General features: G+C 38.2%; 2 protein-coding genes across 5 annotated transcripts; one reads left to right on the top strand and one right to left on the bottom strand.

The window, feature by feature from the left end:
• The first annotated feature begins 3,838 nt into the window (after positions 1-3,838).
• On the top strand, positions 3,839-11,171 carry SETD9 (SET domain containing 9). Of its 4 annotated transcripts, none has more exons than XM_019414294.2 (6): positions 3,839-4,003; positions 5,461-5,828; positions 7,213-7,336; positions 7,825-7,940; positions 8,664-8,765; positions 10,401-10,766. In XM_019414294.2, the coding sequence occupies exons 1-5, from the start codon at positions 3,906-3,908 to the stop codon at positions 8,714-8,716; spliced, it is 759 nt and encodes a 252-aa protein (XP_019269839.1). In that variant the 5' UTR covers positions 3,839-3,905; the 3' UTR covers positions 8,717-8,765; positions 10,401-10,766. The 4 variants fall into 4 exon arrangements, with proteins under 4 accessions (XP_019269839.1, XP_019269838.1, XP_053763325.1 ...); XM_019414293.2 differs by lacking the exon at positions 10,401-10,766 and adding an exon at positions 10,802-11,171 and having other exon boundaries at positions 3,842-4,003; XM_053907350.1 differs by having other exon boundaries at positions 3,844-4,003; positions 8,660-8,765.
• A 4,211-nt stretch (positions 11,172-15,382) lies between these two features.
• MIER3 (MIER family member 3) lies at positions 15,383-49,135 on the bottom strand. The gene is made up of 13 exons (XM_053907349.1): positions 49,047-49,135; positions 47,576-47,600; positions 44,400-44,545; positions 35,349-35,483; positions 33,706-33,826; positions 32,483-32,568; positions 32,215-32,287; positions 30,090-30,241; positions 26,526-26,607; positions 24,920-25,014; positions 19,713-19,840; positions 19,493-19,635; positions 15,383-19,387 (listed from the first exon to the last, which is right to left on the bottom strand). Exons 1-13 carry the CDS (start codon positions 49,053-49,055, stop codon positions 18,930-18,932), a joined length of 1,653 nt encoding a protein of 550 aa, XP_053763324.1. The 5' UTR covers positions 49,056-49,135; the 3' UTR covers positions 15,383-18,929.
• Positions 49,136-72,089: the final 22,954 nt, after the last annotated feature.

Below are 72,089 nucleotides of genomic sequence, written 5' to 3'. Positions count from 1 at the left end.
AAGAAAAATCCTGCAATTATAGGCTAACAAATAGGAAAAACCAGAAGACATAGGTAAATTACAAACATACAATCTTCCAAGATTGAATCAAGAATAGAAAATCTGATCAAACCTATAACTAGTAATGAAGTTGAATCAGTAATCAAAAAACTCTCAATACACAAGAATCCAAGACCATGACATATCAGATAAAGGGTTAGTATCCAAAATCTATAAAGAACTTATCAAACTCAACACCCCCCAAAAAAATAATCCAGTGAAGAAATGAGCAAAAGACATGAATAGACACTTCTCCAAAGAAGACATCCAGATGACAACCAACACATGAAAAAATGTTCCACATCACTCATCATCAGGGAAATACAAATCAAAACCACACTGAGATACCACCTCACACCTGTCAGAATGGCTAACATTAACAACTCAGACAACAACAGACACTGGCCAGGATGCGGAGAAAGAGGATCTCTTTCGCACTGCTGGTGGGAATGCAAACTGGTGCAGCCAAGTATGGAGGTTCCTCAAAAAATTAAAACCAGAACTACCCAATGACCCAGAAATTGCACTACTAGGTATGTATCCAAGGGATACAGGTGTGCTGTTTCAAAGGGGCACATGCACCCCAATGTTTATAGCAGAGCTATCAACAACATCAAAGCATGGAAAGAGCCCAAATGTCCATCGATGGATGAATGGATAAAGAAGATGTTGTGTGTGTGTGTGTGTGTGTATATATATATATATATACACACACACACACACACAATGGAGTATTACTCAGCAATCAAGAAGACTGAAATCTTGCCATTTGCAATTACATGGATGGAACTAGAGGGTATTATGCTAAGCGAAATTAGTCAGAGAAAGACAAATATATCATATGACTTCACTCATGAGGAACTTAAGGTACAAAAAAGATGAACATAAGGGAAAGGAAGCAAAAATAATATAAAAACAGGGAGGGGGACAAAACGTAAGAGACTCTTCAATATGGAGAACAAACAGAGGATTTGCTGGAGGGGTTGTGGGTGGGGGGATGGGCTAAATGGGTAAGGGGCATTAAGGAATCTACTCCTGAAATCACTGTTGCACTGTATGCTAACTTGGATGTACATTAAAAAAATAAATAATTTTTAAGAAGGCATCACATTCCCTGATCTCAAACTATGCTATAAAGCTATAATAATCAAAACAGTGTGATCTGGCACAAAACCAGACATATAGATCAACAGAATAGACTAGAGTCCAGGAAAAACCTTACACTTATGCAGTCAATTAGTTTTCAACAAAGAAAATAAGAATATACAATGAGGAAGAGACAGTCTCTTCAATAATTTGGTCCTGAGAAAACTGGAGAGCTACTTGCAAAACAACGAAACTAGACCACTTTCTTACACCACATACAAAATTAAATTAAAATGGGTTAAAGACTTAAATGTGAAACCATAAAACTCTTAGAAGAAAACATAGGCAGTAAGCTCCTGGACATCAGTGTTAGCAGTATTTTTTTGGATCTGCATCCTCAGGCAAGGACACCAAGGGCAAAAATAAATGGGACTACATCAAACTAAAAAACTTTTGCACAGTGAAGGAAAACATGAACAAAATGAGAGGCAACCTACTAAATGGAAGAAGACATTTGCAACTAATAAAACAATAAAGGGTTAATATCCAAAATATATAAAGAGCTGATACAACTCAATAAAAAAAAAATCCAATTAAAAAGTGGGTAGAGAACCTGAATAGACATTTCTCCAAAGACATACAGATGGCCAAGAGACACATGAAAAGATACTCGTTACTATTATTCAGTAAATGCCAATCAAAACCACAATGAGATATCACCTCACACCTGTCAGAATGGTTAGTATCAAAAAGACCAGGAATAACAAGTGTCAGCAAAGATGCAGAGAAAAGGGAAACCTTGTGTATTGTTGGTGGGAATGCAAAATGGTGCAGCTTCAATGGGAAATAGTCTGGAGTTCCCCCAAAAAATTAAAAATAGAAATAACATACATTTCAACAATTTCACAGCTGGGAAGCAAACAAAATCACTAACTGGAAAAGATATATGCACCGCCATGTTCACTGCAACATTATTTACAATAGCCAAGATATGTAAACAACCTAAGTGTCCATCAGCAAAAGATGAATAAAGAATATGTGGTGGGGCACCTGGGTGGCTCGGTCAGTTAAGCGTCCAACATCGGCTCAGGTCATGATCTCACAGTTAATGGGTCCAAGCCCCGCATTGGGCTCTGTGCTGCCACCTCAGAGCCTGGAGCCTGTTTCGGATTCTGTGTCTCCCTCTCTCTCTGCCCCTCCCCTGCTCATGCTCTGTCTCAAAAATAAACAAACATTAAAAAAAAATTTTTTTAAAGAATATGTGGTATAAATATATACAATGGAATATTACTCAGCCATAAAAAAAGAATTCTTGCTATTTCAAAACCTGTAACAACTTTGTATGGTGACAGATGGTAGCTAGACTTCTGATGGAGATCACTTACTAATGTATATAAATGTTGAACCACTATGTACACCTGAAACTAATATTGTATGAAAACTGTACTTCAATTTTAAAAACTGAATTCATTATCAAAGAAAACTACAAACCCAAATGGTTTCACTGGTGAATTCTATCAACATTCAAGGAAGGAATAACACCATTCCTATACAAATGTTTTGGTCTTTTTTCACAAGTAGAGGAAAAGAGAATACTTCTCAATCCATTTTATGAGGTCAGCAAAAGTCTAACACCAAAACCTGAAAACAAAACTACAAACAAGCTATGACACTGAAAATTTTATAACACACTTCGAAATAAATTTGAGACAACAAAAGCATATAAAAACCTATAGAGTATGACCAATGTGTTACTCATAACTATCTAGCTATCTCAATCCAAGCATGGTGTAACATCTGACAATGTATAATTCATACATTAACAAAAGAACATAGAGAAATTATGTGATCACCTCAGTAAATAGCAAAGAAAAGCATGTGATACTCATCATTAACTTAAAACAAAAATTCTTGACAAACCAAAACTAGAACTTTTTAGATTCGAAGTACACTTACCAGAAAAAGAGTAATAAACGATGTTAAAACCGTAGAAACAGAATAATAAAGTGTAATTATACAAACTAATATGGAGAAACAATAAAATACATTTTTGAATAAATAAAAGAAGTTGTGGATATTTGTAGTAGCTTAAAACATTCACACATATATCTATGATTTTCTGTAGGAATACAGAACACATAGAAATAAGACTGAAATAAGACAAACACATAGAAATAGGACTGGTAGAAAACACATCAGTCTGATAACTTTTTTTATGTTTATTTATTTATTTTTGAGAGAGACAGAGTGTGAGCGGGGGAAGGGCAGAGATAGAGGGAGACACACAATCCGAAGCAAGCTCCAGGCTGCGAGCCGTCAGCGCAGAGCCCTACATCGCGCTTGAACCCACCAAGCTTAACCGACTGAGCCACCCAGGCACCCCATAAATTCTTAACAAACACGTACTGATTTCAGAGATTCTTGTAGTTTGCATCCACTGGAACTAAGCATGGTCTGAACTTCTCCGAAGTGGGTGTGTGTGTGTGTGTGTGTGCGCGCGCGTGTGTGTGTAAATACACGAGCGAATGGAGAAAGAAAAGGGGAATAGAGGGCTTCCCTCATCTATACGCACCTACGATTCAGCCAGCTGAGGTCAATAAAGGAGAGGGACGGAGGCCACAAGATCCAAGGGAGTCCCAGTGCAAAGGAGCAAGGCACTGAAGGCGGAGACCCAAGAGGGGCAGGACGGCGTGGCCTCCGCTCCTCCCCGGACCAGGGCGGGCCCGAGACTGTGACCCACCTCTCCGGCGCTGTCCTCGTTACAGCGCCGCGGGACGGCCATGCCGGGCCGCCTGCTTCGGGGCCTGTGGCAGCGATGGCGTCGTTACAAGTACCGCTTCGTTCCTTGGATCGCGCTGAACCTAAACCACAACCCCAGGTGAGAGGGCGAGGCCGGCAGACCAGGGACGTCTTCTTTCAGCCCCACGACGCCACCAGGACCGCTGAACTGGAGGCATGTGGGCCCTAAGTGGGCGGAACCTCCGGCGAAAAGCGCTTTAAACGGCGGTCTCTGGTGGGCGGAGCCTCAGGCGACCCTGGGGCCCGAGGTGGGCGGGCCCGTAGCGAGCAGAACCTGAGGTGGGGCGGGGCCTGAAGTGGGCGAAGTCGAGGCTGGTGGAGTCGGAGGACAGCTGGGATACCGAAGACGGTGGGGAGCCTTAGGAGGGTGGGACCTGAGGCCTACTCTCCCAGAGTACCCCGCGCTGTGAGGTCTGTGAGGCGGGCGTCCCTCACGGGCAGTGCGGCTCCTGCTCTCCTTTAGAGGTCTTCGCTGACGGGCGCTTCTGTTCGGGCAAAAAATAGAAACTTTTGAAAACGAACAAAGTTTATACAGCGTGAGGGTGCATGGCCTTCTCTCCGCCAGGGCATACTTCAAAGTTCCTTAGAAAAGCCAAACTGAGGTTTATTTTGATAGCTCCATAGTTTATATGGTGAAAGCAGCCCGGCTTGGATGTGAGGATAACAACTTGCACTAGCTGACGCAGAAAAACAAGCAAAATGTCACTAAAAACACGTCCGAATGTGGGGTTTAGAATAGTCCATGCCTGAAGAAAGGGATCTAGTTGAGTGGGTGGCGGTGGAGTCACTGTTAATTCCGGCTCTAGTAAGTGGCATGGTAGCGATCGTGAAGAAGCTCACGTAATGCTCACTTAAATAGGCAAAGCTAGCTCCACTGAAGGCCAGTTAATAACCGAAGAGCTTTTCCAAAGTTTGATTCCGCGGAAACGTGAATTCAGGGCCACCGTTGCTATAGAATTGTGAAGCGGAATGGCTTTCTTTTTGTCAATAAGTAAAAAATAATACCATTATGCGAGTAAAAATGATGCAGCCATTAAAGAAGTAAGTATTCCCGGGAGAGAATGTAACAAAGTATATAATGTTAAATTTGTCTTTGTAATTAAATGCCTATAAAATATATGAGGATTCTTATGCGATATTCACATAATGGCCATGGATGTAGTGGGAAGAGGAACTAGTTCTGTTTGAGCTGTGGCTTTCCTGCTTAACAGCTTTAGGATCTTGGGCAAGCTCCACAACGTCAAGCCTCAGTTTCCCTGTCTGCAAAGATGAGATAATGAATGTAAGGACCCAACAGCATTTGGTACAGATAGACTTTTCACAGATAACCGGCTATTTGTAACTTGGGTGGGTATTGCCAGGAGTTAGCGAACTACAACTATCCCCAAACAATTCTTTCTTGAACTTTTTAGTTTTATGCCCTTCAAACACATGAGAATAATCATCATTAAGCCCAGTAACTTAGAAGGCATGAAGGCATGAAGCCTGACTTTTATCACTTGAAGGGTAGTGAATGGAAACTTTTCCTGTTTTCAGGACCATCCGGTATGTTCCAGAGGAATCCAAAGACAAAGTTATCTCAGATGAAGATGTCCTAGGAACATTACTGAAACTTTTCCAAGCTCTGTTCATTAATGATTTCCATAAGCAATCAGATATCTTGACTATGCTTCCAGAAACCGTTAAATCAAAATATCATGACCTACTGTCAGTTCAGCATCCAAGGGTGAAACTGCTTGAATACAGACATCAACAGCAAAATATCTTTAAACCAGAAGAAATTCTTTATAAGACACTGGGTTTCAGTGTTGCCCGAGCAACTAGCTCATTGATTTCTGCTGGAAAAGGTGTCTTCGTTACCAGAGGATTGGTACCAAAAGGCGCGGTTGTATCTATGTATCCTGGTAATGACTCAATTAGTGCTTTGCCAAGAGTTTCCTATTTATCAGTTAATATAAGTCCAACAAAATACTTACTCTTATAATCCTTTGAGTAAGGAGTTGAATTAGAAACTGAGATTTCCACACATTTGTAAATCCTGATTTCGAAAATAACTACAAATTATTTTATGTGCTAGAAAGCATCCTTGAGTATTTATTTGAATAAAAGCACTTTTCTTTTAAGGAAATTTTTGTAGTCAATGTTTAAATGTAGAATATAGTATGGCCTACTTTGATAAGATGAATTACTTAGAAAGCACTAGAGAATAAGTCAGTTGGCTTACATAATTGATAACTAAAGGTAAAAATAGTACAGGTTAAAAGAGGTATGACAGAGTTTAAACCTGTAAATCAATAAATACCTTTCTGCCATTTCTACACTTTGAAAGTAAAGCAGCTTCTTTGCAAAAAGATCATTGACTAGAATGCTTAGTAGGGTATGTTATTTGTTAAACTAAGATTACATTATTTGTAAATGTTTAATTCAGACATGTTTTCAAAAAGTCATTCTATTTTCTAATTTTACATCCCTAAGCAAAAGAGTTGGTTTCCTCCTACACAACTAACTCTGTAAAGGCTAAATAGAACAAGCTGGCAACAAATTAATACTAGAATAAATTTAATAGATTAGGATGCCAGTAACATAGGACACACTCAGTAAATACTAATTTTCTCCTTTCCTCTACTGCTAGCGAAAGGGGAAACAACCTGAATATCAGATTCATTTATTCCCATTTTGTCTACATTATTTAACTGGTTATTAACAAATACATTTCTTAAAAGACTTTCTTTTTTTTTTGAGAGAGAGAGGGCGCAAGTCAGTGAGGGGCAGAGAGAAACCAAGCTCACCTGAAGCAGGGCTCGAGCTCACCTGAGGCAAAGCAGGGCTCGAGTTGACCAATGTGGAACTCGAACTCACTACTGTGAGATCATGACCTGGGCTGAAGCTCGATGCTTAACCACTGAGCCACCCAGGAACCCAAAAGACTTTTTAATGGATGTCAAATAACACTCTACTTTAAAAAGCAAAAACAAAACAAAACAAAAAGCCCCTATAATTTTGTAAAGCTGAATCTCAAATGTGGTGTTCACATTTTAATTAATCAAAATAGTCACATTTTATTTGGCTATGTGAAAAAGTTGATTCTCTGCTCCATTTACTTTTGGGCACTCTTTAAAGGGAAGAAGTAGCCAAAGAGAATGTGATAATCTAGACTGGAGGTAAAATATTAGAAAAAGGTAGAGAAAATAAAATAGTTCATTTCATGTTATGTTTATTTTCCAGAGAAAGGTGCTTATCATGATGTTAATAATTTTTACATGTTGCTATGTCCTTATCTTATAATAGGTACAGTATATCAGAAGTATGAGCCAATCTTTTTCCAATCCATTGGAAATCCATTTATTTTTAGATGCCTGGATGGGGTACTTATTGATGGAAATGACAAAGGAATATCAAAAGTCGTATACAGGTAAGTTAGTGCCCATGTTCAAACATAACGATAGGACACAGAGCCACAGGAAAATGAGCATGACCCTGGCCTTTTCACTTTAAATAAAAATCTGTTTAGACAGCTGCTAAGTGGCAACTCAGCTGCCCTATTGACTAGACAAAACTTTAAAAAAAATTTTTTTTTTATTTATTTTTGAGACAGAGAAGGACAGAGCATGAACTGGGGAGGGTCAGAGACAGGGAGACACAGAATCTGAAGCAGGCTCCAGGCTCCAAGCTGTCTGTCAGCACAGAGCCCGACCTGGGGCTCGAACTCAGGGACTGTGAGATCATGACGTGAGCCGAAATTGGACGCTTAACTGACTGAACCACCCAGGCATCCCAGACTAGACAAAACTTTTTAAGAGAAATTGGATTTGTTCAGTTCTAGGATTAATTTTGTACTTTTGGATTTTACTGTAAGACATAAAAGAACAATCTCTTACCTAATGCTTTCACCTGTTTCAGATCTTGCAATGGGAGGGATCAACTTGGTCCTTTAAAAATGAGTGACAGTACATGGCTAACATCAGAAATTTGTAATCCACTTGCTGTAGGACAGTATGTCAACAATTGTTCAAATGGTAAGTTGACATTATGGGTCTGTGAGACAAGATATAAATATAGCAGTAGTAATTTTTCTCCTTTGCTATATGACTGAGTGCCAGAGGCAGTTAAATTTAACATCTCAGCTTTTCAAAGCCTGTAAATAAATTGTAATGCTGAGAAGGCAGATATTAAAGAAGTTGGGGAAATAATGATATACATTAATTGGAATTCTTTAATTTACTATTTTTCTTCTGGTTTTTCAGTAAACATAGGTAACTGATAAATGCTCCTTTGATCATTATTATTTTAGCATTTTTTAATAGTTAAAAAAAGAGAGAGCATTAGAGATCATTTTGTCAGAGCCTCAGTAGAACCTTGTAGGTTAAACTAGACTGGTATCCCCTTTCTGTTGCTACTTTTGTGAATCACTTACCTTCTCTAGGGCTTGACTTTCCTAAAAATATAAGTTTGATCTCGCCTACATTTAGCATAGGTTTTGGTGTTAGGGAGATATGAACTTCAAACCTGACTTTTCTACATAACCTTCAACCTTTCTGAGTCTCTGTTTTCTGATCTTCAAAAAGTAAATAATAAAACATACATAATCTAGTAATGCCTGGAAGGTAATAGTGATTATTAATTTGAAAATGTTCTAATAATTTAGAAAACCATGCATCAAGTGTTAAAATTCAGTTCTGTTTTCCATGACCTTTTTTAAAACGGCTATTTCTAAAAATTATATGCTTGTTCCTAGACAGAGCCGCTAATGTCTGTTACCAGGAATTTGATGTGCCTGCAGTTTTTCCTATAGAGCTAAAACAGTATCTTCCAAACATTGCCTACAGCTGTGACAAACAAAGGTTAGTCTTTTCCTATCCCCTGTCTTCTGCTGTACTCAAAAAACATGTATATTCGAGGGTGCCTGGGTGGCTCAGTTGGTTGAGCATCTGGCTCTTGATCTCAGCTCAGGTCATGATCTCACGGTTTGTGGGTTCGAGCCCCACATAGGGCTCTGCACTGACAATGTGGAGCCTGCTTGGGATTCTCTCTCTCACTGCCCCCCACCCCTGCCTCTCTTGTGTGTCCTCTCTCAAAATAAATACATAAACTTAAAAAAAATTTTTTTTAAATATATATATTCCAAGAAAAAGCTGTACAGAACTTGGAATAATTTCTCTTAGGAAAAAATTATAACTTAAATTTTGATTTTCATCATACCTTAATGTATTAATGTAGGCTTATTTGAAGTTTAATATTTTTCATTAACTTAGCTCATTCTGCTTCTTATTACCCATTTTCGTTCTATGTAGTCCTTTATAAGTATCAACCTTAAAATTTTTTTCAAGTGATTCATTGTTACTTTTCTACTTACAAAATCTTCAAATACATTTTTTAATCATTTTAAGGATTATGCTCTTCATCTCACTTGAGAACACCCAGTTGAAGAAAAAGGCTAAATTACACTATTCTTTCTTTTGCTCATTTCACTATTACGTTTGGAAACTTAATGAAAAATGAGGAAATATTCAGGGGCACCTGGGTGGCTCAGTCAGTTAAGTGCCTGACTTTGGCTCTGGTCATCATCTCACAGTTCATGGGTTTGGGCCCCGTGTTAGACTCTGTGCTGACAGCTCAGAGCATGGAGCCTGCTTCGGATTCTGTGTCTACCTCTCTCCCTGCTCCTCCCCGACTCACACTGTCTCTTTCTCTTTCTCTCTCAAAAAAATAAACATTAAAAAAAAGAGGAAATATTCAGAAAATACATATTATTAATGTAACATTTCTATTCAATAAGTGGAAAGTCTGAAAGTGTTCAAGTAACAATTTCTAAATGTAAGTAATTCTGTAGAGTTCTTTATCAACAGTGCTATAGGAAAATATAATCTTTATGTCATGTCACTGAGCTGCCAGGTGCTAGCAAACTTTATTTTTTATGGGCCCCATTAAATTGTCCTTTTAAGATGAAAGAGATTTAAAACTTAGACTGTTCTTTGGGGGCACCTGGGTGGCTCAGTTGGTTGAGCGTCCAACTTTCAATTTCAGCTCAGGTCATGATCCCAGGGTTATGGAATCAAGCCCCTCATTGGGCTTCACACTGAGCATAGAGCCTGCTTAAGATTCTCTCTCTCTCTCTCTCTCTCTCTCTCTCTCTCTCTCTGCCCCCCCCACCCTCTCCCCCCCCCCCCGCCCTTCTCCCCAACTCCTACTCTGTCTAAAAACACAACAAACTTTGACTGTTCTCTGTACTTGATACATACTCTGTCTCTACCTGTGTGTATGTAACAGTTGGGTTTTTTTTTAGCTATATGCTCTGGAGCATAATATCACTACTGTTCAACAAGTACAGGAAAAGTTAACTGAGTAGGAACATTGAAGGCTACTTATGTCTTATGGTGTTCATAAAAGTATTTTTTTAATCCCAATTAATTTTAAGTAATGTTTTCATCTTTGCAGAATACAAAGATACAAATTAATTTTAAAATGTTAAACCACAGGGGCACCTGGGTGGCTCAGTCGGTTAAGCGACGGTTAAGCGTCTGACGTCGGCTCAGGTCATGATCTCACAGTTCGTGGGTTCGAGCCCTGCATTGGGCTCAATGCTGACACCTCAAAGCCTGGAGCCTGCTTTGGATTGTGTCTCCTTCTCTCTCTGCCTCTCCCCTACTCATGCTCTGTCTCTCAAAAATAAATGTTAAAAAAAATGTTTTTTTTTAAACTTACTGATTTGTGGTCTCCATCAGGGATAAGAACTATTTCTTCAGGGAAATCAAACAGCTAAGACAATAGTAAAAAATTTGAATAAAATTATGTCTATAACAGCTAAATTGGTTATATTAAAAATATGAGCTTGGATTTGTTAATACTTCTAACTTTTGTGTATTCTTTTTGTCCTCAGCCCACTTCGATGTGTCATTCTTGTAGCACTCAGGGACATCAAACAAGGAGAAGAGCTTTTTTCAAACTACTATACAATTGTCAGCTAACTATGAATTAGAAATTAGGTTTTCTATTCAGCTATTTATTCTAAATGTTTTTGTTAATTGTATCTCTGAGTTCCACCTATAGAACAAATATTTTGAGGCCTAATTGGAGTGGGAATTTTTTGTTTTTATTGATGTTAATGTGTTTATATTAAAAGCTATTTCCTTCATTACAATTTCAAATTTATAATGCAATTATAATTTTAATTGGTTTTCACCTAAAAACACAGTAGCTTATTAAATTAAAACCTACTGCCTGAAATTAAAATTCCAATTTTTCTTTTATTTTGTATCTCTGTGGTTTATAAAATTTTAACCAAATCATCACCATTTCTTGCACTGTTGATGTGTACAAACTTCTTTAAAAACTCTATTTTTAGACCTACCCTATGACCCAGCAGTAGCACTGCTAGGAATTTACCCAAGGGATACAGGAGTACTGATGCATAGGGACACTTGTACCCCAATGTTTATAGCAGCACTCTCAATAATAGCCAAATTATGCAAAGAGCCTGAATGTCCATCAACTGATGAATGGATAAAGAAATTGTGGTTTATATACACAATGGAGTACTACGTGGCAATGAGAAAGAATGAAATATGGCCCTTTGTAGTAACGTGGATGCAACTGGAGAGTGTTATGCTAAGTGAAATAAGCCATACAGAGAAAGACAGATACCATATGGTTTCACTCTTATGTGGATCCTGAGAAACTTAACAGAAACCCATGGGGGAGGGGAAGGAAAAAAAAAAAAGAGGTTAGAGTGGGAGAGAGCCAAAGCATAAGAGACTCTTAAAAACTGAGAACAAACTGAGGGTTGATGGGGGGTGGGAGGGCATTTTTTGGGGATGAGCACTGGGTGTTGTATGGAAACCAATTTGACAATAAATTTCATAAAAATAAAATAAAATAAAAATAAAAACTCTATTTTTATATTATAAAGCCAAAAATATATGTTGTTGCCATGAGTTGTGTGTGTGTGTGTGTGTGTGTGTGTGATTTAAGGATTGTTTTAGCTTTTAGCATGGAGATAAAGTCATAAGATAGTGGTGATGGGAGGAACATGTATTCCCCATTCTCTCTTTTTTTTTTTAAGTTTATTTGAGAGAGAGCGAGCGAGCAAGCAAGCAAGCAAGCTCCTTGCTGTCAGCACAGAATCCAATGCAGGGTTCAAACTCACAAACTATGAGTACATGACCTGAGCTGAAACCAAGAATCAGACACTTACCTGACTGAGCCACTCAGGTGCCCCTCCCCATTCTCTTATCCCAAGGGGGAGCACTTCCAATAGTGATGCTCCTGGCCTCTCTCTATACCCATTGGAGGAAGAATGATTTTCTGAAATTATCTTTGGAGGAGAACTAGGCACCCGTGGCCCAGACCCCTGTATTTTTTTTTTCTGTGGACTCTGCCAGCAGAGAGGGTGTCCTGGTCTTCTCTCTGCTCAGCCAGTGATAGAGTGAGTCTAGTAGTTCAGAGGTGGAGTATTAGTGAGCTCACCTGGCCACAGCTCTGAAGCCACATTCTCCAGTGAGTTTCATTCATAATCTTTCCTTGATCTCCATCAACCTGACTCCCACATTTCTCAGTTCCAATCTTGGGTGGAGAGGACACCTCAAATCCTAACATGGAACCAGATTTTAACCACCGTAACTGCTACATCAACAACTTTCTTCAGTTTATTGCAATTTCAATGGTATCGTAATTGCCTTCCCTTGTTTCCACTCCTGCCACTTTTACAGAATTGATCACCCGGAGAGGTTCTTGTAAATGTAACTCAGATCTTGACCCACCTCTGCTCAACCCTCTCATTACTCCTCATATACTGGAATAAATGCTAAAGTCCTTCACATATATGATGTAGCCATTCACTACCTCTGATCTCACCTCTTGCTCGTTCTACCCCAGGCACATCTGCCTCCTTCCCACACCTTGAGCCTGTTGGACACACGCACACTTTCAGGGCTTCTGCACTAGTTTTTTGTGCCTGCAAAGGTCTTCCCCTTTTTTGTCACCTTGCCAACCATCGTACTGAAATTCACAATCCTTAAGTGCCAGCCCTGAAATTCCTATTACACTTTTTTTCTCTATCATATGTATCATGTATAAATAGTAAATGTACATTTGCGACAGTATCTGATTCTTTTTCTTAGCCTCCTTTATCTTTTATTTGTGTAAGATCCTTAAAACCAGGAGAAACTAATCTTATTTGGAAAAAAAAAAAAAACAATCTACTTGACCAAGAAGATCCTGTTACCCAGAACCTTATATAAAATACAGAAATACTAACTCCTGTGGACATATTAGGAGGGGCTGTAGGATGGGCTGGAGTTTTTAGGAGTGAACTCTTGAAATGTCAACTTAACCAGTGCAGGGAAAAAAATATGTTATATAGAAAAAGATCAAATATGGCAAAATGTCAGTTCAATCTGGTTTGTTCATTATACTATTCTAATTTTTGTCTTAAAAAGTCTTTCTTTCAAAGCTAGGGGACAAGTCACCATTAGTTTAAGAGTAATATAGGCCATCAAGCATTCAGTGATACCTACTAGGTGAAGGGTCCTGGGATATACAAAGAATAAAACATGGTTCCTCATAAAATGCTCACGGTGAGAGTATAAAGCTTGCCTAGTATCATGACTTGGTTTGCACTGGAGGGGTGAATTTTTTTTTAATGTAACACTGACATTTTAAAACATAGAAAAACCATGTTATCTTTTTTCTTACTAAAAATTTTTTTAGATTTATAAATGGCTAATTTCATTTGACATGCTTACAAAATGCTTTTGAGTTCTATACCGGAAAACAACTTTGTAGCAGTATTGCCTTTACCTTTGTATAAGCATCTCATCAAAATTGAGTTACACAACAGCCTGTGTGTCTCTCAAAAGTGAATGTCAACTAATGTATTAAATGTAGAAAAACGTGAGCACTCCTGGTCTAGAACCATGAATTCAGTCCCCTAGTACACAATTTTGCCAGAGAATCCACACAGACACAGAAATAGACCGTGAGGATTAAAGAAGGCCTACCTGGATGGGAAATGGTAAACAGTACTATGTCCCAGGGGCTAGTTTAAATTCAAAGCGTAGGGGTGCCTGGGTGGCTCAGTCGGTTGAGTGACCGACTTCGGCTCGGGTCATGATCTCATGGTTTGTGAGTTCGAACCCTACGTCGGGCTCTGTGCTGACAGCTCAGAGCCTGGAGCCTGCTTCAGATTCTGTGTCTCCCTCTCTCTCTGCCCCTCCCCCACTCATGCTCTGTCTCAGAAATAAACATAAAAAAATTTTAAAATAAATTCAAAGTGTACATAATGAAATAGGTAACTTACAGAAGCCCTGAGGCCTTTGAGAAGTCAGAGAAGCTGCAGGCTCAAAGCCTATCATTGATGAAAATTATGGCCAAGAAAGATAAAGTCTACAAGTCAGGAGAGATTATTCTGCTCCCACAAGGCTCTCCTCTCTCCCCTAAAAGCCTTAAGTACTTTGTAGCTCTCACATGGTACTTGGCCACATGCTTGGCTGGATTGAAAACATCTGTACTTGTCCCCACCTGAAGGCACTACTGTGTTGTGTCCACCACAGACCCCTGAACATTTATGCTCTGTGGCGTCTGTGCAAGAAGGAATGTGATTTTAGAAAAGTAACCAAAGCAGAGGATTCAAGAGCGCTTGCTTTCATTTTATCCTCTTTGTGTCCTTGTACAAAATCTGGACCCTATGTGCTATCTGATCACTGCATATTAAGAATGGACTAGGGGCGCCTGGGTGGCTCAGTCAGTTGAACATCTGATTCTTGATGTCGGCTCAGGTCATGACCTTGCAGTTTGTGGGATCAAGCCCCACATCAGGCTCCCCACTGGCAGTGTGGAGCCTGCTTGGGATTCTCTCTCCCTCCCTCTCTCCCTGCCCTCCCCTCCCCAACACCCCTTCTCTCTCTCTCTCTCTCTCAAAAAAAAAAAAAAAAAAAAAAAAAAAAAAACTAGATAAAGCTCTGCTCAGAGGAAATGAAATATGCGAACAAATTTGTGAAATTAGACTAAGAGATCTTCAGCTTGAAAGATGAAGGTTTTGAAAAGGTTTCTACGAGGCTACTAAACTATGTATACTAGGATAAGAAAGACTAGTTTACCATAAATACATTGTCAAATAACAACACAATTAATAGACATCACGTCTTCCTAAAAGACATACTTACCTACAACAGTGTTTGAAACAAAACAGACATTCAACAAATATTTCCTGAATTACACTGAAAGTATAAGCTAGCCTCATTTTGGGATGGCTGTTTTATTCCATATGGAAATTTGTTATAGAGGATTTAAAGAAAAAGTATTTTATCTGCCATTTGTCACTATCTATCAAATATCTTATTTACTGCCTCAAAAACCAACCGAACAGTGGTTAAATATCTACCCATGTCCCATGAGTTATAGCTTATGATTCATTAAACAAAAATCTAATTGTGGCAAATACTCACACGAACCAAGAAAAAAAAAAGATTTCCAGATGTTTATTTCTGGAACTGTACACCAGGTATTAAAGTACAACAAATACAAAATAATGCTCAAAAAAATCAGTGTTTATGTACAAATATTAAAATCAATGCAACAATAGCAACTTCCTCTTGAACATCTGATACTAAAACTTGTTGTGATTGTCACTAATTAATCTCATACTCACAGGATACTTATTTCAAACTGGGACAATTGGAATCACTGGTCATCTAAGAGGAATTTTAATATCTACCATATTTAACAATAAAACTAATAGTTTCCTCCTTTTAGTGAAAAAATTAAGAACTTTTTAAAAAACATAGTAATGTCAATATTTTTATAAATTATTTCAATTTCCATTTGTAGACAATGTGCTTTGAAACTCTGGGCAAACAATCTCCTTGGTGGTCAGGTTTATTCATTAGTTTACATTCAAAGTTGAAATATTCACTAGAGACTTTGGTTAAATTAAATAGTATCACTATGCTCTATTAAATCTGACGTTCTCAAATATTTATGACCCTCAATTTTAAAAATTAAAAAGGAAACAATTGCACAATTCTTTGACCTAATTGTACACACTTTAGTATTGTTTAAACAGTATTCTACATCCTTCAAGTAATTTCAGCAGTTGACCGTGACAAGAGGAAAACTAAACATTTAAAATGCTAGCATGGAAAAGATGACGTACGACTAACAAAAGTATTGCTATAATCACAGCACCAGTTACACTCCTAAATGGATCCGTTGTCCTCTTCAAATTCCCTGTACATAAAAGATACATCAGCCAACAATACAACTGCTCACCATGGATTTTTGGTTTGTTCATAAGAAAATAATGCGGCAAAAGAAAACAAAAGAATTTATCACAGTTTGTTATAAGAATTGTGCTTCACACTTGATAATAAAGGCATTATTGTTTCTTCATAAAATTGCAAATCAGTTATTTTCATGCTCTCAAACGCAATTCTTCTAATAAACAGTAACAAATTCTCTGTTAAGATGCTTAACTGGAGGAAACAAAACCCAGTAAATCCAGCTTTTAAAAGAAAATTCAATAAATAGCTATTTTACATGGATAAAGTCATAGTGGTACAATTTATGAATGTCACATCAAGCATGCACAAAAATGGTATTATACATGGCGGAAGCAGTCAGAAAATATTGAATTAGATCTAAAAAGATATGAAGAATTTACATATATATACAAAAATCTTGCAAATTATTGCCTCATTTTAACAAGGAATTAAAAGTAAACGTTACCAGCTAGTTAGCACTCTCTAAGAGGCTAAAATCAGATTGACATTTAAAAATCTATTAAACTAGCTGGAATTTATTTTTCTCTCATATCATTTTCTGGATTTTGGTCAAAAATCTTTATTTAAATAACTAAAGTGTCCATTCAACTTGCTGATAATCAAAACTTTAGATAAGAAACACTGTTTCCATCTTATATCAAGATCCCAGCAATGCATAGATAAACTGACTATGTTACTGCATCAGCTACTGAGAATGGGCATGTTCATTTAAGTGCAACTGGTATTAGCATTCAGTCATCTTTGTGTAAATTATTTTATACAAACCAGCCACTGTAAACCCAGAGTGAAAATTAAAGTTATAACAATGGAAGATTATGGCCAGTATCTTACTAAATTATAAAAGGTATACTGATTTTTAACAAAAGAAATAAGGTTCAAAGTTTAGCACAACACCACAGCAATAAGAAGCTGATAACTTGGATAAAAATATCTGAAAGCAACATAGAGCCCAGGCTACCCATTATTTACTGTGTGCATACAGGAATGCTAGACTTTAGATGTATAAATTAGAGACTGATTTTAAGTTATTAATTTAACTACTTTTGTCCACTGTGCTAAACTAAATTTTATAGTAAATATGCTACTGCGTAAACACTTCAAAGCAATCTTCATTAAAATGCTGCAAACAAAAATAGGAATACACATCATCCAAAACTAAGGATGTCATTGCAGTTCACAGTTTTTATAATAAATACCCTCCCTTTCCATCACTACTAAGGTCACTACAACCTATCTACTCATCAGCACAACCTTGAAGCGACTTATACTTACAAATATCAGCAATGCAGCCAAACATTTAAGTTTTTTGCAAAGCACAACAACTAGCAGAAATTGAAAATTTCAACTAAGATGGTGCAAAAAAAAAAAAAAAAAAAGCAAAATTCCATTGTAACTGAACTATAAAAGCAAAGCTTATTACATCCTAATACTGTATTGTGTATCATGTGAATTCACCTTTTAACTTAAAGATGCATATCTATAGAGCAAAAATGGCCAAAGTTTATGACAATGGCTTCTCATTCACAATGTCTGGAATAGAAATAAAACTGAGTGTGAGATGCATCTGAACGTCTATCACTTTTTAAAACTTAAAGTGGTAAAGTACCATTCTATGTCAATAGACAGAAACTCACATTTTTCTTGCCAACTGTTCAAGCTAAACAAAAAAAGTTTAAATATACTTCAAGGTTCTACTGCATTAAGTGTAAAATCTAGAAGTCCCTCCAAAATATGAACACTTTGAACTGCAGTGCTACAAACAACATAAGAAGTGTCCCAAATGTAAACCATTGAGTGGCAACATCCTAGGCTCTGTAGACTGTGTCCTGCAAGTCAGTTGCCTCAGGATAAACTAAATTATCAATACCAGTATGATTTTTAGAATTATAATCTTGACAATGGTGGACAAAACCCCATCTAAATACCACATCTTCAAAAGCCAAATTTTTAGCCAATCAATGAAGGTACACAGAACTCTTCCCACAGTAAAATGACAGATTCTGTGTAAGGTAGCCCTGGTCTAGAATTTTGAAACAGGATCCAAGCAAGTGTCTTCATAATTTGCACGCAGTTCCTCGTGCTGGCTTCCATAAAGATGGACTTGCTGTTTTGTAAACTGAAGTGCTCTAGTTGAATAACATGAGAGAAGTTTCCATTTTTAAAAAATCCTTGCATGTTTGTGCAGTTTAAAGAAACCTACCCCTGCTTTTATTTAATTAAGAAAATAAAACCAAAAAATGCTACATTGAGCAGGGATTGGGATCGGTACCTGTAAACATTGTTATTCCACTGCATCCATTACGGCAAAAGGAATTTACACGAAAAGAAGCCACTCCATTCAGTTCAGAACATCTGTGCTGGTTTTGAGCCGGTGGCCTCTGTCTACAGGTTTTAAAATTGGGAGTGAGGGCAGTGGGGAACAGAAAAGAATAGAAAAAAAGGGAGTGGAGAAGAGGTACTGGGGGATGAGGAAGAGATAAGCAGAGCTTAAAGCTGCACCACAGAGTTCAATCTTAGTTCCCAACTCTGCTGATCATAGTTCATTTCCACATTTATGGATTGAAAAATGAAAATACTCTTGATAAATCAAGATATAGTTCTATACATACTGACATCACTGATGTCATAGTGAAAAAGGTTCAAACTTCCAGTGAAAGACTAAGCAAACCTGATCCTTTCCTCAAGTTTACTGGTTCTGCACACCCACTGTTTCTGGGCTCCTCACTTGTGTCACTCAGAGTGAAGGGCGGCATGCTGATGTAGAGCATGGGCACTGATGAAGCCATTGGTCTCACTGGCAGACAGACTGCCAAAGTCAGCCACAGAGACGGCCATTTTGGCACTGGTGATGTGATGTGTGTGATTTTCAAAGTCCACACCCAAATTATTTACAGAAACCTCATTCATAAAGGATTCAGGAACAGCAATGCCCATTTTCAATCTCTTTGCTGGTCTTTCTGACTCTTCACTGCACATGTTCATGGGGTTTAGCTCCGAGTGATAAAATCCAGTCTCAAATAAATTAAAACAATCACTTTCCCCGTTGCTAGGCAAGGTGAGTAACTCTTCCGTTACGACAGGCACATGATTTACTTGTCCACGGGGTGTGTTGCCCAATGGAGGAAAGCTATCATCCAAACAATTAACATCCGTGGGGTTGCAGACGGTTGCTACGCTGTTGGTCAAAGCTAAAAAGAAATGGAAAATGGTTTAAGTAAGTTGTCCTGTGTCATGAAACAAAGAAGACACAATTTTGCCCTAAGCTGAAGAACACAAAAAGATGCTCATTTTACCTGTCAAGTCACTGGCAGTGAAAGAGTTGAGAATGTTCAGCTGTTGATCAGGAAGAGGCTCAGGTCGATTAGAAGTTAAGGCTGAAGAATTTACTGTCCCTCCCAGAGCTTCTGTTTCATCTACCAAACGATCCATATAGTCCCTGAAAAACATACCCCAATAATTTCATGACTGCATATCAGAGTTAAAACAAAAGTCTCTAAAGCCCACGGTACTTACGTAACTCCAGGGTGATGGTTATATCGTTTCTTTCCAAATCTTGTCTGTTGAGCAAAGTAATCATAACGTTCAGATTTCTTCCACATATAGTAGAATGCTACACATTCAGCAACTGTTCTAGTTCTCACCTAACAAAAGAAAGTTGAATTTTTCAATAGAAACCAACAAACCCAATCCATTTTTTAGTAATTTTTTTAATACAACTATAGCTTCAATCCATGGGTCTTACTTTCTATCTCCCGAATTATGAAATTCTGAACATTTTATTAGAAAAAAAGTCTTTATATTTATACTATTTAATAATAAGGATACCTTCAAAAGGCCAAGGTTTGTTATTTCAATCAGAATGTATTAGTTTATAAAATAAATGTGTACCCAGAAATGATGCTGAAAATCCTAAAACACTGGCAACCTTTACTTTTTTCCTCACTGAACACTCATTGTGATTCTGACTACAGCAGGAGTCCTTAACCCTGAGGGGTCCATGAATGGGATTAATGGGCATCTATTAAATCCGAAAATTATATGTAGGTACACTTTTCCGGGGTAAAGGGCTGCAGCTTCATCAGATTATCAAAGGGTTCCATAATGCAAAAGAGACTAAAAACTCTTAGAAAAGGGATCAGCACTCTACTGCATCTGCAATTTCAGATGATTTTCTAGCTAAAGGCAGGGTGTTTTCCTTCAACGTGGGTTTGGTTCACAGCTACAGGAGTTTGGTAACAACAACAACAAAAACAATAAAATTGGAGCCTCACCAACATGTCTCCACATCCAGACTAGGGCTGTTCAAACTATATGCAGCTAAAGGTATAAGTTTATAACATACAGACAAAATTCTGTGTCCTTCTCTAATAAATACTTTCTCCACTGCTTAATCAGTATCCCATGAGGAACTTTTAGCATCTCTATCCTGATTACTGATCATGACATAAGTGCATAACATAAGGAACAAGCTTTCTTTTCTTTTTTTTTTTTTTTTTCAATATATGAAGTTTATTGTCAAATTGGTTTCCAGGGAACAAGCTTTCTAAGCCAAGAAATAAAGTGTACATTTCAATAAACATCATTAACTAGAAGTCTTTGTGGTGAACATAGGCTTCTTGGGAACAGAGAACTTTCCTGTCTTATTCACTGATGTATTCCTAGTGCTTAAAACAACGTCCAGTAAATTGTAGAACTTCATTATTTATGGAATAAATGAATAAATTTTTTAAGTCACTGTAAAACTTATGTTTTATTTTAACTTCAACAACCCAGCCTTCTTTAAAAAAGTTTTATTTATTCACTAAATACTTCATCTCATCTTTGAGAAAACATAAGATTTTCATACATACAAAAAGGCATTAAACAATTCAACATCATACTGGAATATCTAGCAAAAGCAATAAGAAAAATAAAAGGTATACAACATTGAGAAGAAATAAAACTGTCTCTGTTTACAGATGACATGACCGTACAAAGAAAAATCCAAAGAATCCACAAAAAACTCATGGAACTAATAAACGATTATAGCAAGATTGTAGCACACACAGTTAACACACAAAAGTCAATTGCTTGCCTATATACCGGCAATGAACAAATGATATTTGAAATTTAAAAACACAACATTTACATTAGCACACCCAAAATGAAATATTTAGGTATAAATCTAACAAAATACATGCAAGACCTATGTAAGGAACATTATAATATGATTAAAGAAATGAGAGATATAAATAAATGGAGTGATATTCCACATTCATGGATAAGAAGACTCATTACTGTTAAGATGTCAGCTCTTCCCAACTTAACCTATAGATTCAGTGCAATTCTAATCAAAGTCCCAGCAAGTTATTTGGTAAATACTGACAAACTAATTCTAAAGTTTATATGGGAAGGGCAAACAATACAAAACAAAAACAGAATAACCAACACAATACTGAAAGAAAACAAAGCTGGAGGACTGATAGTACCCAACTTCAAGCTTACTATAAAGCTACAGGAGTCAAGACAGTGTGATACTAGTGAAAAAACAGATACCCACATTAATGCAACAGAATAGAGAGCCCAGAAAAAGACACACAAATGCAGTCAACTAATCCTTAACAAAGAGTAAAGGCAATGCAATGAAGTCGTCTTCTAAACAAATGGTGCTAGAACAACTGAATAGCCACATGTAAAAACAAATAAAAAAACAAGGAAGAAAGGAAGAAAAGACACAGTTCTTAAAAACTTTCACAATAATTAACTAAAAATGGAATACAGATGTAAATGTATAATGTGCACAACTATAAAGCTCCTAGAACATAACATAGGAGAAAATCTAGATGACTTTGGGGATGACATGCCTTTTAAGATGTAATACTAACAGCATGATCTATAAAAGAAAATTTGTTAGGTTGAAGTTCATTAAAATTAAACACTTCTACTTTGCAAAAGAGAATGAAAAGACAGCCAAAGACTGGGAGAAAATATATGTAAAACACCTATGTGATAAAGGACTGTTATTGGAATTATGTAAAGATCACTTAAAACTCAATAAGACAACAAACCACTCAGTTAAAAAATAGGCTAAAAAAAAAAAAAGGCTAAACACCTTAACAGAAGACACCTCCTTACAAAAAAGAAATACAGATGGCAAATAAGCAAATGAAAAGATGCTCCACAACATATGTCATCAGAAAAATGCAGAAAACAAGATACATTACACACCTATTGCAACACCCAAAATCTAAAACACTGACAACAACAAATGCCGGCAAGGTTGTGGAGCAACAGGAACTCTCATTGCTGGTGGGAATACAAAATGGTAAAGCCAATTTAGCAGACATTTGGAAGGTTTTCTACAAAACCAAACATACTCTTACCATATAATCCCACTCACTGGCATTTAGCCAAAGAAGTCAAAAACCTTCAACCAGATGTTTATAGCAGCTTATAACTATCAAAACTTGGATGCAACCAAGATGTGCTCCAATAGGTGAATGGATAAGATGGTATATCCATACAATGGGATAGAAAGAAATGTGATAAAAAGAAATGCACTTTCAAGCCATGAAAAAAAATAGAGAAACCCTTAAATGCGTTATTACTATGTCAAAGAAGCCAATCCGAAAAGGCTACATACTATATGATTCCGACCATATGACATTCTGAAATGGCAAAAGTATAGAGACAGTAAAAAGCCAGGTGTTAGGAGTAGGGCTGCAGGGAGGGAAAGAATAGGGTGGAAGAGGTTAGAGTACACGGATTTTTAGGGCTGGGAAACTATGCTGTATGACACTATAATGGTGGATATCATTATACATGTAATGGTACATGTCATTACACATTTGTCAGAACCCATACAACACAAAAAGTGAACCCAAATGTAAACCATGGACTTCAGTTAATAATAATATATCAATATTCATTCATTAATTATAACATATATATCACACTAATGTAAGATATTAATAATAATGGAAGCTGTGTATGTGGGGGTAAGGGGATACACAGGAACCCTGTGTACTTTCTGATCAATTTTTCTGTAAACCAAAATGCCCGAAAAAACAAAGTCTATTAATGAAAAAGGCAGAAAATATTGACCTACCCATCTAAACACTTCAGAATCTTATGTTCCTTTAGGATAAAGAGAGATAATAATAAACAAAGCATACTTTAATGAAAATTATTACAAACTACTAGAATATACACACACATACACTTTTTAAAAAATACTTTATTTTTTAGAGCAGTTTTCAGTTCACAGCTGATTTGAGCAGAAAGTCCAAGTTCCCACATACATCTCCTGCTCCCAAACATGCATAATTCCCTTCACTAGCAATTCCCCACCTCAGTGGCACTTGATACAATCAATGAATCTATACCGGCACGGGTTTATTACCCAAAATCATTTACATTGGGGTTCACTCAGTCATTACTTATTACATAGGTATTGAAAAATATATAATGACATACATCTATCAGTATAACATGATACAAAATAATTTCACTGCCTTAAAAATCCTCTGTACTGCGCCTATTTATCCCTCCCTCCACGAAAAATTTTGAAACCACTAATCTATTTATTGCCCCCATAGTTTTACCTGTTCCAGAATGTCATATAGTTGAGATCATACAGTATATAGTCTTTCCAGATTGGTTTCTTTGCCGTAGCAATACACGTTTAAAGGTCCCCCCATGTCTTTGTGGCTTGATAGCTCATTCTTTTTTAGCACTGAATAATATTCCATGGAATGGATCTGTCAGTGTATTTATCCATCTACCTCTCAAAGTGTGTTAATTCATCTATTCAAAGGACATCTTAATTATCTCCAAGTTCTGGCAATTATGACTAAAGCTGCTATTAATATTTGTGTGGAGGTTTCTGTGTGGACATAAGTTTTCAACTCCTTCAGGTAAAGACCACTGAGTACAACTGCCGGATCATATGGGAAGAGTATGGTTAGCTTTGTAAATAAACACCAAACTGTCTTTCAAGAAACTGTCAACTGTCTTTTTAAGGTGGCCATACTATTTTACACTCTCATCAGCAATGAGTGAGAATTCCTGTTGCTCCACAACCTCACCAGCATTTCATGCTGTGGTAACATTTATAGTTGCTTTCAGTAACCAATGTTTCTTCTTTCAGCAACTGCAGTTCTGGCCACTAAAGGGAAACATTTCTGAGGCCACAAACCTCTGAATAGCTTAGAAAGAAATCAAAGTCAAGGAAAATGGTAAAAGACTAAGACTACCTGGAAAATATAGTAAATCCATTTTCTTTTCTGTTTTAATGTTTATTTTTGAGAGAGAGAGAGAGAGAGACACAGAGTGCAAGCGGGGGAGGGGCAGAGAGAGAGGGAGACACAGAATCTGAAGCAGGCTCCAGGCTCTGAGGTGTCAGCACAGAGTCTGACGCAGGGCTCAAACTCATGAATCACGAGATCATGACCTGAGCCAAAGGCACACACTTAACGGGAATGAGCCACCCAGGCATCCCAAGTGAATCCATATTCTATGAATATGACAACTATATGTGTCAAAAGATAGGTGAGTACACTATCAGCATTCCCAGGAGTAGGTGTTGGCAAATCCCAGTCATGTTTAGAGTAATATGAGAAATGTTAACGTCAGGAGAGCATTAACAAGTTCTTCCTTTCTTTTGTCCTAAGTGACTTAAAACTTATTTGTTTATATTCATTGTAATTACTAAGCAATCTGTACTAATCTGCCTAATTTACCTTATTCTTCTGTATAAGATGAAAATCTTTTCCAAAAAGCATGAGTGCATGTTCAAAGCTCCGGCATTCTTCTTCTGTCCATGCAGTCATTCCATCTAAAGAAATGTTAAAAAAAAAAAAAAAAAAAAGATGTATTGATTGACCTCACATCTTTTATGCAAATTGCTAGTTTACTTTCAGTATGTTTCCTCCTATAAAAGGCCATTAACTAACTCCTTCCCTCTCCCTGTACCTCCCTCCCTCCCTCTCTCTCTCTCTCTCTCTCTCTTTCTCTCTCTCTCTCTCACACACACACACACACACACACACACACACACACACACACACACACACACACAGTTCTGTAATCCAATGATTTCAGTTAGGATTACCTAAAGTATACACATTATAAATATTACTTAAAAATCTACAATACCAAAATATAAAAACTAGGGTTTTTTTCCCTGCATGAAAGGATAAGGATGTAATTTTTTTAACTTATGCTCATTGTTTTTCTAATTTTTTTTAAACTATAAGCATACATTTTTTTTTAATTAGAAAAAAAGGTTATTTCCTTTATGGGAAAAAAAGTTCCTTATTTTGCTATTATATCAAAACCATAGTGCTTTAAGTAGAGACCATGAGTAATCAATATATATTTATTTAGTCTTTTTGCAGAGTGCTACACTCTGGAAATCTAACAGGAATAAGAAACAGCCCATGTTCTCAAAACACTAAATCCCATTCAACTTCCCAGAAGACACTAACATTAATAAACTCAAATCTATTTGGGGCAGAGAAGACTTGGAGTTTTTTCCTCAAAGACATGGGAGACCACATCCCCATGAAGAATAGTCCACCATAAAGATAAAACATAGTTTGAACTCAAGAAAAAAACCCAGTATTTAGTTCTCAACATTAGGAGAGCTTAAAATAAGTTTTTTAAAAAAGGAACGTTTATAAGGAAACATTCCAAAAGACTGTCTCAACCTACAAGTTTAAACATACTCTTTTCAGCTTTTCTATTTTTGCCAAGCCATTTATATAATATTAGAGTATTATTTCTTTACCTACTTACTTAATGAAAGCCATGGTGCATGCAATTCACTTATATAATAACAAAACTACTGAAATTAAAGTTAACCATTTTCCTTGACACACACAAAGCAAAACCTAAGCGCTGTAAAAATTTTATTACATGATTACTAAAAACACCCTTCTTGTAATAAATTCAATGGAATATTTTATACATGTTTCTTTTTTATCTTTAATCTCCTTTCCATTTCCTGTTTGGTTTAAAAAAACAACTTTTTGTTCAGTGAAATCATAAAAATCATTCTTTTTAATTACTTTGGATATATTGTCATCTCTGGGGTCTGCTTTGTTCTGTAACTATTTCTTCAAGAAAGTGGAGGTGACAGGGGGGTAACTAATGTGTATTTGAAAAATCTCTGGTACGTCTAAAAATAGAGGGCAAGAAAAGGAAACAATTATTCGCTATGAAGATGAACACCGATCTTACAAAAGTGTTACAGGACTGCTCCATCCTTTATAATACTTTGCTTATTCTACTCCCCAAATGAGGATCCCCTGTCATTTCCCTCTCTTGATCCCAAGCTTTGCTTACCTTGAGATGCCTTTCCATTGCAGCAGTACCTTTCAATTGCTTCCTTTATATTATGGTTACACTTGAGAAGTTCATATAATGCCTACAAGAGAAAGAAAAAAAACTATTCAATAAAAATTATCAGAAATTCATACTTAATAGCATTAAAACAGACAAACAACCAGGACCAGTAACAGTCCTGACAAATACTGTCTGAAATGCTCTCTAAATATGTAAGACATGGGGCGCCTGGGTGGCTCAGTTGGTTAAGCGTCCGACTTCAGCTCAGGTCATGATCTCACGGTCCATGAGTTCGAGCCCCGCGTCGGGCTCTGGGCTGACGGCTCAGAGCCTGGAGCCTACTCCCGATTCTGTGTCTCCCTCTCTCTGACCCTCCCCCGTTCATGCTCTGTCTCTCTATGTCTCAAAAATAAATAAACGTTAAAAAAATTAAAAAAAAAAATATGTAAGACATTTGAGGATATGTTTGTCCAAACATTTAGTCTACATACCTATCCTGATGATAGACTCAAGTATCTCAGAAGTTTGTTCATTTTCACTCTACCCCTCAGAAGTCACCCACTGGTATCACTCTTGACTTTATTTTTTATTGTCAGGCCATCTGAGCTGGGGAAATTTCCCTATTTTAGATGATTTTTCCAGGTGGGAAAAATTAGTATAAATATGGTCTTGTTCTTCACATCACCTACTCCCTGCCTTTTAGAGTGTCAATATAAGGAAACAGCAGCTAGCCTGGAAGAGGATGGGTATTTTAGTGACTTGGGTTTATAACAGTCTCATTGTCTACTATGAAACGTATCATTTTTTAATCCTGTTTAAGATTCTTCCCCTCTCTCTGCCCCTCCCCCACATGCTGTCTCTCAAAATAAATAAATAAAAACTTCAAAAAAAAACCAATCTAGCTGCTAAAAGAGCATCTGGTAAATCAATATCCATTTCTAATTTTAAAAAGAAAGGGGCACTTGGGTGGCTCAGTTGGTTAAGCGTCCAACTTCACTCAGGTCATGATCTCATGGTCTGTGAGTTCAAGCCCGAGTCAGGCTCTGTGCTGACAGCTCGGAGCCTGGAGCCTGCTTCAGATTCTGTGTCTCCCTCTCTCTGCCCCTTCCCCGCTCACACTATGTGTCTGTCTCTCTCTCTCTCTCAAAAATAAACATGAAAAGGGGCGTCTGGCTGGCTCAGTCGGTTAAGCGTCCAATTTCAGCTCAGGTCATGATCTCACAGTCTGTGAGTTTAAGCCTCGCGTCAGGCTCTGGGCTGACAGATCAGAGTCTGGAGACTGCTTCAGATTCTGTGTCTCCCCCTCTCTCTGCCCCTCCCCTGCTCATGCTCTGCCTCTCTCTGTCTCAAAAATAAACAAAAACATTAAAAAAAATTAAAAAAAAAAATGGAAAAAAAAAGACAAAAACTTTTTTCTTCATGTTTATTTTTGAGAGAGAGAGACAGAGTGTGAGCAGGGGAAGGGCAGAGAGAGACGGAGACACAGAATACGAAGCAGGCTCCAGGCTCTGAGCTGTCAGCACAGAGCGCGACGCAGGGACTGAACTCACAAACTGTGATATCATGACCTGAGCCAAAGTCAGACGCATAACTGACTGAGCCACCCAGGTGCTGCAAAGACAAAAACTATTATATGTGTAAGCAGAAGGTTACTACCTTACTACAATAAAGACAACCTATATCAAACCAAGCACCAATATTCTTCTTTTTTTTTTTTTTAATGTTTATTTATTTTTGAGAGAGAGGGAGAGAGACAGAGAGCAGGCATGGGTGCAAAGGGCAGTGAGAGAGAGAGACAGATGATCCAAAGCCGGCTCTGTGCTGACAGCAGACAGCCCAACACAGGGCTTGAACTCACAAACCATGAGATCATGACCTGAGCCAAAGTCGGTCGCTTAACTGACTGAGCCACCCAGGTGCCCCACACTGGTATTATTCCTAATGTAAAAACCTTAGATGATTACTTTCCATCAAAAGCAGGCCTCAAATCACTATCACTACCAAACATCTCTGAGTTATGGCTACTTAAAGACCAGAAAGCCTGATAAAAACAACTGAAAAATTATTAGTTTCAACAGCTTGAGAAAAGTAAATTTTTAAAAATTGGTATTTCTCTATATTAACATACAATTATAATAGAGATCCCATTTACAAAAGTATTAAAATCACGTAAGTATTTCAAATATTGAAGAATTAAGTTAATTAGATGGATGTGATTCCCAAACAAACAAAAACATTTGAGTGATTAAAAAAATAAAATAAATGGAAAGTCAGACCATGTTCTTGAACTGGAAGGTTTAATGTTTTAAAGGCACTAATTCTTGCAAAATTAATTTATAGTTTCATGGATTATCAGTACAAAAACCCAATGGGATTTCTTTTTGACAGGTGAAAGATACTCTGAAATTCAGTTTCTATAACTTCTCTATGTTACTTGGGAATTCAAGGCTGAGTCCAACTATCACTGGATATTCATTTCAGTTAGGATCATCTAGGCTAAAGATACAGGGTGAAGAGTATACAAGAGGGGCAAAATGGTATCAGAGGGCAAAACTAGGGGCATCCAAAAAAAAAAAAAAAAGCCCTAATAGGTATTACTCCCAGCCCCATCCCACATACAATCAGGAGTATTCTGCATCTATAGGTACACAGTGCTTAACAAATGCTCCTAAAGCAAATTTATACAATCTTAATACAAAATACTTTCAAACATTTCCTGAATAAAGTTCGAGAGTAATCCAAAGAATATCTTTATTATAAAACCTACAAGTCTAAGCATAGAGAATGTTTAAGTTAAGTGACATTATAGCTACAGATGGAATATATAAAATCATCAGGAATGAGATACTAAAGAATTTTCAATGGCAAAGGAAAGTAAGTGACTCAAATTAAGATACGCACATATACATAGAAGAAAAGACCAGAAGACATCAAACAATATGGAATGGTTATCGCTACCAGCTCTTGGGAATTTTTATAAGCCAGTATTTTCCAAGTTTCAAAAATCTATCAGGGGGCACCTGGGTGACTCAGTTGGTTAAGCGTCCAATTTCGGCCTAGGTCATGATCTCATGATTCATGAGTTCAAGCCCCGTGCTGGGCTCTGTGCTGACGGCTCAGAGCCTGAAGCCTGCTTCACATTCTGTGTCTCCTTCTCTCTCCCTGCCCCTTCCCCACTCGCGCTCTGTTTCTCTCTCTCTCTCAAGAACTAAACATTAAAAAAAAAACAAATTGGGGCGCCTGGGTGGCTCAGTCGGTTGAGCGTCCGGCTTCGGCTCAGGTCATGATCTCACAGTTTGTGGGTTCGAGCCCCGCATCGGGCTCTGTGCTGATGGCTCAGAGCCTGGAGCCTGCTTCGGATTCTGTGTCTCCCTCTCTCTCTGCTCCTCCCCCACTCATGCTCTGTCTCTCTCTCCTTCAAAAAATAAATAAAAACATTAAAAAAAAATTAAAATCTATCAGAAAAAGAGATATCCAGTTCACATGTAAGAAATATTTTAATTGAATATAAGAAAATCAAGAAGAGACTAGTTAGCTGCTGTTTCAACAAAATTTGAAGAATACCTGTTCATTGTCCCTTGTGTGTGTTCCTGCAGATATCCTATCCATTATTTTTTCATTTCCAGTTCTTAATGAGGTCTCAACAAGGTACTCCTTAACTTTGCTCTCCAAAACCACACCAGGACGCCAAAGTAGCTGGTCTTCATTTTCATACACTGATAAAGAAAATCCCATTAACATACTAAATAATGAACATGCTCATAGATGTATACAAACTGTTCTTCCTCTTCTTTGATATGCTACACACTGGGACAATTTGAGGACACAAGCAATTTGATTGTCTGGCAAGGTGAGTCCTTCATTGGTAAAGGTTTAAAAAAAAATTTTTTAACTTTATTAAGGGCCAAGTGTTCCAGTGGCTAGAGCAAGTAGCTTTCTCGCTGGTTGGATTTACTATCCAATCAGAAGGCTTTCTATGCCCTGTAAAATCTAATGTAAAACTCAGAGGAGAGGTTTTATACTCTCCCTAATGAGGGAGTAAAAATAACCTGTGAAAATTCTTTAATAACCTCACTGAACTCCCTGTCTTTATGATGATTATATACAGGTTAAAAACTGTAAAGAAATAAAACAAGCAAAGATCAATAAAAACCAAAATATCTGCCAATAATGAAATACCTAAGAAAGGTAGGTTTTTACTTTACTGATTTCCTCCCAAAAGGTGAATTTTATTTAAAGGAGGAAGCAAATTAATCAAAAATGAATGATTAACAGTTAAGAGATGTAAACTTTCCAAAATCTCTTAAAGAGGCTGATATACTGAGTGACATGTCACTCAAATAAGGTATATATTCTATCAATGTCCACATTGCCACCATAATTAAAGCTTCTACTTCACAAAATTAAGTAACACAGAGGCCCAAGTACTTATCCCATTGCTTCAAGTGCAATGCATTCTTCAAGTGTGTAATAAAATAATTTGCTGAAATCTCACTATGTACCAAGGACCATGATAAGTGCTTTACATTCACAACTGTTGTGAATCACCACAGGAATCATCACTCCCAGTGAGCAGGAAAGTTAAAAATAAAATATGCCTGTGAAATAATAAGACTGACTTTTCATGTAAATTTCTGGAACCAGTTTCTTTCCTCTTCGGTCAAAACTGGAATAGGTAAAATAGTTTGGGTTTATTCCCTCTAAGTATAGAGAAGGTGTATCTTTCCTCCTGAATGTGTAGAACTGAGAGATGACTACCTCCATTACGTCTAATCTAAGAACTGACAGCTGCTAAGCATGTATTTGACTTCCAGGGTTTGTGTGGCATTTAGGTGGGCAACTGGGGCATCTGAAGGTGATCAACTACTGTTTGCTTCCCTGGGAGAATATCACTTTGAAAGCAGTTTAGGAAAATGTTGTTGGTAGGGACTGAAAAGGCTAAGAACCCTAGAGTAGCCAGTCCTTCCTTCCTTCCTTTAAATAGAGGATGAGCTAACAAAGAAAAGGAAGAAAGAGTCAGGAAGGGTTGTATCACTGTGACGCTTTGGCCCCATCATGTCATAAGAACAAATAAACTCATTAGCGAAAAGGTCAAATGCACACGGCCAAATCTACAGGCTTTCCAATTTCGGCTAGGGAAATGTACCTGTATCTTTATTTTCCACCACATTTTCAGAACCAACTGTTAACTAGGACCTAGCAAAATTGGGAAGAAAAAACTGATTACACTTAAGTAGGGGTGTACAAAACAAGAAGAATCCTTGTAATCTACCACCTTCTCTTTCAGGGCTCACACAAAATTTCATCTATATTCTTTATTCATTAAGAGTTGTCTTTCCAAGAGGATTTTATCTCTCAAATACTCATTATCTCAAGTGGTAAGATTCTACCCACTTCTACTAAAGTGGGATGTGGGCCAAGCAGCTGCACCCTCAGAGACGTTCCACTACTTTAGCAGTTGCCTTCGCATACCTGTAAGGCTAAGAAGCACTGTACGGAGAAAAGAGTGGTTCTCCAAGCTTCGAAGTTCATTTCGATATATTATTCCTAAGTCAGTCCCAAACTTTCACTGACTCCAAATTTATCTTTATACTGCCAAGGCTGGTATATAATCAGATAACTAAACAAACACATTAAGGGGTAACAGCCTACCAAATATTATCAATATCAAAATCAAAAGCCTCCTTACCTTTCTCATCACCATCATACTCTCCAAGGTACGGGGGAATCTCTGCCTGATATTGTAAACCAATCATTATTTCCTACAAGAAAATTCAGAAGTAAAAACACCCTATAAAAATAAATTCTGAAAAACAAGTTCCAATTTATTAATCAGTTACAAGTCAAAAGAAATTTCATCTTGTAACAACAAAATTATCTTAAGTTACTTCAGAAATGTTTTTAAAAGTTATGTTAGTCCAAACAGTCCACTAACTTCTGATGGTAATTCAACTTACTTTCCTCAAATCTTCAGGTGAGTTACCACTGTCTGTTTCAACATCTTCAGCTTCTGATTCCTTATCTCCGTCACATGTAGTATTTGCTTAAAAGAAGAAAAGTAAATTTTAAAAAGGTTTTTTTGCCCACTTTTGCAGCACCCGGAAGAACAGCTGGCACGTGGTACATTATAAAAATCTGAATACATGAGAGTAGCACAAATATACTCAACTTCTTGTACTATTCTCAGATCTTAACACCAGTCAAAACAAGACACTGAAAATACTAAGAAAGTGTATATATCCTTAAAAATTTTTGGTCTAGTCATGGGGCACCTGGGTGGCTCAGTCAGTTAAGTGTCCAACTTCGGCTCAGGTCATGAACTTGCTTTTGTGGGTTCGAGCCCCGCCTTGGGCTCTGTGCTGACAGCTCAGAACCTAGAGCTTGCTTCAGAATCTGTGTTTCCCTCTCTCTCTCTCTGCTCCTCCCCTGCTTGTGCTCTGTCTCTCTCTCTCTCTCAAAAATAAAGATCAAAAATTTTTGGTCTTGTCAAAGAGTTTGGGAAGGTAAAAGGAAAACCACTACAGTCACCTTAAAAAAGAAGAGAAAGCACTGGAGGTCTTATTATATACTAACCCAGAATGGGACATAGACCAAGATGCACATTAAGTCCATCAAAATTATGTTTTTGTGCACATACAAGCGTATATGTATTTGCATTTGTTAAGTGAACAGTTCTTCTACAATCAAAATACCTAAAAAAATAAGCAAGTTTCCAGATAAGAAATTATTTCACTTCAAAAACCTTTCAATATTACTGATATACATTAAGAGATAACACCAAGAACTAAAACGAAAAAATAAAGAAATAAATCGCTAAAAAATACTTTTTGAGCATCTGATAGTTTTCAAAACTGGGAGAGTAAAGAGCCTTTTAAGAGAAGTCCAAAAAATGTCCATGAAATTTCATGGCTGAAGAATCATTTCCCATAGTAACAGATGAATCTTGGGAAAGAAAATATACAGCCTTGCAAAACTAAACAAATACTTTAGGTTTTTAAAGGACATATTAGTTTACCTCTATCCCAATAAAAAAAGTGATAATCTTATTTGGATTATTAAAGGACTGCACGTCAATTAAAGAAAACACTTAGAATATTCTGACAAACTATTGAATGCCATTAAGTGTACCTGAGCTAGAGTATCAATGCTACTATTAATCAGTAACGACTGGGTTTCTTACATCGTAAAGGCCTAGGAAAGAAATCGGAAGTTTCATGGGACGTCACAGATGGTGTCAGGTCATCTGCAGAAGACTGAGTTTCCTCATCATCACCGGACAGCAGGTCTTTAGCAATTTCCTCCTATAAGAATAGGAATGCAGTGTTAGAGTTAGAAATTATTACATCTCATAAAAAATATTTAAGAATTAAAAAAAATTTAATAAAAAAATTATTACAACTCATCAATTTAAGAAAAAGTCTTCATATTACTCATAAATGTATTACTATGGTATTATGATACAAGTAAGAATCTGTTGAAGCCCCCTTAGTTTTGAGAGAAGTAAGTCTGAAATGCTCTTATAATTTACTTCATATACATAAATAGTGGTAACACTTAATATTTAATTACATATAATACTTAATAACTTTACTGCTTACACACTTTTAACAAACAATTTTGCGTAACTTATGGATAAACAGAAAGCTCATATGAAGCTGCAGGCTAAGTTTTAGTGACTTTACAACAAAAATAATCTTACTTCTAAATGATTAATAATTAAACTCGGGGCTTCTGGGTGGCTCAGTCGGTTAAGCGTCCGACTTCAGCTCAGGTCACAATCTCGCAGTTTGTGAGTTCGAGCCCCGCGTCGGGCTCTGTGCTGACCGCTCAGAACCTACAGCCTGCTTCAGATTCTGTGTCCCCCCTCTGTCTCTCTGCCCCTTCCCCACTAGTGCTTGTTCTCTCTCTCTCTCAAAAATAAATAAACATTAAAAAAAATTTTTTTTAACAATTAAGTTTTCTGCCAACATAAATAAAACAAAACCAAAAACTTCTCCAAACTCTTCTCTTCCAATAATTTAAAAAATCTGACTAATGAAAAGCTCTGACTAGTGATATAACTTTAAAAGAACAGATTTGAATTTATTATTTAAGTATATAGTTATCTTGTGCCTGGTACCTAGTAGGCACTCAATATTCGCTAGGTGACTATAGTCATTAAGGTATGGTACAGTAGTATCACATTTGACTGGAAAGGGGGAACAACAAAACTTACAGGAAGAGGTTCCAAGATGTGGATTCCTCTCCCTGCCTGATATCTGAAAGGCAAGGAAAGCTTTCCAAAGACCAAAGAAAGTTAGCAGAGACCATGGTTGTGTGAACTTTCCTCAGCAGGAACTATGCCTTCCCCACAACCAACAATGTTACAGATACGTCACAATGGCCTTGTCTACTGTGGCTGCTGTCACTCACAGAGCCCAACAAAACAGAACTTCTCTCTAACCACTCCACATCTAAGTCAGCTTGGTTTGAAGGCTTCTGAGGGATTTATCAATCAATGCGTTCAAGCAGTCAGAGGATCAAAAGAAGTGAGGGCAAAATCTGAGTTTAGACACAATATATCAACATAGGGAAGAAAAAATTGGGGGAGAACACTCAAACATACAAAGCAGCAGGAAGGTATTAGTACTTTTAAAGTAGTGTGATCAAATCCAAACAATATTTAAATTGGGTCACCAAAATGACAAGAGCAATGGGGCCAATAAGAAGTTTACATTTCAGAATTATAAAATGCTTTCAATTAAAAGGAAACTAATAAAAAACAGCCAATGATAATGGCTATTTTTGGATCTGGAAGTTTTCTTTTAAATGTTTGTTACTTACTTTGTCTAGTGTCATGTCTGGTAGTTCATCAGCAAGTTCACTTGGGGAGCTATTTGCACTGGAATTTGCAACTGCTGGAATTGTAGGTTCATAGCCATAGAATGCCAGTAAATCTTCTAGAGGCATGTTTCCTTCCTATTCAAGCCAAGGCACAAACATAAACTCAGTAAATGCCACAATACAGAAGTACAGATAAACTTAATGTTCATAAAACAGATTAACAAAACAGCAGTATCAAATCAAAGCCAAGTTTTAGTTTTTCTTTTTGTACTACTGCTAGAAAATAGGCTTAAAGACTTAGAGCTTTTATTAACATATTAACAAAAGCCTTAAAAATTAACATCTTCATTTTTATTTTCCAGCATCATTTCACTATTTTTTTTAATGTTTATTTATTTTTGAGAGAGAGAGAGAGAGAGAGAGAGAGCGTGAGCAGGGGAGAGGCAGAGAGAGAGAGAGAGGGAGACACAGAATCCAAAGCATGCTCCAGGCTCTGAGCTATCAGCACAGAGCCTGGTGCAGGGCTCGAACCCACGAACCAGGAAATCACAACCTGAGATGAAGTCAGATGCTTAACCAACTGAGCCACACAGGCCCCCCTATCATTTCACCCTTTAAAAAATTCCTCAAATATTTGCTTTAGTGACTTTTATTTTTTTAGCATTCACATTGGTATAATGATTTGCCTTGAAAGCATTCACAATTAATCAATCAATAACTTCACGTAATTTTTAGCTTGTTTCTTCGCAATTAACAGTTGACCACTTGGTTTATTCTTCATATTAATGAAATGATACCTGAAGGGAAACCACTGCTGAGCATTCACTAACACCAACAATATTTATATATTACTGTTAAAAATTATCTTTTTATATTACTACTATCATAGCTATATTCTGTATAGTTGTTTTAGGTTTCTCTTCCATAACCATCTACTGAAGTTTGTATCATTACCACCATTTTACAGGTGACAAAACAGAAGGCTCAGTTCTGGGTTCAAATCCTAGTACCACTTACTGGCAGCACTGCTTTGATAAAACCACATACTTTGGCTGCAATGCTTCCTGTGTAATGAGTACCTATGCTGTGCCACATACTGGCACCCTCTTCCCCCAACTAATCCATCAGAAAATAAGGAGTGTATTTCCTTTTTAAAAATATCTTAATTCAACTACTAAAGTGTATAGAACTATTTATAATTATTCAAATATATAAACACAAAACAACGTATCTTTAGACTAATTTTTTCAATATTGTAAAGATGTTTATGCCCATCTATTAAGAGATTCATTAAGCTTGCTTATGGGTTTAGTTTTCTTTTTAAGGCAAAATGCCTAAGTCATGATGCAAAAAGCATGAAATGCTAAAGCAGAGTATGTAAAATATATCCTCAGCATATCACAAAGTGAGCTGAGAGAAGCCAGTGATGATTCTAGAAAGCCACTGATTGCCCACCAGGCCCCACAGGGAATTCAGGCTCTGGGGGTGCCCAAGAACCTGACCTTCACCTTTATAGGTCTACTAGAACTTACATTTTTCACTGTGCCTTATTAAAACAGATTCAAGCGAAATGAATTTGGAATAAGGTTTAGGACAGAATGCTACTTTGTAAATTTGCTGTAGGAGACATGTGCCTTTTGCAGTGACCATACCAATCATGTCACTCATGAAATCCTTTCAGCTTGGGATTGAAATCAGTTAAAAAGCTGCTTTGGTAGCATGGAGTCAGCACAAATTGAGTTGGATGGTCAGGATGGACAGAAGTTCACCCATGCCATGAGGAAACCTCGTGAATTATTCTTCTCCTGAATCAGTGAACAGAACCCCTCAAATGTGCCCAGAATCAGATTTAGAGTCTCCTTAGCCCTGCTCCTTGCAGACTCCATGCAGCCTATTCCCTTTGGCTCATATTGGTTTTAAGAGGAGACTAGGTTGCAGCCTTTGCAAACCACCTGTCATCAGTATTTCTCCAAAACCTCAGAAGTTTCAGATTCTCTCCGTGACCTGAGGAGATGTCAATTTTCACTCATCATACACAGGCAGGTCCACTTTTCCATCAATACAGAATTTACTGCATTCTAGATACTGTGCAGAGGCTACTAGCTATGGATAGAGAAAAGAAAATTTATAGAAAAATCCCTGCTCTCAATGACTGTAGTCCTGATGGAAGAAACTGGTAAGTTAACAACTATAATACAATGTGTTGGCTGCATTAATCAATTCTGGAAATAGCACTATACACTGTTGAGTACAGAGAAGGGAAGAACTACACTCTGGGAATAATGGCATTTCCTCATGGGAATACATGAGGTTAGGGAGGTACCACATAGGATGGAAAGACTGAGCTAAGTCTTGAAAGATGAAGAGGGATTTGACAGATGAGGGCTGTATACTAGGGACTCATGGTATATCATAAGAAACACTGACTGAACAGTTACTGTGTGCCAGTAGGCCAGTGTGCCAAGTGCTGGTATGAAAACAGGTCTTGCCCTTCTACAGTTTACAGTCAGTGCAAAGGGGGGGGGGGGGGGGGCGCAGAGATAGTGACAATGCACAAATACAGAATTGCCAATTATGATGAATGCAGTGAAATAAACAGGGTCCTGAAATACAGAATAATGTAGAGAATCTACTTTCACCAGGTCAAAGGAAAGACAGTGTCCTTTACTCCCAGGACAGTGGGAAGTAAATGGAGACTTAAAAAAAAAAAAGGCAGGTGGGGAGTGCCATGACTTCATTTCTTCTTCAATGCTGGGCAGCTACATAAAGAAAAGTGTGAGAAGATGGAGAGGTAAGAAAAAAACAGGGAGACCACCTAAGAGCCTCACACTGGATTAAGGTAGTGATACAGACATGGAGAGAAGTAAATAGATGATATACATTCGGAGGTGGAATCAAATGAGTTCCGGGATGTGAGAGTGAAAGGGGGAGAGAAGGAGGATTCCCCAGATTTCTATTTGAGCAACTGCCTGCATGGTGATAACTTTTACTGAGATAGAAAGGACTGAAGGAAAGGTTTGTGAAGGAAAAAAATTAAGAGTCCTGCAGAAGACACAAGTTAAATTTGAGAGGACTATGAAACATCTAAGCAAAAGAGTCAACTTGGCCAGGAGCCTGGTGCTCAGAGGATCAAGCTGGGCTAAAGATATAAATCTGGCATTTATTAGCATCTAGATGATATTTAAAGCCACAGAAGTTGAGAGGGTAGACAGAAAAGAGAAAGGAATATATAGTTTATTAGAAGAACTTTCAGATATATTACCCTAAAGGCAATGGGACACATCTAAAAAATTTTAAACAAAATATGCATTTTGAAAGTAACATTCTGGGGGGAGTCCAAGAATGAGAACCTCAACTAAGGAAGGGAATTATCTGAGTGAAATTAAGAAAAAAGAATCTGTTTCTTGGCCTACATGATAAAGTGAATGTAAGTGACAGTGAAGTCTACATGAACTGCCCGTTTCTGGCCCAAAAAGGCTAAATACTTATAGCACCATTATGAAACAGAAACATCAGACAAATGAACTTGAGGGTGGAGGGTAGGATGGTAAATGATAATTCAAGGCAAAAGTTGAAGCAGTGGGCCTGAATGAGATCATCCAGAAAGGCCATACAGAGTGCGAAGACAAAATCTAGAGGCCTGGGGAATGCCATTAGTTAAAACATGGGCAAAGGAAGAAAAGCCCATAAATACAACAGAGGGAGATACTGGAGAGCAGAACTAGGTGAAAGCAGAATTACGTAAGTTAAGGAAGAAACAACTATGGAGAGACCAGAGATAGTCACTTAAGTCAAATATCAAAGAGAAATCAACTGAGATATAGAGAGACATGAATTCTCTGTACCTATAAATCAGGAATTATTGGTGACCCTACAGACTATTGGGAGAAACAAAGTTGAGGACTGAATAGAGGGGGGAAAAGTACATACACTATAAAAAAAGAATCACTAAAGATAACACAGGTTAAAAAGAATTTCTTCTAGGGCTCCTGGGTGACTTAGTCTGTTAAGTGTCTGACTTGATTTTGGCTCTGGCCACGATCTCACCATGAGATTGAGCCCTGCATCAGGATCTGTGCTGACAGCATGGAGCCTGCTTGGGATTCTCTCTCCCACTCTCTCTCTCTGCCCCTCCCTCACACAGTCTCACTCACTTTCATTCTCAAAAAACATGAACATGAAAAAAAATTTTAATAAAGCATTTAAAAAAAAGTTCTTCCAAATGTAGAAAACATATGAGTAGGACTTGCTATGCTGAAATAAAAAAAAAAAAATAAGTGGGAAGAACAGACTCAGAGCATGAGGGATAGAATTAAGAGTTAGCCTGGGATGTGGCATATACTCTACGGACAGTAAAGAAAGAAGAAAGAATGAGTACAAAAGTTATATTTGTATGTGTGGGGCAAACAGGAGATTCTAGGTAGTCATTCATGAAAACGCTACTTTCTCTATAAAAATAATTATGATCATCTGTTGAGAAAGAAGGTGGGTATCTTAGTGGAAACTTCACTAATACAGTCAAGGAATGGCACTCGTTACTAAAAGGGAGCTGATGTTAAAATACAGAAAAGGTGAATCTAATCTCTGAAGCACTTTACAAATGAAGTTTCTATTAGAGCCTATCAACATCTTAAAAGTCTGATCTAGCACCTTATTCCAGGTAGGAGGATTTTTCTCGGGTATTTTGTTGACCCTATTTAAATTTTAAGGAGCACATTGAGTCTACTCATACTTATAAGTGAACTGTTTTTTAATGCAAAGGTTTTATATCAGAAAGAACATAAAATTTAGAGGCAGAGGACTCAGTGTCATTACCATAGACAAATCACCTAAAATCCCTCACCTCCATTTCTTTATCTGTAAATAAAGAGTATCATAATTTCCTTGATCCTATGATACATAACTTCACATACCAGAAATCAGGATGCATTCCATTACCAACATATAGATTTCCCATAGTACTGTTCGTCCCTCCCCCATCTATATAATTTCTAAATCTATGGTACATTTCACAATCCACAAGGCCTCTTAACCAAGAAAATAATGCTTATACTCATCCAATCCATCTCATGGTGCTGCTAGATTGGTCAACAGAAATGGTCTAAGTGAAATGTAGATCACTTTTCATATAATACCAGTCTGATATCATAAAACATGCAGTATACACATAGCTTTTTTAAATAATTAAAAAAAAAAAACAACCCACAAAACAGGAAGGATCTATACCAGACTTTAAGTGGTAGAAAAGGTGATTTTCACTTTCTCATTTCACATTGAGTATCAAGGGGGGAATCTACATATTAATGTATAGAACTTTTCTAAAAGTGATGGCTCTAGACTATTAAAACCTTGGCAAAAATTAACACGAATAAATTAAAATATAGAAAGACATGATGTAAACCTTATATGTTCAAAGACATAAATGTAGTCACATAATGTATTCTCTACTTCTAAGTGCTACTATACAAAGTGGGTTTTTTTTTTTTGTCTCTTATTTTCCATAATATCTAATGTAACTAAAAATTTATAAGCACTGAAATACAGGTCATATTTACAGACTACAAGCTACTGAGTTTGTTTACTTTCAGAATAAAAATTTACTGTAATTTTTGTATTTTTTTAAAAAAGTTTATTTATTTTGAGAGGGAGTGCAAGCTAGAGCTGGTGAAGGGTAGAGAAAGCAGGGGGGAAGAATTCCAAGCAGGCACTACGTTGTCAGTGTGGAGCCTGATGTGGGGCTTGAACTCACGAACTGTGAGATCATAACCTGAACCAAAATCCAGAGTTGGATGCTTAACCAGCTGAGCCACCCAGGCGCCCCTTACTGTAATTTTTAAAAACAAACATTAACATCAAGCCCCTAAGACTGTGAACATGTAATAATAGCTAAAACAATGTTCCAATAATAAAAGACTAATAAAATACATTAAATGATATAGAAATAATTTTAAATTTCTTCTAAAAATAATCTTTACTCTTTACACTGGTATCTCTATCTACTGTTTCTTTTATTCATTTTCATGTTTCATTAAACATCAATAAAGAACAGGGACCACATTTACATAGTTATGCTTTACTACACATAAGAATTATAGTTCAGAGAAACTGGGCAGTCACTCACTCTTAGAAATAGCTCCTCTTGGGGCACCTGGGTGGCTCAGTTGGTTGGGCGTCTGACTTCAGGTCAGGTCATGATCTCACAGTTTGTGGGTTCGAGCCCCGAGTCAGGCTCTGTGCTGATGGCTCAGAGCCTGAAGCCTGCTTCAGTTCTGTCTCTGACTCTCTGCCCCTCCCTCACTCACGCAAACTCTCTCTCTCTAATATAAATAAAAACATTAAAAAAAATTAAAAAAAAAGAAATAGCTCCTCTTATCCATTGTTCAATGAGAGAAGATTAGGCTTCTAGATGGAGACACAGTTCTTTGGTCTTCACTAGAAGCTGTTTCAAGATCACCTGTATCAGGGCGCATGGGTGGCTCAGTCAGTTAAGTGTCTGACTTCAGTTGAGGTCATGATCTTGTGGTCTGTGGGCTTGAGTCCTGAATCGGGCTCAGTGCTGACAGCTCAGAGCCTGGAGCGTGCAATGGACTCTGTCTCACTCTCTCTCTCTACCCCTCCAGCACCTGTGTTCTGTCTCTCTCTCTCTCTCTCAAAAATAAACATTAAAAAAAGTTTTAATAAAAAAATAAATTAAAGATAACCTTTATCTTTCTGTCCCAATTTCTTTTTTTTTCTGTCCCAATTTCTAAGAATGTGATAGAATACCAAGAAGCCAAACTGTCCAAGTAGAAAGAAGTTGAAATATCTAAAGACCTATAATTTTTCTCAATCTACAAATTCAGTGACAGGTATCATTACAAAGCAAAAAAATTAATTACCAGTGTTTATTAAACAAAATGAAAATCACAGGAAAAGGACTAGGTATTTTTGTGAATAGCTCCGTAATTCTTTGCTGTTCATTATTTCTCCATATCTTCCCCAATGTCCTTTTAAAACCCACTAAACACAGATCAAAGCAGCTATTACTACAATCTCTAGAAGAATAAAACCTACAAATCTGAAAAACAAAATCTTAAGAGCCCATAAAAATCTCTACCAGATTACTCACACTCAAGTAGTAACTGAGTTGTCACATTAAACGAAATTTTAAATTCTTACTACTTTACTGACAAAAAGACTATTTGCATGTCTAAAATGCAGTCCAATTCATTTATACCATTTTCCTATGTCATGGTGTTAACTATGCTGTCTTCCCATGTTTAACAACACATAAACAAGGAAGACACATTACGAGACCACCTGAAACTTTTGCCACAGGCCCAAACCGGTGTCTTCACTTAAAACTGTACAAGAGAGAACTCTCTATTCTAACAAGCATTCCATGAACTTCCACATTAGGCTAAACACCATTTACTATACACATTCTTCCACAGCTCTCACTGCTTATTACCTCCATAGTTTTTTGGTCTTTGTTTTTTTTTTAATATTTACTTATTTTTGAGAGAGAGAGAGAGAGAGAGAGAGCGAGCACGGGAAGGGGAGGGGCAGAGACAGACAGGGAAACACAGAATCCTAAGCAGGCTCTGCACAGTCATCCAGAACCTGACATGGGGCTCAAACTCACAAACCACGAGATCATCACCTAAGTGGAAATCAAAAGTCAAATGCTTAACCAACTGAGCCACCCAGGCGCCTGTCTACCTCCATAGTTCTTAGCATATCATATTAAAATTCTTTATTCCCCTTTGTCACTCCACATTAAACTGTAAGCTGCTTGAGTTCAGGGACACTGTCAAATTGCTCATTTTTGCATTCCCAGAGCCTACCACAGTCCTGACTTAATGATAACAGTAGCTGAATTCTGTTATTCTAGACCCATTCATAAGAGGTAGGAAGAAACTGCCTGCAAAAAGCCAAGGCAGAGCTCGAGACTTCTGGGCACCTTTTTTTTAATCAAAAGGCAACATTTTATTATCACCCCTGAAAGGAGCAATATGCAAAACTTTTCTTCTTAAGTATTTCACAACCATTTTATCTTTATATTCCCAAATCTGTTTGGCTATAAGTTGGTGGGGGTTTAATGATTAAATCTAATAACAATTGAGGTGAATTACTCTGCCAAGTAAATGAACACGTTTAGAAATTTTCAGGTCCACCAGAGTAAGCCTAGGGTCAAGACCCTGAAGAATGCCTTCAGTTTCCCTGTATATTAATGCAAAGGGAGAAATGCAGTAAGAGCTCATCTCTGTCTCACAAAGATAGCAGAAGAGATTATTTAAGAAAGGGTCTTGTCTTCTTCAAGAAAAAGAAGTATGAAAATTCAAAGGATTATTATTATTCAATATTATTCCTGAAAGCATTTGTTATTCTGGTCTGATTAGAGATAAGGTTAACTTTTAGTAAGCATAATCCTATTTTTTTCAAGTGACCCCTATGGAGACCTCTCTCTGCAGTCCAGGTATAAATACTTGTTTAAAATCCAGTTCAGTTCAAATTATACTGATTTGGGATTTAAAGAGTTATAAACTACATTTATTCTTGCCAACTTTTAAAAAGATGACTAAAAAGGGTAGAAAAATGGGACATTATTACATTTAAAAATAGAATTAAAACTTTTTATCTTTCAATGTTCCTATAGTACTTCTCCCTGTATCTACTGCAGTGTTTAGTTAAACTCAAGTGTGACCCTAAGTAGAATAGTGTGGTATAATGCACTGGGCTGGGCTAGGACTCAGAACCAAGTTTAGAGCTGAAAGTTCTCTATATCCCAATATTCTCATCTGTGAGGTGACCAGATGTACGTATTTTACTGTGCTTCAAGAACTTAAAAACTAGATTAAGACATATAAAACAATTTTGAAAAATTAAATGAGAATTTACTCATTTATTAGACTTTCCCTCAAAATAATGAGAAAATCCGTGAAAATCTTTAAAAGTTAGGTCAAAAACAAGGATGCTGAACCTAATTTTATTTCAGATAGACTGTAAAATAATTTATAGTACAGTTTCAAAATCTTTATGTTATTAAGATATGAAAGTAAAATCCTTTACCTTTTCTAAGTCTTCAATTTCAGAACTGAAGTTTTTACCCTCATCCATCATTTCCTCTTCTTCAAGAGTTCTTTCATCATCATAGTCATGGACCAACATCTCAGCAGTGGGGTCAAAATCATGATCCTCAGAAGACAAAGACCCAACTGGAATGAAACAAACTACATCACTTTACACATTCACAATGCTACTTACAAAAGAAAATAATTTGTGTTCTTCTGCCAGTCCCTTTTAATGTTTATGGGTAAGGTTTATTAAATGCATTTACTATATACACTCAACAGGTTATAAAGACCATACAGTTCTGAAAAGATATCTAAATCAGCAAAAGAACAAGGCAGAGTAATTTAACAACACTTTAATAAGAAGTCTAGTCCATGAGAACACAACTTATAATAGTAGCAAAGTGATTTAAATGGAGCAGTCCTTAAAAAATGATCTAAGAGAAAAGCTGAACCTGTTTATCAGTTTAATACATTTGTCTAAAAGCAAAAGAAAAATGTTACAAGGACTATGAATGGAAGATTTCACAAGAAATCTATTAGACACTAAAGCTCAACACTTCAGGCAAAGAGAATATAAATTCTGCCTAATTATAACCCTCAAAGATACAAAACAATAGGAACAATAGAAATCTGGTTCCCAGAACAAATAAAAGTTTTTTTGAAGCAGCTATACAGCAAATCAATCTCTAAAACTACTGTCACTTTTCATGTCCACACTGTATTTCAAGCTCCCCAGCATTAACCAGACAGGCATTAAACTGTAAGAGCACACTTTTCTTTGGACTACTAATAATTAGTTTTTAAGGGTATGTGAAGGAAATAACAGAAAATCACATCTAAAAGTTTCTGGGAGATGTACCCAGTTGCAAGCTGTTTTGGCCAATTCATATTTGTTTATAAAATTGTAATGCTTTTTAATAGCAAATATGAAGTCAACAGGATACTCTTAAAACCAAGTTGAGAAATGAATAAGATCCGCAATCCCAAGAAAATGAAACCAAATTTATGAAAACTGGAATTTTCTCCATTTTACTCTCGTATCTAATTCAATCAGACCAGTGACTCTTAGAGCATAGAAGGAAAGAAGTACCACAATCTTTGGGTAGAGGAAAAGAGAAGTGGAAGGAAGCAGATTCAACATAAAAAGTTTGGTCTGTTTTTAGTCAAGCTATTTAACATTTTAAATTTCAAACATTTAAGGACAGTGTGAAATCATTACCAAAACTCTGAACAACACCAAAGATTTTTCACTATGAAAAAAAACCACAGACATAATTCAGTGATTTTGATTCTGAGTTTGAAGAACTGTAATCATCAGTTCTAAAAATAACACAATTTCTATGGCACTTAATTCTTTAGGAAGCTTACATTCATTATATGATGTTATGTTTTTAATGTTAAAAGATTATCTGTGCATTTTAAAACCTGTCGAAGTACAGATTTTAAGTACAGAGCTTAATTTTAAGCAGAAAGATGAATATTTATTAAAGAGCTCAAAAGCAGAACATCCACCATTACGAATTTTCTATTTTGAGGAATTCCTGGAAACCTGTGTAATATTACTAAGGTCAGGGATGAAATAGATGGTAACTTTTCCACCTCTTTCAGGCACAGCTCTGTCCTCTTTTGTAATCCCCATATCACTTGTCACAGCACTCTTTCTTCTTAAACTAGAAGGTATTCAATAAGGGCCAGAAAGCAAATGGCCTGAGGTCTACTCTAGGCTTTGTCCCTGGCTTGCTGAGGACCTGAGGCAAGTCATTTCAACTTTCTGGGCCGAGTCCAGTTTTTCATTTGTAAAATGCATAGTGCTGGCTTAGATGACCTCAAGAGTCTCTTCTAAGCTTTAAAATCTTTAAAATTGGGTAAATGATTAAAAACAGGTTATAAAAGTTTGTTTAAACACCAAAACTACACAATCTTCTTGCTATTTAGATTGCAACTTCTTAAAGGCAGACAGTGATGCAAAATGGAAAAATTCCATTATCATCCAGATGTTTGGCATCATGTATATAAATATTCCTTCCTGAAATCAGTTATGACAAAGAAATGCTTGTCTCAAAATTAGAAAAACTTTTTAAAACAATTTTTAAACGTAAAAACATAGATAGCTATTTTAAAAACAACCACAAATTTCTTCTACTCGGTGACCAATTGTTTTATACTTTCAATGATAATGAAGTGAGACCTTAAAAGACACCTAAATATTGTACAAAATAATACACAAGGAAACGGGCTCTTCACTCTAAGGCAACATGTTGTAAGGGAAGATTTCTGAACTTTTCCAGGCTCTATTAACTAGGTGACTCTCAATGGAGTTATTTAAAAGTCTTCTCAAGTGTAAAATAAGAGAGTTGGCGTAGTTCAGAGGTACTTTTCCTGGAGACTATTAGAGGAGAAAGAGGCAGCCAAAATGGGGCTGGAAAGGGGGTGAGAAATTAAACAAAGCTGTCCTCTCCCTGATGGGATTCAGGGGCTCCAAAAGCCCCAAAATGTATGCAATTATGCATATGTGCAGACTTCTGGAGACCATCTCTTGCTGTCATCATATCCTGACAGAAGTTTCTGATTCCAAAAAGGTTAAACACTGTACTAGATGATCTAGGGTCCTCTGACCTCAAAAATTCTGTATTAGCACTTTTCTGTGTCAAACTTGGAAATTCTATGTTTCTTTTAAGGTAGCTTTACCTAACTCTCATATTCCAATTTTAATAGAGCCCATAGACATTTCTCAATTATGAAAAATTTAGAAGAGAAAATAAGGGGAGATAGGGAGTCATGGTTAATAATCCATATAAGTAATCCCAAAGTTTCGACAAATTAAAGAGTCGGTTTCTCGGGGAAAAAATTATTATCTACACTAAATTGCAAAAGTTAGTGGAAAGTTGATTTGGGATTAACTGTTTTGGGCTTGGACAAAAAAAGACATGTGAAAATTAAAGACATAGTACTTAAAAAGAACACCTGTCAGTTAGCAGCTTTGTAACAAGTTATTTTTTCAACATGCAAGAAAAAAAAAGAGAAGTGTAACAGTTCCTTCCTCGAACAACTCAATTACCAAAGTGATGAAAAACTCGCAGGACAAATTTTTGTGGGAAAACCTGTAGCAATAGATCTGAGCCCCCCATTACCCTGTGGGAGCCACTGAAGAGGTAAGAAAATAGGACAAACCTGGGCTCGAACTTCCAAAAGAAGCCTAGGAGAGAGAAGAAAACGTGAGGTTAGATCGCGCAGCCCGGGGAAGAGGCAGCGCCGGCAACAGGGCGCAGAGGAGGCGGAGCCCAGCGCTCCTCCGCAGCTGCCAAAAGTACAAGACGTAGCTTCGCTCCAATCGCTCCCAGCCCCTTTCGGGCCCCTCTTGGCTGCCTCGCCTTCCTCCCGGAGTCCCCAGTGTGCAAACTCGCAGACCCGGGACGAAGCCCAGAGTCTAACAGGCAACTCCAAGCCCCCAAACCGTCCTTTGGAGCTCAGCAAGTTACAAAGCGAAGAAGCAAAACCCAGAGCCGTTGCCTCGCAGTCCCGTCTCCGACATCTCGGGGTCTCCCAAATCCCACCTGGCTCCCCACGGAACCAAACACCACCTCGCAAAGCAACACCGTTTCCTGGAAGGGAATCGCCCTCGGAGCACCTAGTCTACCCCCTGGGGCCCGGGAGCCCCAATTCTGAGGCTGTCCTCTAACCCGAGCGTAGGCCAGCTCGAAACAGGACACTCGCCCCCAAACCAAAGCGCAAGCCCCCCATTCTCTCTCCCAAAACTGGAAACGCGGCCCCTCAGTCCCAGAGATGCTAGTTCCCTCCAGGGTGTTTAGACCATCCATAGAGCCCCTCGCCCCAGCGAGCTCCAGTCCAAGGGGCTCCTGCTGCGCTACCCCCTCCCCCCAGCTCACCAGTCCCGGGGGACATGACCAGGGCAGGTTTGCTCGCCCTGCCTCCTTCCTCCAGGCCAGAAGAAAGTGGGGCTACCGAGAGCCCCAGGAAAAAACGTCGAGAGTCTTGGACAGCCACCTCACACCCAGGGGCTCCCGCACCTCCAGGGCTGCGGGGCGAGGAGTCCCGCTCGCCTCCCGCGAAGCCCCGCGGCCGCGCATCCCGCTTGCCTCCGAGCTCGGAGCAAAGTGGAGCGTGAGGTTCCTTGGCGCCGCAGCCCTGACCCGCTGGGCCGGGGGCACAGAGCACTCCTCCCGCAGGACAGTGGCGCAGCCCGCTCCCCGCTTTGCAATCCGGCCGCGGATGGGGAGGGGGGGGGGGGGCTCGGCCGGTTTCCACCCACTCTGGCCCTAGAAAGCGGCGCCGAGGCTCCGGCGGCCCGCGTCAGCTGCCTGGGGGGGCACGGCACGGCGCTGTCCCCAGGCCAGGGCTCGCTGCCGCCGGTCGCCACCTCCCGTCCGGCCCCGTCGCCCGGCCGGGTCGGGGCCGGAGCCGCCGCGGCCTAGTCCCGGAGGGAGACCGCTCCCGCGCCCGCTCCCGCCCCCCGGCCGGCCCCGCCACGGCCCGTTGCCGCCCCGTGGCCCCCGCACCGCCGCGCCGCCCCCACGTTGGGCCGGGGGAAGGGCCCCGGATCCCCCAGGCCGTCTCCGGGGCCGCGGGGGACCGCCGGGCGCCCGCGCTAGCCCGGCCGCTCCTGCCCGGTTTCCCTGCTCACCTCCGCCATATTGGTACCTTTAGGGCGAACGAGCAGCGCCGAGCCCAGTCCCCGGATGGGGCGCCTGAGCCAATCGCAGCCGCCGCCGCCGCCGCCGCGGTCCGCCCGGCACCCGCCCGGCGGCGGAGGCGGCTCGGCCCCTTATAGGGCAGGGCGGCCCGCGACGCCCCCGGCCCGCTCGCACGCCCACCCCGCCCGGCGCCGCCCGGCGCCCCACGCCGCACCCCGCGCTTGCTGCGGACGGGCCGCTACACACCCGCGCTCGCCCGCCCTCCCCTTCTTGGTCGGAGTAAAGTTCCTGCCGAATTGTAGGCAAGTGGGGGACGGATGGAAACTCGGGCGTGGGACAGACCCACGTCCAGGCAGCCGAGGCCGAAGAGCTGGCCGGGGCAGCGGAGAATCGACCGACTGACCGACACTCTAGTCCGGTACGACGTTGGGGGAGGCCGGCAGGAGACGTGGAGGGACAACTCGACAGACTTCCCTAAGTAAAAAGAAAGAAGGTGACCGATGGAGTAGACTGATGGACACGAGAAAACCCCGGGAAATGGGAGAAGTGACTGATGGACGGCAGGGTCAGTCCAGAATGGGAGGCGGCGACCGGGCACCTTGCGGTTTTCCCGAAGAGACCTGAGAAATGGGGGATACAGGTCAACATGCACTGGCTCGTGGAGTGGACGATGGAAGTGATCGTTTGCCAGACAGGCTTTGGAAGGTAGTGACAATAACAGAACAGGCAAAAGATCAAAAAGGCAAAGAATGATGAGTAGACTTGCACAATTCAGAGAAGACACTCAAAATATAAACTGTGCACGTACCCCAAAAAATTAGATCTTAAGAGGTTTTGAGTCACCAAATAGTCCAGGGCACACACTTGATAGAACAGTGGAAAAGCGAAAATAGTAGAATCAAGGCCCTGAGTCGGGTCTCAAAAATTCTACCTCCATCCCAGAAAGCCAAACATTTGCTTAAAATGAAAACTAGGTCAAAAAGAAAACTAGTCCTGTGGGCAAGTGGATGGATGGAGAAGGGAGGACAAGGCTTAACAGATACACATACTCCTGCACGTGCCTTCCTCTTCATTGGAAGAGGTAAATCTAACTCCTGGCAGATTCATATCCACCTGAACAACTTTAAGCAAAGTACACAGAAATATTCATTAACAGTTCATGGGTAGCCCACAGAGGTAAATCCTGCAAGCTTCAAGCCATCATGCCAAGTTGCCTTGGCACACCATTGTCTTAAAGCAGGAAGCAAGAAAGAACAATACATATGGAAAAGAAAGTTTAGAATGTGGAAGAGAAAATTTTGGCACATCCATGGGGAAGTCAGATATAAATACAATCAAAAGTATGGCAGGACACCCACAGAGAGACATGCACAGGAGAGTGATCTCAGACATAGAGCTCTTCTCCCAGTTGTTGCTAAAACATGTAGTATTAAATGATAGAGTTGAGGTTTTTGCTAAGAAATTGAGAGCCTTTTTTGAATTCTAAAACTTGCCATACTTTTAGTCCAAACATGACAGGTTTGCTTTTATGCTGGGATCACCTTTGATTCTCCCCTCCAAGAGAATACACGGACGATGAAGCTGAAGATATGATTATGGATAGGAGAGCAAAGGGTTACTTTTAACATTTTTGCCAAGGCATCTTAGAATTAAAGTTACTCCCCTGGCAAAAGTTATTTATTTATGGAAATTTTAGGGAAAAATCACTTCAACCATTTCAAAACATCATAAAGACATGGAAAATTACACTTTCCCTGCTGTGAAAGATATCTTTCGACCTTTTGTCCAGTCAAAGCTGAACTTTGAAACCAGAGGCTTGGCACACGTTGTATGTGCTGTCCCCAATGAGGCGTTTAGAGTTTTCAAAGTAAAAAAAAAAAAAAAAAAAGTTGCTTGAAATTGAGTGCAGGTGATTAACTTCAGAAATGTTGCAGCAAGCACGCCCTGTGGACAGAGCCATTAAACAGTGCCCTGATCTGCTTGACCACAGACAGCATGAGCCCCCATAGACTAGGTCAGGGATCTGAATCATGAAGTGTCTCCAACAACCTGCCTTGTACTTAACACTAGGAGAAACGTTTTCTTCATAGCAAAATTTGGCTAATCCAAATTACCTGTGGTCTTAGGTTCCATTTTGCCATGTCTGAGAAATACAGAGACTCATGTACTCGGATGAACTTAGTAGAGCGTCTGCAAATTCTTTTTTCATTAAACTGCAAAGATTACAAATAGGCATTTATAATTTTGACTGCTTATATTCTCTCCATCTGAGTACACTGTTTATGTAGCCTTTGCCACGTATTAAATAAGGATTCACAGAAAAATAGTGAAACTAAATAAATTTTCAGTTTAAGGAAGCAGAGCTACTTTCTCACCTTCCAATCACTAGAGAAAAAGTTTACTGCCCAGTCTTACATAACACATTCCTTTTATGATAAAGTGTGTAAAGTCTACTTATGTACATGGATCTTTCATTCTCTTTGATGACAAGACTTCCAGGAGTTGGTATAGATATAAAGTCCCCTGTTCCAGGGAATGGAATAAAAAATTATATTTTACTGTTGTTTTTATTATCCTGTCACTACACAACAGGTGGCATTATATAGAGAACAAGTCCTATGCTGGACACTAGGCAATACAGGATCACCATAAAAGTCCTTGTCTCTCCGGTATTTCAGTCCTTGTAACTGAATAATTCTTGTATGTGGTGGATGGGACCAAGAGCAAGAAGACTCAAAACTAAAACGATGGTAACCCTCTAAAGAGAACCAAAATGTAATAGATGCTCTAGCCATCTTTAGAAATGAGATAAATCAAGAATACTTTATAAATGTGTGCTTTGAGATGTTTTACAATAAATACATTAAAAAAAAGAAAATGTAAATATAAAAAAAGACCAGTAAAACAAAATGCACTAGGAGGACAACACCAGAGAAAAAGTTACAAAACAAGAATATTCAAGTAATGAGATGTAATACAATATGAAAGTTAAACCATAGATATGGTTTGCAGCTTTCTGGAGACAAAGCAAATAAATAATGGCTATCAGTTGCTTGATTCTCATTGTCTTGGAGGAGAAATACACAAATTCTTCAATGGCAACAAAGCTTTTCAGAACACTTTAAAAGAAATGTCTTGCCTGCACTACACAGCAACATAGTAATGTAGAGGGAAATACCCTTTACCACCTCTTCAAATTCACTAGCTTGTTTTACAACACTGTTTCTTTTAGTGACCATCCATGAAAGTTGAGGGTACATTATGGGTATATAACCTACCAAAAGCAGTTTTAATGGGAAGACAGTAATGCAATGCAAATTTTTAGCTTTCTACAGATTCCATCTAACCCAAGGGAAAATAATAGGCTATCCAGTGTTAAAGTCTATGGTAGTCAGGCAGGTATGATGAATAGGTAAAGTAGGCTAATATGAAGACAAAAGTGGGGGCCATAGCAAACCAAGAGATAATAACCCTGCCTAAAAGGGGCAGCCACTAACTTAGTCTCAGACTGGCCTTTGCATTGTAAGAATGTAGGCCCAGTGCTTCCAGACATTTGAATTTTCCAAAAACAACTAGAAAGTTGGATTTTTATGTGAAATCTGTTTTTTTAAACTTGCCAACTAATTAAATTTTTAAACACAGTGTAGGCCAAATATATCACATTAAGTAAATCATGGTGTGAACTTCCAGTTTGCAGACCCTAAAGTAGAACATCCAATTAGTATTAGTTCTCAATATGGCTTCAGATAAGACTGTAATGTCAGCAATTCAGCTCTCCATCGGATTGAACTACTTGCATTTTTTTGTAAATATATCCTCTTCTCCTGAGAGAGATACTCAAATATTTTTTGTTGGAATGAATGACCAGTCTCTGAGAAGACTAACTCATTATAAGTTTTGCCTAAACAAAACACTGTTAACGGAAGGGGGATGGTCTTCAGAAAAAAAGAAAAGAACATTCACAGAGAGGAAAAAAGACAGTGAATCCTCAGTTCATTACAAAGAAGAAGAAAATCTGGTCCACAGACATGAGAATCTATCTATCTGACCCATGAGTTACGGCCATCCTTCAAATATGATAGATTTGGGGCACCCAGGTGGCTCAGTTGGTTAAGTGCCTGACTTTGGCTCAGGTCATGATCTCACGGTTGGTGGGTTCAAGCCCCACATCAGGCTCTCTGCTGTCAGTGCAGAGCCTGCTTCAGGTTCTCTGTCTCCCTCTCTCTCTCTGCCCATCCCCACGCTCTCTCAAAAATAAACATTAAAAAAAATTAAAGAAAATATGATAGATGCATCAGGGTAACACACCTTTGTAAGGTGACACAATTAGATCTTCAAACTCAGTAACTTTAAATTTAAGGGATCTTCTCAAAAGAATTGTGAATACCTATACCCCTTTCCACATATCCAAGCTGACATCTAATTTTTCCATTATAAGTTTAAAGAGTTGCAAAGGATATACTTCCCAAAATATTGTAATGGTGGCCCTTTAAAAAGAAAGCCTTCATTTAACACTTTAAAATGCATGCAATGGAATCTAAATACCACAGCAATTTGATATGTCCATCATTCTTTTTTTTATAAATAAAGAATATGTTTCTTCTTTAACAGTAGGAAATTTTATGATTTCTTTTTCTCTCTGATCTCAAATTCCCATTCTATTTCATCCAAAGAACTTTATCCCAGTGTAATATGTTTAAGCCCAAAAGTCTTTTGGTGATGCCCTACTATCTTTTTCTGCAACAAAAAGATCTCTATAAATTGACACTCAAAATTAATAATTTCCCTCTAGATTACATTATCAGTCCAATTATTATTAATTCCCAATTGATCAAAACAATATACATGTATTACAAATTTTGATTAAAGCTTATTGAACAAAAATCAAAATTGAACTAGATATCAATCTCTTAATAAGATGGATGGGACCTGAAAAAATTAGGTCCTGTACCTGTGGATAAATTTTATATAACACTAGAATGAGAATGAGTTTAGCATCAGTTCCATTCTTATTCTTTATGTGTATGGAAGTAAACTCTGAGAAACCACATTCACACAATAGGGTTTTGTTGCTAAACCATCACTGAATTCTTTGAACTCCTTAGTAATATCATGTAGTGATCTTCCTTCAAACGTTATTGTTTATAATCTTACACTGTTATTTTGATCATCTTCACTTGTGTTGAAAGCAAATAATTAAAAGCTACCTGACTTAACAAAAGGATTTGTTACCCAGTCCTCACAGTCCTTCACTATAATTCACATCAATCTTGATGAATACCAAAAAAAGACTTTGCCAAAACTTATCAAATGAACGATTGTACTGGTTATTTTTTTCTCTTAGAGGCACACATTTAAGCCAACATCCTCAGAAAAGGGAGGGCAAATGGACATATTCTTAATTTTAATACTTTCTTGTCAATATAGTATTTTTAAATAAAACCTTTTTCTTTTATTTTATTTATATTGGTCACATTTTTAAAGTTTATTTATTTTGAGAGAGAGAGCATGTGCGCTCCTGAGCAGAGGAGGGGCAGTAAAGAGGGAGAGGGAGAATATCAAGCAGGCTCTGTGTTCCCATGAACCGTGAGATCATTACCTGAGCCAAAATCAAGAGTTGGACGCTTACATCTTATCACACATTTTAAATACATTTTTGTCAAAACCATGGAGCTTCAGATTCAGCCCTTTCAGATTGTGGAAAATATTTGCCATACAACTCAACCAGCAAAAACTGTCCCCTTTGTCAAACCACACTGCCAGGTCAGATTTGCTTTCTTTCAAAGAAAATCTGACTTCATTTTCTAATTTCACTGCCAATCCTAATGAGCATGTTAAATCTTATTTTGAAGCATATTAAAAATCATTGAGAAATAAATTACAAACCATGTGCTATAAAATAGATTACTAAAAGGCAATTCAAGATTAAAATGAGGTAAGATTTAATAGAATGTATTCATTTTATCATGTTATAAAAACAAGAGTAATCAATACACAGTTCCTGATTACTTAGTTTGTTTTCATTCAATGTAATGTGTAGCTAAAATTGATAAGTTATTTATTTTGCAAAGGATGTGGTAAAAGGCACAGTAATCCTTTGGCAAATGTGCATGTGTGTGTACTGAACTTTGGTATTTGCTTTGGAAATAAAGAATTATGAGTAAAATATCAGAAATACTCCACTAATTTCATTTGTGTTCAAACTTTTCTTATATATTTGATGATATACAAAGGTATGTGCTGCTAAAAATAATCAGTCCAGGAGTTAGCCTTTCTTTTTATTTTTAATAGAAAGTGGGAAAATCTTAGATGAAATTATATAAGGATTTTTATCTGTGACTTTTATCTAGTGTTCCTAGAAATGTAGAAATCTGAAAAAATTTGTTTCCTCTTGGAGTCATGTTTATTGAGACTAATTGAAAATACTTGCTTAAATAGTGTTTACTATTTCCTATCAATGCTTGCTTCTGTACTTTGTTCTTTCTAGAACTCTCCTTCAAAAGCATTCTATTTTTTTGACGGTCAGAAAAGAAAGTCTTTAAATGAAAATTATTCTGCCTCTCACTACTCCACAACATACTGTCTCTGTTATCAGAAAATCCCAACAAGGACCAAAATACTCCATTCTTCACACCATATTTAACTTAAAAAATATATAAGACAGGAAGATTTAACATGCATTAAATAATTTCTACAAGCTTATTATATATCCTTCATTTTAATGTGCATTTCTAAAACTATACGGTTAAGATCTCTTCTTATATCTTGGTCACTCTAATTGTAAAAAAAAAATTCACTTCTCTAAGACTGACCAAAACAGGCTGAACAAAACAACTGTTCAAGTACTGACAAGTGCTTCATAATTCTGTTGTGCTGTATTAGAATAGAAGCTAGAAAGAGTATTAAAAAAGCTTAACTGACAATTTCAGAATTTTAGCACTAAGTAACGGGCAACCCGTTTGGAGAACTGGGTTTGTGATGGAATGCACAGGGCATGGAAAAACAGGGACTTCTGCTGATGCAGGATCATTAGCAGGGTATTAACAGAACTAGACTTATTTAATAGACTTATAAATTATCTTGAAGAAAGAATGTACAATTCAAGGAATGCCAGTGACTTTGCTCTCCATCCCCCTGATGAAAATATTCTGGTTTTATCTTGAGATGAAAAGACTTGAATTTTCCATACTCTTGGTTGGCTTCTCACAGTGTAAGCATCTTGCTGCACTGACTGTAATTCTGGTGTTTAAAGATACTTTTTTTTTTTTTTTTTTTTTTGGTACAGCATGGCCTGTAAATACAAAACTCCTTCATCGTCTGGTGTTAAACTAAAGAGATACCAAGTTAATACTGAAGGAAAATTGACTTCACCGGATTTTTTTGAGAGGCTGTATGTGGAAGTTTCCTAACTTTTTTTTTTTCATTTCAATTTCTTTTCAAATTATTATTATGGGGCGCCTGGCTGGCTTACTTGGTGGAACATGCAACTCTTGATCTCGGGGTTGTGAGTTGGAGCCCCATGTTTGGTATAGAAATTACTTTACAAAAATAAAATCTGGGGGTCCTCAAGTGGCTCAGTCAGTTTAGTCTCCAGCTCTTAATTTCGGCTCAGGTTATGTTCTCACACTTTGTGAGATCTAGCCCCATGCCAGAGCCTGCTTGGGATTCTCTCTCTCCCTATATTTCTTTGCTCCTCCTCTGCTCCTGGTCTCTAAATAAATAAATGAATAAATAAATAAATAAATAAATAAATAAATAAATAAACTTAAAAATAAAATAAAATCTTTAAAAGGTAAAATAATTATTATGAAATGTTTTAGGAATATCAAAAAGTATGCCATTTAAATAGCTTTTTATCTTCCTTTCTCTTCATTTAGCTTGCACAAACTAAATGTAAATACAGTGTTGATTCCACATGATAAGCATTTATTGAGTACCTATTAAGTGTGTATCAACCACCTTGGAGGTTGGTATTGTCTCTGTATTATAGATAAAGAAACTAATAGAGAAATTGAAACTTACCCAGCTTGTGAATGACAGTTAAATTTGGGCCCAAATCTGCCTAAGCTGTTTTCTTCATATAAAAATATTAATGAGTAAACCAAGAACTATTAAAAAACAAAAAGCATTTAGGTGAAATCTTGGTAATTAAGAGACTGAGCAAACTCTGTTGGAGGAAAAAACATGCTTAAACTAAGGGACCAGCTTTGGAAATAACCTATGAAACTGGATAATAGAAAAAAATATGTATTATATCAACTTATTGTAAAGCTCATACAATTAGGTAAAATAATCTGAGTTATATTGTACTTAAAAGATAATAAGCTGATAGAACACAGACTGTGTCCATTTGAGTCCCTCTTTGCATACACTTGGCCTAGCACACACACTCAGTAAATATAAGTTGGATGAATGAGTAAATCAGGATCCAGTTCGACTACAGCCACTTCCAAATAACCCACGGTATACAGTAATGACGATAACAGCCAATGTGTCCTAGTGCATCACTGGAAGGGTATTTTAGAGGCAGCAGTCATTCACTTATTAATCCATTTACAAATCACTTCCATCCCTGGCCTTTGGTTGGATAGGGCCTCCCCATGCAGTAAGTGTACCAGGAAGACAAGTCAGGGACAGGAGCTGTCTGACTTCACTGTGCAGTCAGGCAGCCCTATTGTTCACCTGTTCTGACTTGTTGCAGTCCAGCTCCCTCCCCCACCTCAGATAACTAACTCCCCTTGATGTCACACAGAGTAATGTTCCTAAGGGCCCCCTTTTTTGTATGACTCACTGGAACATGCTCCCTTGGCTTTCACCCACTGCGTTCCCCCTGGGACCTCCACTCACCCATAACTGCAGGTTTTTCCTGGTCCACACAAGCCACGTCAGCTCTACCTGGCCCTCTATCTCAGAGAGGAAGGGACATAATGAGCTCCCTGTGCTAGGCTAAGTGGATTCACTACAAAACTATAATCATTCACCAACTTGTATTTCAGCTTTTGAAATACTTACACGCCAACACTTAATTTTACACACAAATGAATACCCCCACCACTGAGTGGATTTCTATCCAAAATTACCATGTCAAAGTTGTTCAAGAACAAGCCTATTGGCGGAGGACTTTTTGACATAGAAAGAAGAACTTTCTATCAGAAGCATTTATGTGCTGTATTAGTCTGCTGGGCCACCATAATAAAGTACCACAGACTGGGTGAGTTCAACAGCAGAAATTTATTTTCTCACAGTTCTGGAGAGCGGAAGTCCAAGACCAAGGTGTCAGAAGGATTGGTTTCTCCTGAAGCCTTTTTCCTTGGCTTTTAGATTCTCCTCACGTGGCCTTCCTTCTGTGTGCACATGTCCCTGGCGTCAATGTATCCAAATGTCCTCTTATGAGGGCATCAATCAGACTGGATTCGGGCCTATCCTAATGGCCTCATTTTAACTTAATCACACCTGTAAAGGCCCTATCTTCAAGTATAGTCACATTGTGAGGTACTACAGAATTCAACATAGAAACTTGAGGGGACACAATTCAATCCATAACAGGTGTCCCCTCAGATTCTTTCCACCCAATCTGCCTCTCATACTTGTAGCTTCTGCCCTGGATGATCAACTCCACGCAAGGAACTGCATTCTGGTGTCTGGAGTCTTCTTGCCACTTCTGCACTTGGACAACACACCAGCTGCAGAGCATAGAATCTGGCTTTTTGAGTAACTGCTGGAGGGGCTAGATGGTGTAAGGCAGAAACATGGAAGTTTTGATTCTATATCAAACTTTCATGAATGGGCACATGGGAGACAAATTTTGATGAATGGGGACATGGGAGACTGAAGGGTATCTGGCAGTTAAATTTCCTCTCCTCCTTCCCTTGGATGGATGACTCTGGGGTGCTGGTTCCCCCTGCAACCTGTCCTGAGATGTCCAGTGTGACTGAGAAGATGCATCTGCTGAGTGACCTGCTGGGCCTCCTGTGGCTTTGTCACAGAGCAATGAGGAACATGATTATGCACCACTTTGCAGTGCTTTCCATTCTTCCCTGTTTAACTTCCCTTTTTCCATCCTCTTGCTGCCATGGTTTTCCATCTCCCAAATACTCACAAATACATCATCACTTAATCCTTGCCTCAGGTTCTGTTTTCTAGGAAACCTGAGCTAGAACACTGGCATACTTGACAAAGAGAAAATGAAACTGAAAAAAAATCCTGTTAATTAGAGACAAACACTGACAAGGAATCTTGGGGATGATTCTGAGTAGAGTATCATTTAATCAATAATGTGGCCCTACACTACACATGTTGAGCTCAGAGGACTCATCATCACTCTTAATGAAATAGAAGATTAGGAAGTATATCAGCCAGTTCCAAATAGAAAATCAGAAAAACCATTCTAAGATTTAAAACAGAAGAAATTCAGGGCGCCTGAGAGTAGCTCAGTCAGTTAAGCGTCTGACTTTGGCTCAGGTCATGATCTCACATGGGTTTGAGCCCCGCATCGGGCTCTGTGCTGACAGCTGGGAGCCTGGAGCATGCTTCAGATTCTGTCTCCCTCTCTGTCTGTACCTCCCCCACTTGGATTTTGTCTCTCTGTCTCTCTCTTAAAAATAAATAAACATTAAAAATTTTTTAAATAAATAAAACAGAAGAAATTCAAATAAATAAACAGAAGAAATTAATCCATGAATGGGTTACACAAGTCTAAGATTCAAAACAGAGTACTGTGAAGTTATTCAGAGATTTGCAGAAAGTGCCACCACTCTTAAGCTGGAGGGACAAAAAGCATAATCAATGTTACCACAGCCCGGGGGCCAGTCAGTGGGGGAAGCCAGAACTATGGTATACTTGCCTAGCTAGAGCTGTACCGGAGATGTAACCAGAGACAGAGAAAGAGGGACAAATATCCTGGCTTCTCTCCTTCTCTCTCTGATTTATTACCAGTGCCTTCCATTACCTGAACCCAAGAAGAAGCCAGCTCACCCAGGAGCCTAGGAAATGGAGCTTGTAGGAATTGTTGCCCCTGTCATATGGAGGAGTTCAAGAGAATTAATGACATAGGCTAAGGACTGACCCAGAAAACAAGATTGGTCAACTTGGAGAAATTGTTAGAAGGTCAGTAACATCAGGGGTGCCTCGCTGAACGTGGAAGAACATGCTACTCTTGATCTCAGGGTTATGGGTTTGAGCCCCACGTTGGGTGTAAACATTACTTAAATTTAAAAACTTTGAAAAAAAAACGAAAAAATAAGGTCAAGAACTTTATGGACCAGGGAAGTGTATCTTGGGAGGAAAAATATAACACAGATACAACAGTGAACATTGGAATAAAACAGATCTGAATTTAAATGTTACTGGCATGTGAACTTGGATAAGTCATTTAATGTATCTGTACCTCAGTTTCTTTTTTTTAGTCTGTGTTGTACCCCTCTTAGAGTGTGTAACTCTTTAGAAGCGTTCCACAGAGGGATAAGGAAGTTGGAATTATATCCACCAATTCCCATCCCCATTTGAAGCTAATTCCTGGCATTAACTCTCAGGCACTTTCATCCTGACCTTCGGGAAGGCCCAGCCTGCTGTCTCAGCCAGATAACTCTCATAGGCAGAGAAACGCAGGAACTAGGTGTATAAGGTGCTGTCTGAAGGTGACTCCAGGTGGACTGAAAAATATGGATCAAGCGTTGGCAGTATCTACTGCTGACGGATAGCTAAAAAAGCTCTGAAAATCATAATGGACCAGAATCCAGCCTTAAATGAGCACAGTTGCACTTTCACATTTTCCTAGACCAGTGCTTTTTACACTTTTCTGACCAATACCCACACTTGGAAAGGTATTTTGACATTTTGACTCAGTACACGTGTGTAGGTATATATACATGTATATAACTGAAACAAAAGATTCATACAATTATACTCATTCTAAATAGCACATACTCTGATTTTTTTTCCATTTCATTATTTTTTTTAACAAGGTTGCAAGTCTTGAATTGATTTCATGACCCTCTAAAGACCCTCGGTTCATATCCTAGCCACACAAAGTGTGGAATGCTGCCATGACAAGGAACTGGAGCCAGAATGCAAATAAACTATGTCACTATACACTAAAGTCATTAAACACTAAATTCAGCTGACATTTCTTTCATAGCAAGACGTTCTCAGTGAAGGAAGCAGTATGTTGATTGATATTTTATAAAAGCAAAAAAAAAAAAGTTTTCTAATACGCTTCTCTATTGTTAAAAGATCCTAGCCCTCCAAAATCTTGTTCAGTTATTTCTTGGCATCTCTAAGGAACATCTCTGATGCTGCCATCAAACTACATTTGCAAAAGATTCCCACCCTCTCCTTAGTGCTGATGGCTAGAAGCAAGGGTGAAGACCACTGCCCACTCCTACTCACCCTTGCAAGAAGGACCACATGGCCCATACCCCTGGGCTCCCTGCTGCTGTCACCATCTGGCCTAATGGGAAACAAGACTCAAGTTCCACTTCTGTGGACTTAAAAGAGAAGGAAAATTGGGTCCCTACTATGACTATAGTTTCCATACTTCGGGTTGCAGATGATGTCTGTGAAGCTATCCTCCTCCAGGACAGCAGTCCTCAAACTGGAGTACCCTAAGGCAGTGGTCCTTAACCAGGTGTATTTTGCTCCCCAGGGGGACATGTGCCAATGTGTGAAGATATTTTTGGTTGTTAAAATGTGAGGAAGGGGGTTGCTACTAGGATTTGGTATGTAGAGGTTAAAGATATTGTTAAATATCCTACAATGCACAGGACAGCTCCCCTCATGACAAAGAGTTAAATGACCCAAAATGTCAATAGTGCTTAGATGCAGAAACTGTGCCCTAACAGTGCACATAGGCTTCCATGCAGTGAGCAGGCACAGATTGTTTTAAGCTGACTGGTTACAGATCTTTAGTTTCCATTTGTACTCTTTCCTGACTTTGGGCTGCTACAGCCTGCCAATTCTCCTTTCCAGCCTTCCTTTCCTGATGACCCTTCTCCCAAATCCCATATAAACCTGCCCAAGTTGAAAAACCTAGAGAGCACCTAAAAAAAAGGACATGAGATTGTGTGCTGTCTCCTGTGAGGAGCATCTGTGAGGCAGTTCCCTGAGGGCAAAGCAGAAGAGCTTCATAAAATTAATAAAGCATCAGTGCCTTGGTTCAAGCAGGTAACAAACCGTCTGGCAAGCCTCTGAGCTTTATGCACCCATTTATATGTTTTAGAATTGGAATCCAAAAGTAAGATAAATCCATCACAGGGAGACCTAGGAACACATATATATGAGTTGATAAATGAAGTCAGACTCCTTCTGACTGAAAATTCAATCTGGCTAATTGGTTTAAGAATGAAGACTGGCTTTGCCATTTAGATTAGATAGCAGACATTTCCATAAACAAAATAGGTTCAATCTGCAGGCCAAGGTACACTATATAATATGCCAGGAGTGACATCCTTTGAAATTCTTTAGATTTATAATAGAAAAATCTTCATGTGAACTGAAAAATGTGAGACGATGGTGATAGAAGTCAGAAGAGTGGTTACCTACAGGAGGGAGAGGGCAGGTATCAACAAGAAGGGAACATGAGGGAACCTGCTAGTGCTGGAAATTTCTACATCTTCATCTTGATGGTGATAACATGAGTGTATAAATATGGAAAAGTTCACTGAGCCTGTACATTTAAGATTTAGGTACCTTAGAAAAGTTATATTTAAATTTTTTTTAATTTTTATTTTGAAAGAGACAGAGAGAATGTGAGTGGAGGAGGGGCAGGGAGAGGGGAAGAAAGAATCCCAAACAGACTCTGTGCTGTCAGTGCACAGCCTGATGTAGGGCTTGATCTCATGAACCATGATATCATGACCTGAACTGAAATCAAGAGTCAGACGCTTAACCAACAGAGCCACCCAGGTGCCCCAGAAAAGTTATACTTGAATAAAAACAACAACAAAAGTAAAGGAGGTTTTAAAAATCTTATGTGAGACTATTCAAGCAAAAAAGTTTGAAGACCACTGCTTTAGGAGATTGGGAGGAGGAAGTTTTCCTGCAGTTGCAGTCCAAAATATGTCTCTCCTGTTCTGTATCCTCAGAACCTCTCCTTCTTAACATGTCTTCTTTTCCTCCCAAACTCTTCCACCAAGCCTCCAGGAGTCCTACTCTGTGATCTACACACCCCTTATATCCTGAATCACTTCCCTGGGCATTTCTCCCCACCACCTGCCTTAACTGAAATTTGCTCTTCTCCTGATCCCCCACTGCCCCCACCCACCCAGGACATCACCCTTTCAGACCATACAAACTTCAGGGTCAGGAGGTGAGGTCCATGTCCTTGTTCCTCTGGTAGGAAGCCAGGATGCTCCACCCTCTGAGAATCCTAATATTCACTCATACTATCTTCATTCCTGGTCACTGTCATTTACTGATTACATGGCTACTGTTCTTCACCAACGTAGGATCTGGTGTATACACTGCCTTCTCCCCCCTAATCCCTGCTATTCTCTTGGTTGCATTTATACTTGAAGAACAAAGATTTTAATTTTGATGAAGTCCAATGTATTAATTTTTTTCTCTTATGGTTGGTGCTTTTTGTAGCCTGTGTAATTTTTGTCTTCTCAAAGTTTTCCAAGATTTTCTCTGATATTGTTTTTCAAAGTATGTTATAGTTTTAACTTTAACATTCAGGCCTATGACCCATTTTGAGTTAATTTTTATATATGGTGTGAGTTAAGGGTCAAGGTTATTTTTTTTTTCAATATAGATACACAGTTGTCCCAACACCACTTGTTGAAAAACTTTCCCCATTGAAATAACTTGGCACCTTTCTCAAAAATCAACTGAATATAGATACAGATATAGATATAGATATAGATATATAAATATTTTTGATGGTTCATATATATATCAAAAATTTTTTTCAATTCATATATATTTATGAAAAATTGTATGTGTATAATGCCTATTACTAGGGTCCATATATTTTTTCATGATTCTTGATGACTTATAATAATAAGATTCATAATAAATCTTGAAATTGGATAAGACAATTCTTGATAATTTATAATAATAAAATTTGTAATAAACCTTGAAATCAGGTAGTGAAAGGCTTCATCTTTGTTCTTTTTTTAAATTATTTTGGCTATTCACTATCCTTATTTCCATATGAATTTCAGAATCAGTTCATCAATTTCTACAAAATTCCTGCTAGTATTTTGCTTGAGATTGTATTGAACCTATAGATCAATTTGGAGAGAATTGCTATCTGAACAACAGCAACTCTTCCAATTTATGAACACAACATATCTCTCCATTAACTTAAGTCTCATTTAGTTTCTCCCAGCAAAGTTTTATGGTTTTCAATGTATAGATCTTGTAAATCTTTTACTAAACTCAACCCCAAATATTTTATGTATTTTTGATACTATTTTAAATGGCATTTAAAATTTTCATTTTACCATTGATTGTTGCTAGTATATAGATATTCAATTAAATTTTGTATATTAATTTTGTACCATACAACTTTGGAAATTTTATTTATATGTTAGTGGCTTCTTGTAGACTCCTTAAAATTTTCTATTTTCACAAATATGTCATCTGCAAATAAAGACAGTTTTACTTCTACCTTTCTGATCCATATATCTTATTGTTTTTCTTGCTCTATTGTGACTGCTAGGACCTCCAGGATAATGTTGAATTAAAATGTTGAAAGTATTTATTCTTCATTGTTCCTGATATTCCTGGGGGAAAGCATCTCATCTTTTACCTTTGTGGTGGTTTTGAAATATAGTCACTGTTTCTCTTATACTCCTCCCCTCAGAGAGTGGAGTCTTTCCCCCTCCCCTTGAATGTGAGCAGTAGTCACTTGCTTCTAATGAATAGATTCTGGTGGAAAGGCTATATGTGACTTCATAAATGGTCATAAATGGTATTGTAGCTTCCTTCTTGCTTTCTCTTTTTCTTGGATCACTACTCTGGGGGAAGCCATTTGTCAAGCCATGAGAAGACTTATGAAGAGATGCGTATGGTGAGGATCTAAGGCCTCCTTCAAGTAGTAAAGACCTGAAGGCTTATCCCAACAGCTTTGTGAATGAGCTATCTTGGAAGCAAATCCTTCAGCCCTAATCAAGGTTTCAGATGACCATAATCCTAGCTGATATCTTGAATGCAACCTCATGAGAGAATCTCAGTTAGAACTACTCTACCAAGTTGCGCTCAAATCCCTAACCCTAAGAAATAGTGAGATGTTAAGTGTTTATTGCTTAAGCTGCTAAGTTTTGGGGTAATTTTTTACACAGTAATAGATAACTAATATAGCCATTAAGTATGATGTTTCCTGTAAACGCCCTTTATCATATTAAGGATATTTCCTTTCTATTACTAGTTTGCTGAGAATATTTATTACAAATGGGTGACAAATTTTGTCAAGTAACTTTTTTGCATATATTGAGATGATCACATTCTTTTTCACCTTTATTCTGGTAATTGGTGATTTTCAATGTTTATCCAATCCTTCATTCCTAGGATAAACTTTAATTTGTCATTTTGGTACATCCATACACTAGAAATAACATCAAGCAGTAAACAGGTATGAAAACAGATACAAGTAACGACATGGATGAATCTCAAAAACACTCTGGTTCCAGTTATATTAAATTCACAAAATACAAAATTAATCTAGGAAAAGAAGGTAAATTTGTGTTTGCCTGGGACTGGAAAGTGTGTGGGGACTGACAGTAAAGGACAGGAGGAAAGGTGATAGAGATGCTCTATATCTTGATCATAGTAGTGGTTACACAAATGTATAACTCACTAATCAGTACCCTTAAAATGGGTGCACTTAGGGGCACCTGGGTGACTCAGTCAGCTAAGCATCTGACTCTCGGTTTCAGCTCAGGTCATGATCTCATGGTTAACTTCGTAGGAATGAGCCCTCTGAGTTGGAAGTGCAGAGCCTGCTTGGGATTCCCTCCCTTTCTCTCTCTCTCTCTCTCTCTCTCTCTCCCTCTGCCCCTTCTTGCTTGTGATCTCTCTCCCCCAAAATAAAATTTTTTTAAATAGGTGGTGCACTTAAATGTTAAGTGAATTATACCTCAAGAAAGTTGACGTTTAAAAGTTTATACTTGAATTCTACAAAACTATATAGTTTCAGAATGTATGTCCTAATCATGCACATTAAAATAAAAATGCTAAAACGGTAGGTGTAGGTTATCTTTAAACATGGTTTTCTGTGTTACACCTAATGCTAGCAATTTGGTTAATAACCACAGTGAGGGAGAAAACACTGGCTTAGTTAATGGATTTAATCTATTCCTGAATCTAAATGGTTGTTAAGTAAAGCCTTCAGCTGTGTATAGAATTGTTACTGAAATAAGTGTACTCACTGAGCCTGGTTTCCCAGGGTAAAATTCAAGTACGGTTGAGAGATTCAAACGCAAGTCAATTTTCCAAGTCAGAAACCTCTACTTAAGTCATTCCAGCCTAAGAAAAGAGGGTTAAACAGAAACACAATCCATGACTTTTCTGATGGCCTTTCTCTTTGTGCTGACAGGTTTTCTCTTTCTGCTGTGGTACTATTGAAATCTGTCTCACCCCAAACCAGGACTCTTCAGCCTGGAATGCACAGAAGGTACTAACACCAACAGTTGTTTCTAAATAAACCAGCCATAAAAGAGAAGTCATTGAAAAGAGGAATGATAAACATTATCAGTTGTAAGTTACTGTCAGCAAAAACCAGTTATTTATTACTACCTTACCTAATGCGGAGACTCCTCTCCCTTCCCCTTTGCAGCAAATAAAAAGACCGAAGGAAATGAGAGTCCACCTCTAAACTGATCATTGCACTGGCTGTTCCATCTCATCCTTGCCACTCTCAGGTTGGAATTCCAGAATGATTGCTGTCCCATCCCCAGTTCAGCCCTTCCTCGGTCCCTCAGCTGGTCACTCCAGCAACTGGAGTAGAAGAGAAAGAAAAGGGGTACTGTCAGTCACATTTAACCTTCCTCTTTCTCTCCTCTTTTATTTTGGGGGTAGCATCTGAGAACCCCAATATCTGCCAGCCTTATTCCTTAGTGGAGGAAGTCAAGGAGTCTGCCAGTGTGATGGAGAATGACTTTTACAGGAAACCCAGAAGATGCCTGAAATCAAGGAAGTGCAGGATTCCTAAGGTCAGTGAGCCAAACAGGCTCTAGGAGCCAATAGTGGGAAGTAGGGTGCCATAATCAAAAAGACAGATGATAGCAAGTATTGACAGGGATGTAGAAAACTGGCACCCTTATACACTGCTGGTGCGAATGTAAAATTCTGCAGCTGCCTTGAAAAACAGTCCGGAGGTTCCTCAATAGGTTGGGTATAGACTTGCCACATGACCCAGCAATTCCACTCCTAGGTGTACACCCAAGACAAATGAAAACATATGTCCACACAACAAGTTATATACAAATATCCTAGCAGTATTGTACGTAACTGCCCCAAACAGGAAACAACCCAAATGTTCATCAACAGGAGAAAAGATAAATAAAATGTGGTATATTCATATGATGGAATATAATTTTGCAACAAAAAGGAATGAAGCACTGAAACATGCTACAACATGGATGAATCTTGAAAACATCATGCTACATGAAAAAAGCCAGTCACAGAAGACCACACATTGTCTAATTCCATTTACAAGACATGTCCAGAATAGGCAGGCAAATCATTGAAACAGAAAGTAGAATAGTGGTTGCCTAGAGTGCGGAAGGGGATGGGGAGTTTGGTGGCAGAAGGATTGGAGGTTGCTGTGTTTCTTTTGGGGATGATAAAATATTCTAAAATTCATTGTGGTGATGGCTGCCCAGTTCTGTGAAGGTACTAAAATCCATTGAATTGTACATTTTGAATGGGTGAATTGTATGGAAGGTGAATTATATTTCAATAAAGCTATTTAAGGGTGGGGGAAAAAAAAAAGAACCATGAGCCCAGGGCAGGAATAGAAATCCCAGGAGCTAGCCTGAAGGGAGGGTTGAAAGAGAGAGAGATGGTAGGCAGGTGGGTGGCCTGAGGCAGCTCCGAGGCTAGTGCTGGGAGTTGCTGTTGCTGGTATCTGTACATTGCAACAACAAGAGGCAATTATAGGTTGAGCAGAATGTAAAGGACCAAGAGTGGGCATCTACTGTTCTTAGGACATAAGACTGTTTCTATAGTTGGTATTACAGAACTCCAAAGAGGCTGCTTTTGCAGGGTTTTTTTTCTTTTTTGTTTTTTATACCAATTTTATTTTATTTTTTTAGATATAATTTACTGTCAAATTGGCTTCCATACAACACCCAGTGCTCATCCCAACAAGTGCCCTCCTCAATGCCCATCACTCATGTTCCCCTCTCCCCCACCCCCCATCAGCCCTCAGTTTGTTCTCTGTATTTAAGAGTCTCATAGTTTGCCTCCTTTCCTCTCTGTAACTTTTTTCCCCCTTCCCTTCCCTCATGGTCTTCTGTTAAGTTTCTCAACATCCACATATGAGTGAAAACATATGGTACCTGTCTTTCTCTGACTGAGTTATTTCACTTAGCTTAATTCCCTCCAGTTCCAACCACATTGCTACAAATGGCAGGATTTCATTCTTTCTCATTGCCAAGTAGTATTCCATTGTATATATAAACCATATCTTCTTTATCCATTCATCAGTTGATGGATTTTTGGGCTCTTTCTATAATTTGGCTATTGTTGAAAGTGTTGCTACAAACATTGGGGTACATGTGCCCCTATGCATCAGCACTCCTGTATCCCTTGGGTAAATTCCTATCAGTGCTATTGCTAGTCATAGGGTATTTCTATTTTTAATTTTTTGAGGAACCTCCACACTGTTTCCCAGAGCGGTGGCACCAGTTTGCATTCCCACCAACAGTGCAAGAGGGTTCCTGTTTCTCCACATCCGCCAGCATCTATAGTCTCCTGATTTGTTCATTTAGCCACTCTGGCCAGTGTGAGGTTGTATCTAGTATGGCTTTGATTTGTACTTACCTGATGATGAATGACACTGAGCATCGTTTAATGTGCCTGTTGGCCATCTGGATGTTTTCTTTAGAAAAGTGTCTGTTCATGTCTTCTGCCCATTTCTTCACTGGATTATTTGTTTTTAGGGTATGGAGTTTGGTGAGTTCTTTATAGATTTTGGATACTAACCCTTTATCTGACATGTCATTTGCAAATATCTTTTTCCATTCTGTCTGTTGCCTTTTAGTTTTGTTGATTGTTTCCTTTGCAGTGCAGAAACTTTTTATCTTGATGAGGTCCCAATAGCTCATTTTTGCTTTTAATTCCCTTGCCTTGGGAGATGTGTCAAGTAAGAAATTGCTACAGCTGAGGTCAAAGAGGTTGCTTGCTTTCTCCTCTAGGATTTTGATGGTTTCCTGTTTCACAGTCAGGTCTTTCATCTATTTTGAGTTTGTTTTTGTGAATGGTGTAAGAAAGTGGTCTAGTTTCATTCTTCTGCATGTTGTTGTACAGTTCTCCCAGCACCAATTCTTAAAGAGACTGTCTTTTTCCCATTGGATACTCTTTCCTGCTTTGTCAAAAATTAGTTGGCCATACATTTTTGGGTCCAATTCTGGGTTCTCTATTCTATTCCATTCACCTATGTGTCTGTTTATGTGCCAATACCATGCTGTCTTGATGATTACAGCTTTGTAGTAGAGGCTAAAGTCTGGGATAGTGATGCCTCCTGCTTTGATTTTCTTCTTCAATATTACTTTGGCTATTCGGGGTCTTTTGCGGCTCCATACAAATTTTAGGATTGTTTGTTCTAGCTTTGAGAAGAATGCCGGTACAATTTTGATTGGGATTGCATTGAATGTGTAGATTTCTTTGGGTAGTATTGACTTTTTAACAGTATTTATTCTTCTAATCCATGAGCATGGAATGTTTTTCCATTTCTTTGTGACTTCTTCAATTTCCTTCATAAGCTTTCTGTAGTTTTCAGCACACAGCATAAAGCTTTATAAGCTTTCTGTAGTTTTCAGCATACAGATCTTTTACATCTTTGGTTAGGTTTATTCCTAGGTATTTTATGGCTCTTGGTGCAATTACAAATGGATCAGTTTCTTTATTTCTCTTTCTGTTGCTTCATTATTGGTGTATAAAAATGTAACCAATTTCTGTACATTGATTTTGTACCCTGCGACTTGCTGAGTTCATGTATCAGTTCTAGCAGACTTTTGGTGGAGTCTGTCAGTTTTCCATGTAGAGTATCATGTCGTCTGCAAAAAGTGAAAGTTTGACTTCTTCTTTGCCAATTTTGATGCCTTTTATTTCATTTTGTTGTCTGATTGCTGATGTTAGGACTTCCAACACTATGTTGAACAACAGCGGTGAGAGTAGACATCCCTGTCGTGTTCCTGATCTCAGGGGGAAAGCTCTCAGTTTTTCCCCATTGAGGATGATATTAGCTATGGGCTTTTCATAAATGGCTTTTATGATGTTTAAGTATGTTCCTTCTATTCTGACTTTCTGGAGAGTTTTTATTAAGAAAGAATGCTGAATTTTGTCAAATGCTTTTTCTGCATCGATCGACAGGATCATATGGTTCTTATCCTTTCTTTTATTAATGTGATGTATCACATTGATTGATTTGCGAATATTGAACCAGCCCTGCAGCTCAGGAATGAGTCCCACTTGATCATGATAAATAATTCTTTTTATATGCTGTTGAATTCGATTTGCTAGTATCTTGTTGAGAATTTTTGCATCCATATTCATCAGGGATATTGGCCTGTAGTTCTCTTTTTTTGTTGGGTCTCTTTCTGGTTTGGGAATCAAAGTAATGCTGACTTTATAGAACGAGTCCGGAAGTTTTCCTTCCATTTCTATTTTTTGGAACAGCTTGAGAAGGGTAGGTATTAACTCTGCTTTAAATGTCTGGTAGAATTCCTCAGGGAAGCCATCTGGTCCAGGACTCTTATTTGTTGCAAGATTTTTGATAACTGATTTAATTTCTTCATTAGTTATGGGTTTGTTCAAATTTTCTATTTCTTCCTGTTTGAGTTTTGGTAGTGTGTGGGTGTTTAGGAATTTTTCCATTTCTTCCAGGTTGTCCAGTTTGTTGGCATATAATTTTTCATGCTATTCCCTGATAATTGCTTGTATTTCTGAGGGATTGGTTGTAATAAATCCATTTTCATTCGTGATTTTATCTATTTGAGTCCTCTCTCTTTTCTTTTTGAGAAGCCTGGCTAGAGGTTTATCAAATTTAGGGGATGAATGGCGGGCACTGTATTAATATGTTTATTTGGGTCTTCAGAGTCAGGAACCTGAGCTACTCATGCTCAGTTAGAGACACTTTATCTTCACTGATTCCATGTAAGGTCTTTTTTTGTATGTTCCTTTATGTTAATTCCTTTTTACTCCCATAACCTACCAAAGCAACCATTCTAATGGGCATGATGAGCATCTTTTTTTTAAAGTTTATTTTGAGAGAGAGAGAGAGAGCATGAGCATGAATGAGAGAGAGAATCCCAAGAAGACTCCACTGACAGTGCAGAGCCCAACACAGGACTAGATCTCAAGAACCCCAAGATCATGACCTGAGCCAAAATTAAGAGTCAGTTGCTTAACTGACTGAGTCACCCAGGTGCCCTGAACATCTTTTGGTTTGTATGTATACACTTGTATATTGAATGTTACTGTTTTGTATGCATGTATTCATACATTCAGTAAATATTGTTGTGATAGCTCATTCTGTTTCTTCTTTTTCACTCTACACATTGTTTTTTAGATTCATCCATGCTGTTAGGTATACCTCCAATTCTTTGCTTTTAACTGCTCACTGATGTGTGTCCAGTACATATTATGTATTTACTGTCCCCATAATGGACATATATGCAGTTTCCTCTCCCTGCTACCCCCAATACTGTGTGCCATCCATGAGAATGCTCCTCACAGGCCTCTAGCCCCAGCGAGTATAAGTGACCGAAGGCCCCAGCTGTTGTGCTCTGAAATCTATCTCTGTGCTTCACCTAAGGTCACACTTCCTGTGGGCTGCTCCCAGGAGGGAGCAGAAACACTAAGACAGA

The sequence above is a fragment of the Panthera pardus genome, unplaced genomic scaffold (genome assembly GCF_024362965.1).
Source record: "Panthera pardus isolate Hobbes unplaced genomic scaffold, ASM2436296v1 HiC_scaffold_2, whole genome shotgun sequence".
NCBI lineage: Eukaryota > Metazoa > Chordata > Mammalia > Carnivora > Felidae > Panthera > Panthera pardus.
Note: the sequence above shows the minus strand (reverse complement) of the source record. Positions and strands in the feature narration are given on the sequence as shown.

Excerpts from the sequence above, each read along its gene's own strand:
- SETD9 (XM_019414292.2), top strand. The coding sequence starts at position 3,906 with ATGCCGGGCCGCCTGCTTCGGGGCCTGTGGCAGCGATGGCGTCGTTAC. Across the intron at positions 4,004-5,460 it reads AACCTAAACCACAACCCCAG|GACCATCCGGTATGTTCCAG; the intron begins GTGAGAGGGCGA and ends TCCTGTTTTCAG. Across the intron at positions 7,337-7,824 it reads ATATCAAAAGTCGTATACAG|ATCTTGCAATGGGAGGGATC; the intron begins GTAAGTTAGTGC and ends CACCTGTTTCAG.
- MIER3 (XM_053907349.1), bottom strand. Across the intron at positions 26,608-30,089 it reads ACACAAGGGACAATGAACAG|GCATTATATGAACTTCTCAA; the intron begins GTATTCTTCAAA and ends TTTCTCTTGTAG. Across the intron at positions 19,841-24,919 it reads ATCTTATACAGAAGAATAAG|GTGAGAACTAGAACAGTTGC; the intron begins GTAAATTAGGCA and ends TTCTTTTGTTAG.